The 55,662-nt window shown below is 40.1% G+C and overlaps 3 protein-coding genes across 9 annotated transcripts; 2 read left to right on the forward strand and 1 right to left on the reverse strand.

The window, feature by feature from the left end:
- The first annotated feature begins 6,298 nt into the window (after nt 1–6,298).
- ECI2 (enoyl-CoA delta isomerase 2) lies at nt 6,299–25,616 on the forward strand. The gene is given in 11 exon segments (XM_007073143.2): nt 6,299–6,375; nt 8,733–8,883; nt 11,092–11,190; nt 11,423–11,611; nt 13,425–13,494; nt 18,493–18,543; nt 18,546–18,594; nt 19,160–19,280; nt 22,850–22,939; nt 24,342–24,485; nt 25,365–25,616. Coding segments are annotated over 11 exon segments (1,176 nt in total). The 5' UTR covers nt 6,299–6,319; the 3' UTR covers nt 25,521–25,616.
- Nucleotides 11,160–37,478, reverse strand: CB2H6orf201 (chromosome B2 C6orf201 homolog). 2 transcript variants are annotated; one of them, XM_042985835.1, is made up of 5 exons: nt 37,164–37,478; nt 32,875–33,073; nt 25,711–25,933; nt 21,238–21,336; nt 11,160–11,840 (listed from the first exon to the last, which is right to left on the reverse strand). In XM_042985835.1, exons 1-4 carry the CDS (start codon nt 37,354–37,356, stop codon nt 21,262–21,264), a joined length of 690 nt encoding a protein of 229 aa, XP_042841769.1. In that variant the 5' UTR covers nt 37,357–37,478; the 3' UTR covers nt 11,160–11,840; nt 21,238–21,261. The 2 variants fall into 2 exon arrangements, with proteins under 2 accessions (XP_042841769.1, XP_007073202.2); XM_007073140.3 differs by lacking the exon at nt 21,238–21,336.
- Nucleotides 37,479–37,536: 58 nt separating this feature from the next.
- FAM217A (family with sequence similarity 217 member A) lies at nt 37,537–52,781 on the forward strand. Of its 6 annotated transcripts, none has more exons than XM_007073146.2 (8): nt 37,537–37,874; nt 39,453–39,716; nt 44,061–44,186; nt 45,693–45,780; nt 47,876–47,960; nt 48,121–48,134; nt 48,845–48,912; nt 51,304–52,781. In XM_007073146.2, the coding sequence occupies exons 2-8, from the start codon at nt 39,652–39,654 to the stop codon at nt 52,523–52,525; spliced, it is 1,668 nt and encodes a 555-aa protein (XP_007073208.2). In that variant the 5' UTR covers nt 37,537–37,874; nt 39,453–39,651; the 3' UTR covers nt 52,526–52,781. The 6 variants fall into 6 exon arrangements, with proteins under 6 accessions (XP_007073208.2, XP_042841767.1, XP_042841768.1 ...); XM_042985833.1 differs by having other exon boundaries at nt 39,484–39,716; XM_042985834.1 differs by lacking the exons at nt 39,453–39,716; nt 45,693–45,780.
- The last annotated feature ends 2,881 nt before the right edge of the window (nt 52,782–55,662 follow it).

Genomic DNA, 55,662 nt, shown 5'->3' on the forward strand with positions numbered 1-55,662 from the left:
CCCCAGCTTGCTCTGTCTCTCTCTCTCTCTCTCTCAAAATAAATAAATAAATAAAGTTTTAAAAAAGATTTAACCCATGTAAATAGCACTATAACTCATGTCTAAGTGAAGCTTATTTAGGACACATTTTCCCTATAAGACACATCACAGCTTTCTTGCACTTAGGTACACTAGACAGCACTTCATCACTATACTTGGAGGCATTTTAAACAGCAAATTTCCACCACCACCACCAATAAAAAAAACCACATGCCCACACACAGATGTGGAAAACATGATACAAAATAGACCATGAAAAGGACACTTGTTTGCAGTATGAGAGTTGGAACAAGACAGCAGATCATCTCCTCGTTTACCCCTCAGCTGGGAACATGCATGTACTGAAACTCAAATGTTTTGATGCTCTCTCTACACGTCTATGAAATAGACATATAACTATGAAAGCCCCAGGAGTACTGATTTGGAGGTTTCAAATAAATTTTGTAGCGAGTGAGTTCTCAAATACAGAATTTGAGAATAATAAGGATTGACTGTGTCTTTTTAAAGTCTTCATTCAGTGACTTATGGATAGAAATCTTAATTCACGGGGTGCCTGGGTGGCTCGGTCGGTTAAGCATCTGACTTCGGCTCAGGTCATGATCTCACGGTCCGTGAGTTTGAGCCCCGCGTCGGGCTCTGTGCTGACTGCTCAGAGCCTGGAGCCTGTTTCAGATTCTGTGTCTCCCTCTCTCTCTGCCCCTCCCCTGTTCACGCTCTGTCTCTCACTGTCTCAAAAATAAACATTAAAAAAAAAAAAAAAGAAATCTTAATTCACTTCTTTTTTATACAGAAAGAAGAGGCCATATCACCTTTGCTAGTCAACAAGGATGTCATCTGCTTCCCCAACCGTGGATGTCATTCTCTGACCTCTTTCTAAGCCCTGGAATCAATGTAAATTATTTAATGTTGTACTGAATCCATAGCTTATGATTCTTTTTGTGACTCTCTTGGCTCATTTTTTATCGTGGCCATTGTTCTTGTTCTTTTTTATGCATTTGGACAAGTTGTAAGATAAGCTTTGGTGTGAACAAGAAAAATTGGAGTTATTCTGGAAACAACAGCCACTTCTTACACAGTAAAATGTATCAGTTCCAATCATTCTCAGAGCAGGATACCTGAGGGAGATTTCTTTGCTAGAGAAAAAGGATTGAAAGGTAATCCTGAAACAAAAGGTTGGGTTTATGTTTGTGCAATACACACACCCAGACCCACACCCACCCACCCACCCACCCCCCCACACACAATGTGGATAAAATAGCCATGGATGGATGAATGAATGAATCATTCAAGTATAAGGAACTCAGGCACAGCTGATACAGTGAGTCAAATGTTTACTTCTGAAATGTCTTTCTTCTCTAAATTATAATAATTGAAATAGAAATGAAAATAGAAATAACATGCAAAAACATATAAGATTCCAGAATGTTATTTTTAATATATTTTAATATATTTATATTTTAATCACGTATAAGACAGTTTAGAAAGATGATACAAAGCCTACGTAGAAAAAAAAGATTAATTTAGTAAAGAAAACATAATAGCAGCATAGGTTTAACTGGTCTCAAGCAATGTTATAGAACTCAAGCCAAGAAACAGCTTTGATACTGAGTACAGAACATGGACTAATAATCTTTAATGACTAATTGAAGATAATATATTACCCCATCCCAGAAATTTATAGATTTAAATACCATAGTTTCCTTAATCCCACTTTTTCTAGTTTTGTTTATTTTTATTTTAGAGAGAGAGAGAGAGAATGAGCAGGGGAGAGGGGCAAGGGGGGGGAGAATCTTAAGCAGGCTCCACGCTTAGCTCAGAGCACCCATGTGGGGTTTGATCCAGCAACCCTGTGATCATAACCTGAGCAGAAATCAAGAGTCAAGAGTCGGACGCTCAAATGACTGAGCCACCCAGGTGCCCCTAGTTTGTTTTAACACAGGATACTGGCAACAGTTAACTTCCCTCTCCTTAAACTACCACTGACTGAAAAAGAAATAGTTCAAAGCACAAAAACGTTGATGTTAATTCCTTCTGAAACTTCATAAAAACATAGCAATTTACTCATAGCTTATTATCAAACATGAAAAAATATGGCCTAGATAGACATTTTCAATAGCCCATCATTCAATACACATTTACAGACTATTTTGTGTCAAGCAGTGTGTTAGGAGGTGGGGCCTGGGGTTTACTGTAAGTGTGGAATTCTCAGTGTGTGCCTGTGGGTGAGTGAGGAGACAGATCACTAACCAGACATATACAGTGACACAGGTGCTATGAGAAAGAGAAGACAGGGGGGATTATAGGAGCTCAGAAGGAAGAAATATACCTGATTGGGGGGGGGGGGGAAGTCAGAGGAGACTTTCTGGATAAGATGAGGATATGAAGACTCAGAGAAACAGAGTATCCCAAGTTCATCTGCAATGGAAGATTCAAGTATAGGGTCGGTGAGAGATACACTAAACTGGTAGGCAAGGGCCAAATCTTGAGGGCCTTTAGGTTAGACTAAGAAGTTTGAATTTTTTCAGAAGACAATGGGGACCCACCAGAAGATTTTCAATTATGAGGAGAGATTGGGGAGAATTATGAGTGTAGCGTCAGGTTTACAATTTAGGGAAACCAGTTAGGAAGCAGATAGACAATGGGCTGCAGATGTGGGGCTGAAGTCAGCAAAACTGGTAAGTGGCTGTTATGGTAACATAACTAATGATAATCCAAAAACCAGTAATCACACACCATGAGGGTCTATGTTAAGACGGTGGTAGAGGGGAAAAGGAAAGAAGTGAAGAAATATTTAGAAGTCAGAGTCACTAGGATGTAGCAACTGATAAAAGTGAGGTCTCAGTGAGACAGACAGATTCCAAGATGCTTCCAGGCTCCTAGCATGCACTGTTAATTGGACAATAGTTCCCAAATAGCTCATCATGACTGAATGGGACAGACTTCTTGTATGTCATAACAGTATCTGATGGCTTGAAAATCAGAAATAAAAATAATCATTATGACTGACAGAAGACACACAATTGGTAGATGTTACTCTGCGATTCTAAAAAAGTAAATATTTTTAAGATAAAAATTTCCTACCACTGAGCACAACAGTGTGAAGTGGGCATCCTGGCTCCTAAGCGTCATTACAGCACAGTGGGCACCTGTGACCTCCAGGGGAGTCTGGGATTCTCCGTACACAGAACAGCATCAAATTCCCTTCCAGGCAGACCCTTCCCCCCCGCAATCAATACTCTAAAATGGGATCCAATCAGATAGGACATTCCCCTTCCAATGCCTTCAGAAGCACCAGGGGAACCTGATCATATACTAGAGATTAGAACTTTGTGAGGTCTTGACTGGGCTTCTGCATTGCTTACTCTTATCTAGACTCATTACACCCTGAGGATATAGAGGGAGTGTATTATTGCACTAAGAACTGACAACCAGACGTACCAGTGATATCTTCAGTGGCTCTCCAAAGCTCTCAACACAAAATCCAAACAGCTTAGCGTGGAGCTTCTAACCAACTCACAGTGGTTCCCTTTAGCTGAGAACTGGTCTTTTTACCCATGAGGCCATCATAACCATGTTTAAATGGCATGGCCTGAACTTCTGGTAACAATTTGATAGACCAAAGGTGGACCCAAGATGTCAGGAATGTCTATCTTCTCAATCATCTCCCCTCACTCATTCACTGGCATATAGTGGTCTTTAGTAAATACAACCAGTGGAGATGCAAACTATTTGAATAACGGTAAAAAAAAAATACACTCCAGAGTTTATGGTTTTATTGCTCTGTAAGACATTAACCAATTTTGTATATAACCTGGCAGTCTACTCTAGCATTCTTTTTTATAGTAATGATATAAACCAGCCTTTCAAATTCTTTCTTACCATCCTGTTAGTTCCCTAATTAATGAGTTAAGTAAACCTCTCACCAATGTTCCCTCTATATTTTTAAAATTATACTTTGGCAAAGATACTTTCCCACATCCCACTTTTCTGTTGAAATATAGGAGGCATAATCCAAATATGTTCACCACTAAAGAACTTTTTCAAAATACTAATATTTCGGAGAAGTGTTTCATCTTCTGGAGTCCAGAGAATCTCCCAGTATTTTTGCATTTCCGACTAGTGTATTTCCACTGCCTAAGAGGGTCACTTAACTCAGTCCATGACAGGACCAATGCCTTTGAGAAACAGCTCAGCCTACCAACCATAACTTTGTACTGTCTGAAGTTTTAGGAGAAGTCCAAATTGTTCTACCTGGCCTTCAGTCTTGCTCCCAGCTGAACTACTACCCATATCTGCCTGATGAGGCACAAATACTAAAGGACCATCAGCGTGGAATAATAAAATTACTTGGGACTTCAACTCTGGGCTTTAGTTGAAACATTCTAATCACTTCCAAGTCACAGGTCTTTGGGCAAGCCACCTAATTACTCTTTCTTGACCTCAATTTCCACAACAGCAAAATGGGGAAACACCATTTTTCTTGTGTGATTACAGAAAGAATTACAACTACCCTGGCTCACTATATATAGGTAATCCCAGCCTACTTGGATGTTACACCTTGAGCACTATAAATAACAAAAATTTAAACAGTAAATTTGAAGAGCTAACTGGCTTTATGAAATGATTCATGAATCAGGCATGCTGTTGAACTGTAGAAAAGGCAGAGAGGGAGCAGAAAGAAGGCAATTATTAGCAAACAATGCATCATTTTAGGCAAGGTCAACCTCCTGATAGAAACAGAAGTCATCAGTAAATTTCCTGCTGTTGATCAGGAAATTCCCTATTGACAGTTATAAAGTAGGAGGGGCAGTGTAGGAAACTGCAATCAGGTTAATTTATTAAGTCTTAGTTTGCTGACTCTGAGCCCTTAACATAAGTGACTCCATTCTGGACCTGTGGTTTTCTTTTTAACCCCATTTAAAACAGTGAGTTTTGTTGTCCTCCTGTGACTGGAGGAGCTGACTGCCAAAGGCCCTTTCAATTCTTAAGAATTCTTTCCCAAAGCCGCACCTGGGTGGCACAGTCAGTTAATAGCCTCTTGATTTCGGCTCAGGTCATGATCTCATGATTAGTGGGTTCAAGCCCTGAATAGGGCTCTCTGCTGACAGTGTAGAGCCTACTTGGGATTGATTCTTTCTTTCTTTCTTTCTTTCTTTCTTTCTTTCTTTCTTTCTCTCTCTCTCTTTCTCTCTCTCTCTTTCTTTCTTTCTCTCTTTCTCTCTTTCTTTCTCTCTCTCTCTCTTTCTCTCTTTCTTTCTCTTTCTTTCTTTCTCTCTTTCTTTCTCTCTCTCTTTCTCTCTCTCTCTCTTTCTTTCTTTCTCTCTCTTTCTTTCTTTCTCTCTCTCTCTTTCTCTCTCTCTCTCTTTCTCTCTCTCTTTCTCTCTCTTTCTTTCTCTTTCTTTCTCTTTCTTTCTTTCTCTTTCTTTCTTTCTCTCTTTCTTTCTCTCTTTCTTTCCCTCTTTCTTTCTTTCTCTCTTTCTCTCTTTCTCTTTCTTTCTTTCTCTCTCTTTCTCTCTCTCTCTCTGCCCCTCCTTGCTTGTGTGCTCTCTCTCAAAATAAATAAACATTTAAAAAAAATTCTTTCCCAAAGAAAATACTTTGTTAAACACTTTGGCAAAACTGACAACTATCCAGAGTTACTGATGTGAAAAGATGGGTTTAAAATAGTCAGCAATTTCTGATGCCCAGGTGCTCTACCAGGTCTGTAAACCTTTCATCTTTTGCATTAAATAAGGCGTGTTCTGTTTTTTTTTTAAAACACACCCTCATTATTTTCCTTCCTTAACGCACGGCCCATCCTAGGTAGCTGGGCGGTAGGAGAGGGAAGCGACCACCCCTCCTCGGGCCCTCTAGCAGGTAGCCCAAACTTTGGCAGAGTTCCAGTGTACCCAATACACACCTTCGCACCTCCTAACGCACCTCCTGGAGCTCGGACAGCCTGAGTTTCCCACTCCATTTGTCGGCTTCCCGCCAGTCGTTGCCCCCGCGCCCCAACTTCCCTCTTCCTCCTCCGCCTCCGCCCGCCTCCCCGTATCTCCCCAAGCCTCCGCAGAACCTTCGGGCGCTGTACCTCCCCCACTCACTTCCAGCCGCTCCCCGCCTCCCCGCGCGTTGGCCCCGCCTCACACGCCGTCTCGCCCGCTTTGACCTATCGGGTCCCCACCTCTTCCCCGCCCCGGACCCGCCCCCGCGCATCGTTCCCCCAGCCCCCCGCGCAGGCCCCGCCCCCGTCCCTGATTGGTCCTGGCATTCCGTTCACGCCCATACCCTCGGGGTAGCCATGGCTGGCTTAGCGGGTAGAGTCGTCCGGCGCTGGTACCCTAATGTGCTGAGGAGGTAAGTGCTGAGCCAGGGGTCCAGGGTCGCCCTTGCGACGCCTCCGTCCCGGGAGAGTCGCCGCCTGTGGGAGCTGCCCTCTCTCTTAACTTGTCCCGAGAGCAACAGGGCTATGCTTTTATGGTTTTTCAGGAACACAGTGCCAGCAAGTATCCTGAAACGCGCGCCCTCTTCCTCAGCTGGGCGCGAAAGAGTCGGGGTGGAAGCCGCGGGGCCTAAGCTGCGACTCTTCTCCCCGCGCGCGTCCGCGCTCAGCGCGCGCCTCGGGCCACACTCCCTGCAGGAGTGCGTAGCACTCAAATCTCCGGCCTGTACGCCGCCACCCTGGCTGCTTCTGGGTTACAAACGTAGTTTGCTAAAATGAGGTCGAACATCTAAGCACGCTTGGCTTATTCTGCTGAACGCTGTAGAAACGCAAACCCTTATCAACTATTTTCTTCTTGGAGAACACTTGGAGAATAATGTTAAATGGCGGGATACACAAACTATGTAAAAACTAAAAAAGGAGGGGGGTGCGCCCGCTATGCAGGCGGTAGAGCACGTGACTCTTGACCACGGGTTGTGGATTTGAGCCCCATCTTGGGGGGAGAGTTTACTTAAAAAAAAAAAAATCTTAAATGGCACACACAAAAAGGACGCTATGCGTAAGAAACCAGAAACCCCGGTAATGTGATGGAGTTAACGATTTTCCTGATTCTGTATATTAAATGGTAGTGTTTTGTAATTTTTTTAACTTTAGCTTAAAATAAGTGTGTACTATATTTTGTGAACACTTGCACATTTATTTAGGCCTTCTAATGGACATTTTGTTTTCCTTTCATTTTGTTTGGAACTTCACAGGTGCCAGATTCACGTAGGATGCAGTTTTTTCCCCCATTTTGGAAAGAAACTAATTCAATTATTTAATATAAAAATTGTTGAAGACTTATTGAATTACTAATATTTAAGGGTTTGAACATAGTGTTCATTATACTCTTTGAAAGTTGTGTTATTGCAGAAGAAGTGATACTAGGTTTGGGCTCCATTAGTAATTGTATGTTTTAATCATCTTTGATCCCATTAACTTGAACTTTATATGCCAGAGTCGTCATTGTGAACACCCTTTTTGTTTGTTTTTTTGCTTGTTGCCTTAATACTGTGCACTGAAATTTTCTCCTCCCCTCTGCCTGCTAAAAACTTACCTGTTTGTGCTTGCTGTTTCTGCTCTGCTTCTAGCTGGCTCCTTAAACTTCCTGGGGTGAGTATTTAGTTGTATCTGTTCAGCCCAGTTTCACAGACTAGCATCCACATCAGTTAGATTTCCCCTAGGTGGGTCCCTTACTTCACTAAGAAGTGGCTGGCTCTTTGGATGGCAGCAACAGCTCATTTGTCTTTTTGAACATTTCTTGTATTTTAGCTCATTTCATACTCATTTCATCTGTATGTTGAGACACACATTTTGCTGAATAGGAAGAATTGGCCTTGTAGTAGTTTATACTTTGTTAATCAGTAAGGGCAGACAGGGTTTCTGGCGCACAGGGTGCAAAAGACCAGGTTCTGTTCACTTGACCTGTTCTGACTCAGTCTCCTGATTACTTTCATTTTGCATGCCTTTCATTTACTTCTTGCCAGTGGCAAAATTTTGTGGCAGTTCAGGTTCTAGCTGTTCTTACCAGTATTTAATTTGAGTTGCTACAAATGCATTGCGGTATTGTAGCTTCCTTTTCCTTTACTTGAAGATGACTACAGTTAGTCTCTGTATTGATTTTTAGAAATCACTGTTGGGGGAGAAGAAATTTATTTTGCCCTTCAAGATCCTTCTAGCTGGACCAAGAATCAAATGGACATACGACAGATTCACAGAAAACCAAATTTAGTTTCATACATATGGGGAATACATGACATGAATTTCCAAAAATAGGCAGCATGAGGCTTGTATGACTTGTATCTTGAAGCTTACATTCTGAGCTAAGGAGAAGGGGTATGGGTTTGAGGATACAAAGGGGAAGAAGACCAGTAGCAGGAAGGTGAGAGAATGTTGGCAAAACAAAGATGGTCCTGTTAGGTAAAGTTTGTTAGATAAAGAGGAATCTCTGTTAGTGGCTTTCTTCAACCGCTCTTCTTTCCAATGTAAACTCAGGCAGTTGGTGGGGAGGCAGAGAGATTTTCCTACATCTGCTGGCTTTTGCTTGCTTTTTACTCAAAATATTGTTCATGCCAAAGTGGCCCATCTCGGGGCTGCCTGCCCTTGGCCCCTACACCACTAACCATTTGCAGCCAACTTGTATAGGGCAGGTATAGGGAACATGTTTAAGGAGAAACAGCATTTTGGTATGTAACGGTTGGGAACAATTAGAAATCAGTGTGCCTGTTTGTAGTTCCCTGCAGGTCCCAGCACTTCAGCTGCACGTGAGTAAAACAGCAATGAGAGCCAGTCAGAAGGACTTTGAAAGTGCACTGAGTCAGGTGAAACTCTTGAAGGATCCAGGAAATGAAGTGAAGCTAAAACTCTATGCGCTCTATAAGCAGGTAACTCCCTGAGGTCTCATATCATTTAGAGACGTTTTGAGCAGATGGCTCTCAAATAGATACGCTGTGTGTTTTACTAAAATCTGTTTCTCATGTTTTTGAGGTTGCTGCCTTGCCTCTCAAACCTGTATACATGAGAGTTTTTGTATATTATTGGCCTTTGCAGTACTGTTAAGGCAAAAAGTAACCCCTCAGGATCACTCCAGAGTAAGAGAGACTTAAAAAAGATAACAACCAAAGGTGTGGACCTTATCTGGCTGAGAAAATATCCGCGCGGGGGGGGGGGGGGTAGTTTTTTTGAGACTACTGGGGAAATTTGAATATGGATAGAATATTGGGTGATACCTGGGAGTTATTACTAAGGGCATCATGGCTATATAATAAAATGTTGATGTGTTTTAGGAATGCACGCTAAGTATGTAGGAGTGAAGTAGTATGTGTTTGGGAATCACTAAAATGGGCAAAAAAAAAAAAGGGGGGGGAAGAAAAGGATGGACAAAGCAAGTATGACCAAAAAATGCTAGTTATTGAGTTAGGTTGAATATTGGGAATTCATTAGAATATTGTACTTTAGTGTATGTTTTATTTTTTTTAATGTTTATTTAGAGAGTGCGTGCATGTGCGCAGGGTGGGGGTGGGGGACAGACAGAGGGAGACCAAGGATTTGAAGCAGCCTCCACACTGTTGAGTGCAGAGCCTGATGTACGGCTCAAGCTCATGACCCTAAGATCATGACCTGAGCCGAAACCAAGAGTCCACTGCCTAACCGGCTGAGCCACCTAGGTGCCTGTTTGAAAATTTTTATAACAAAAATTTTAAACTTCAGTTTTTAAGTTGTGATGTCTAAAGACTACCTTGAGAAGTCAGCTCATCTGAGCTCCTGGGTGTGATCTATTTTCCTCTTCCTGTGATTGGTATGAGCCTCCCTTACTTTCATATGGGTGTGTATAGTGAAGAATTTGACTTAGCTCAGAAAGAGCTAATGAATATGGATAGAATATTGGGTGATACCTGGGAGTTATTACTAAGGGCATCATGGCTATATAATAAAATGTTGATGTGCTTTAGGAATGCACGCTAAGTATGTAGGAGTGAGCCTACAAAGTATGTAGCCTTTGCCCTTGATTTCTGGGAGGTAATCCCTCAGCCCTTGAGATACCATGCCTGGTACAGACTATCTTTGCCCGCCTGGAGAGTCTAACAATGTGATTTAGAGTGGGGGCTTCTGGTTACTTAGTCAACCATACCCATGTGATGGAGCCCCAAATGAAAATTTTGAACACTGAGTCTTGAGTGAGCCTCCCTGGTGAGCAGTACTCCACGTGTGTAGTCAGACACGTGTTGTGGGAGAAGTGTTGCTATCCTAACTCCATGGTGGGTGTGGGGAAGGAGGCTTGTGAACTGTGTTGCCTCCAGCTTCTCAGGTATCCACCCCTTGCAGGGTGACTCTAGTCTCTCTGTCTTGGGAAAGTCTCAGACTCTTTTACTGCCTTTGTTTTTCAAAGCCTCTTCTTTCCTCTTTTGGCTAATTATGGAATTTAAAGTTTTTAAATGTGGCTATTTAAGTGGAAAGCAGTTGCTTGGGATATTTTATTCATCTTAAAACACTCCACCTGTTCTCAAATAAGTAAAATTTAGTTGTTTTTATGCTTCCTACTTGCATGCCCTTTAGTTCAGCTTCCAAAGGGTGAGTGGCTCTGACAGCCCCCCATCCCTGCTACCCTAGGCACAACTCTAGTTAGCAAAAATTCACCACTGAATGAGTGGTATTTTTTTGTACCTCTGAGTGGGGTTTCAGAATATGCTGTAGGTTTGGCTAGTCACGTTTGAAGATAATTTGCTTGAATATTTTGAGTGTGTGTGAAAGATGTGATCATCAGTATAAAACTAATGGACTACTGGAATTTTTAAAAAAGTACTTTCCCAGAACCCTTACCTTGCATTATTTTCACATGCAGGCATTTATAACCTATTTTAGGGGCTAATAGCTCATGGCATATTTTCTCTCTCCAGTATTTTTTCTGTTGTGTATTTTTAGTAATAGCATCAAAGGGAGGGCAAGGAGAAAATTCAGATGAATTTATGTACCTTCCGAAAGTATTTGGGAGTGGAAGGCACATTCATGCTAGTTGTGCATTCTATGGATCTTAAATATTTAACACTCCAGTTTGCATGGACATTTGATAATTGCCTCTCTGCTTTTCACAGGCCACTGAAGGACCTTGTAATACACCCAAACCAGGGGTGTTCGACTTGATCAATAAGGCCAAATGGGATGCATGGAATGCCCTTGGCAGTCTGCCCAAGGTAAATTTACTTGCTACTTTGCTATTATTTTATTTGCTATACTCCTGAAGGAAGTTGGGTGCTTCTCATTATTAAGCCATTGCAGATGGAACCTGTGAGATCTTGATGTGTTCTGTTGAGTCAGAACCTCTATTCTTTCTTCATTGGAAGGTGCTGTTTCTTAGCATTGTAAGTTTCTCAAAATGCTTACTCGTTGACCATGGGCCGAAGTTATTTGTCATCTTCTCTTCAGGAAACTGCGAGGCAGAACTATGTGGATCTGGTGTCTGGTTTGAGTTCTTCCTCTGACTCCTCCAGCCAAGTGAAGCCTGAAGCAGACAGGAAACAACCAGGATATGAAACCCTGGTGGTAACCTCTGAAGACAGCATCACAAAGATCATGATGAACCGGCCAGCCAAAAAGAATGCAATGACAACTCAGGTAAAGCGACCTGCCGTGAGAGTTTGTCCTGCTTTTCTGTTCTTCCCCTATTTCACTCAAAAGCTGTAGTGTTTCAGCATCATTCCTATTTTTGTGATCTCTCGTTTGATTTGGTGTAGTAAGATGAGTAATGGTGGCTGCTACTTCACACGACCAAGTTGGGCATTCATTATTTAGAACTTGTTGGCTTCGGGTAGGTTCTGCATGTCCAAAAAGCACTGCAACTTTCCTAACGATGGAAGCACAAATAAATTAACATAAATGAAGTATATATTGATATAAGTGAATGTGCATAGAGATTCTCTCTAAGGTCAGGATAGACCATCCCCAGACTTTGTTCCTGTCACTTAGACTTGAGAGGGAGTACTATTCTAGTTGCATGGGGCTTTATTTTGTACAAGTAGAGGGAGAAAGGAAATAAGGCCTTCCTCTTAAATATAGCATAACCCAGCTCTGCTTAAAATGAGCTGCTTTATAAGAGCAACTTTGATCTTTGAATCTTTCATTGAACTAGAATGATAATAAAAATAACTATTTCCACCCCTTCCACTTGAAAAAATTATAGGGAATTAATTAGATGCTTCGTGCTGAACTGCAATTAAAATTTGAGAGGACTATCTATAACCTTCTTTGTTGGGTTTATCATATGCTTTATAGCAGAAAGAGCACACTAACTTTAAAGTAGTCTTAAATAAAAATTCAATGAGGTTGGGTATGTGCCATCCAATTAGTAAAACATTTGAATCTCAAAACTTTATTTCCCTTGCCCTTCATTCAATTCTGTATAATCCTGGTGATGATTATAGCGAATAGTAGGTACTCTTCACAGTGTCAGCACTTTCCACACAGAGGTTTCTTTAGTTCCCATACGGAGCCTACTGCTATTATTACCTAACAATAAAATAATTAGGTTAAGTAGTAACTTGCTCAAATAAGCTGGAAAACCTAAATTGAAACCCTAATAGATCCATCTCATAATCCCAGCTCTTGCCAGTTACCCCATCATGCTATGTCATCATAACTGTAATAATATTGGCATTACTTCTTCATTTCTTCCCTCAATGAATATGATTTCACTTTTACTCATATATTATGTAAAGTCTATCTTTTTTTTCAGTGTCTGCGTGTGCATAAATATCAGCCCTCTTCATCATTCTCTCCCACCCACAGTGATGTCCCATCTGAGGTAGAAATGGCACCAGTGCATTAAAAGCTATAACAACTACACATCTGAGGTTTTCAGAGTTGTTGCTGATTTGAAATACTGTCCTGTTGTCTTTGGTTACCATTACAGTGTCCTGAAATCCCAGCCTTTAACACTCATTAACGCTTTTCAGACTGCCTGGGACACTTGGGCTCTTTTTTGAGGTCCTAGCTGAAAAACCGCTTCATGAAACTCTATGGCCACCTCCCCTCCCACCCATGCCAGATGCATCAGTGCTTCCTCTGAGCTTCCAGCTGCATTGTACCCTCCACCCATTGTAGAGCTTCCTGGACCCCCCCCCCCCCACCGCCCGCCAGCATTAATTCCAAAAGCTCAAGAAATGTGTCTTGCTTACTTTGGGAAAAAGTGGACAAATCCCCCAGTGTCCACCATAACACATGGTACCATTATACACACGGAGTAGTTGTAAAAAGAATGAGAATCCTTTCAAGTGTATCCAACTGCCTTTTTGATTATGTAAATACAACCAACATAAACAGAAGGCACTTTGCAGAGAGGAGGCTTGCAGACTGACTTTAGTCAATCTACCAGGTGGCAGTTATTATTTTCAAAGTTCTTTTCTTTTCCTCGTCTCCCCCTTTCACATAGATGTATAATGAAATCATGCTTGCACTTAAAGCTGCCAGCAAGGATGACTCTGCCATAACTGTTCTAACAGGTAAGACATTCTCTTGGATTTCTTAATAATTAAATTTCTATTTGGGGGGGGGGGTGGATTTCCTACCAGGTAGGAAACTGAGTAAATAGCTCTAAGGTCTTTTCCAGTACTGAGATACTCTAATTCTTTAATATATAAAAAACACAATAGGCACAAGATTGGTATCTTTATCATGTAAAAAGGAGATACAGACTGGTAAGAGAAGTACTAAGATCTCCTAGAGAAATTGGTGAATAGAATGAATAAGCAGTTTGTATGATAAAGACCAGGTATTAGATACCAAGGAAAAATGCAGCCTCATTAATAATCACAAATACAGATCAAAATGATGAGATACCATTTTGTACTTCTTAATTAGCAAAATTTTTAGTTATACCCTACTTTGACAAGGTTATGGTAGAATAAATGACTTTAATGTCTTGCTGGCAGCAGTGAAAACGGCTGTAAAAAGTGTAAATAGCAAAGGAAAAGGGCATTTTGGCAATATATAAATTGTTTAGCATGGGAATCCCACTTTGTAGAAGTTTATTTTAAGGAAATTATCCAAGAAAAGGTTAAAGGCTTGAGGCAAGAAAGGTATTTTGCAGCATTTCTTGCAATTGCAAAAATGTTAAAACATTCTAAATATGTTGCCATAATAGAATAATAAAGCAAATTCTAGAATATCCACTGGACTGTTTATTGCATAAGCACTAACAATTATAATTGTAAAGACCAACAATATAGAAAATATTTAAGATATAATTAAAAAAACAGTAAAAATTTTTAAACAGTGAAAATTATATCAGTTCTATGATAATCACTGAAAAATATCACGGATGCCCATGAACCTGGACTGATGAGAACATAAAAAATAGAAGTTGGATTTGGAAGGGACACCACGTGTGTGTAGGGGGCTAAGGCTCAGGACTCAGGTCAACTTACATTTAAATCCTGGCTTCATTCCTCACCTACCTGTGGGTGACCTTTGCTTCTGGAATGGAGAAGACAGTGGTTTACTAACCCCATTGAAGGGTTGCGATGGTGACATGAGATCATGCAGGTAAGGGCATGGCACACAGCAGGAATGTGGTAGATGGTAGCTGTTACTGTTTGTTGGCATTAGCAGAAACAGAAGTGATTCTGCTTTCTTTTATTTTTTGTTAAAGTTTGTAAAATAAATAATATAGAGATATCACACAGCTCTTTGCGAGAAAAGAGGTCAGGAGAGAGAAATCTCATAGCTGATTAGAGGGTCAGAGGAAGGGAAGAGCTGAAGATCGTCCTGGCAGTTCACGCATCTACCTAGGTGATTTCGGAGAACGGAGGGAACAAAAACAGTAGGCTAGAAGTGACATTGGTTTGATACAGGAGAAGGATGTTTTATGTATATTTTTTATAATAGTTTGACATAAGCACATGGTTTTTGTTTTATTTTGTTTTTAATCTAAAGAATATGAAAAGGCAACATAACAAAACTAAATCTCAATTCTTGGAACCCCAGTCCTGCTCCCTAGAAAAATTTGATTTTTCTTCCATGCCTTTTAGAAACTGTATGTATATACGTGTGTGTGTGTGTGTGTGTTTCTCTTCATGTTTTTAAAAACAACCAGAAAGACAGTATACACACATACTATATCCACCTACCTACCTTAACACATCCTGAAAAACTGTTCTGTTAGCAACCTACACATCTCAGTGTTTCCTTTCAGGGCCACAGAGTATTACATTTTTTGGATTCCATAACTTACTTCATTATTCTTCTGTTGATGAACATGTAGATTGTACTTAGTCTTTGGCTGTTAAAGTGCTTCAGTGAATGTCTTTAGATGTATGATTTTAGGCTAACGTGCAATCATATCTACAGGCTCTATTCCAAATTGCTAATTTAATAATAATGATAGGTGACATACATATATATATGTGTGTGTGTATATATATATATGTGTATATATATATATATATGTATATATATATATATATACACACACACACACACACACACACTTTCTGTTCTCTTCACCAGGTGCTCTTCTAAACACTTGGATTCTTTTTAAAGCTTTTTTTTATTTTAACTTTTTCTAAGCTTTCTTGGAACAAACCCAGTGAAGTTAGGTCCTGTAATTATTCTTCTTTTATAACTGGGAAAACTCAAAGGTTAAGTTTTGATAAATAGTGCTTTTGCTATAGTTATCTTTTATATATTCTTCACATTGGGTTTCTGTTTCCTCTTTGATCCAATCATTACATAATAATGATAGTTCCTTAAATTTCCAGAAAGTTTTTTCTTTTGTTTGTTTCATTGGTTGGTTCCCTCCTTTCTTACCCTAGGCTTCAGTGGCACAGCCTGCCCCAAGTTTCTGGCTCTGGTCTCCTTTGTAAGTTCATGCTCTGTGTTGTCATCAAATGGGAGAGTTCCTGAAGGTTTACCCATAGGCAGTCTTTTCGTGCTTCTAGCTCTCTCTGGACCCTGCATCCATGCCTACTCTCCAACAAAAATTTACATGCTGGTGATTCCCCCATTGGTATCTTTACTGAGGACGTTCCACAGGGTTCCCAACTGGTGTACCCACCTGGCACTTCTTCAGAGGTGTCACCTCCCACATCTCTCTGGAGCTCTTTTAGTGTTCCAAATCACAGTAGGTGGCTTCACATCTACCCTTTGTGTAGACCAGAATCCTAACATTCATTATTGATCTTGTCCCTGTCTTACCTCCTGTGTCCAGTCCAATCCAATTTTACTTCATCAGTATTTCTGGACTTGTACTTTTTTTTTTTTTATGTCTCCTCTGACCTAGTCCAAGCTACCGTGGACTCTTGTCTGAACTAAAAATCAACCCCATATAATCTCTCTGATACCCTTTTGTCCACCTCTCTCCCATGCCTTGTCCAATCTTACCACATCCAGTAAAATTCTTTTTCCAAATAAAAATCTTATTCCTCCCCCATTTGAAACTTCTTCAGTGGCACCAAGATAAATCAGTGGAGAAAGACAAATCTTCTGAAAAATGGTGCCAGAGCAACTAGATATCCATATATAGAAGAGTAACTAGATCCATATGTGGAGAAATGAACTTCAACCCCATCTTACACCCTATACAAAAATTTAAAAGTTATTTAAGCATAAAGCCCACAAACATAAAGCTTCTAGAAGAAAACAGTATCTTTGTAACCTTGGGGTAAGCAGAGATTTCTTAGAACACAAAAAGTATTAACCATTAAAGAAACTATTTACAACTTAGACTTCATCAAAATTTAAAATATCTGTTTATCAAAGTCAGTAGTAAGAAAATGAATATACAAGTACCACAAGCTGGAGGGGGGCATATTTGCATATTCAAATTTATGTATACATAAATCTGATTAGTGATTAATATTCAGAATATATAAAGAACTCGTAGAAATTAACAACAGCCAGATTTATAAACTAGATAGAGGTGCTGGGGTGGCTAAGTCCATTAAGTGTCCAACACTTGATTTCCACTCAGATCATGATCTCACGGTTTGTGAGATCGAGCCCATTATCAGGCTCTGCACCAAGCGGGGAGTCTACTTAAGATTTTTCTCTCACTCTTTCTCTGCCCCTCCCCCAATCACACATGAGCTCTTGCTAAATAAATAAATAAACAAACTTAAAATAATAAAAGAATAAAAACTAGATAAAAGACTTGAATACTTCATAAAAGAACATATACAGATTGTCAGTAAACACATGAAAAGGTGCTCAATATCATTAGCCATCAAACAAATGCAAATTAAAATCACAGTGAGATATTTCATGCACTAGAATGGCTAAAATCCAAAGAACAGACAATATGAAAGACTGGTGATGATGTGGAGCAACTGGAACTCTTACACATCTAATATGAGAACTCTGCAGAAAACTGGCAACTTTTATGGAGTTAAAAACATACCAACTCAGTGGCACACCAATCTACTCCTAGACAATTACTCAAGATAAGTAAAGCATATATCCACAGAACAGTTCATAATCCAATTTACAGTAGTCCAAAACAACTCAAATATCCATTCAGCAGACGAATAAACAAATTGTTGACTAGTCACACAAATGGAGTACTACTCAGCAATGTAAAGGAATGAAGAACTGATACGAGAATACAGGTGAATCTTTAAGACAGTTCAGCAAAGAGAACACAGACACAAAATAGTACACATTATGTGATTCCATTTATGAAGTTCTAAAATAGGCAGAAGCGTTCTGTGGTGATTGAAGTCAGAAAGTGATTGCATTGGGGCAGGGTGGGGTGGAGTGAGATGGCTGGAAAGGAGCTTAATGGAACTTTCTAGGATGGTAGAAATGTTCTATATCTGTTTCAAATGGCGATCACAATTATTTACAGTTATCGAAAATCATTTAACCAAGCATTTAAAACAAAAACATTTAGCATAAAAAAAAAAAGCATTGAAACACACAAGCATTTCTTGTGTGTAAATTATACTTTAAAACAAACACCTTCAATGGCTCTTAGAATAAAAGGCAGAACTTCTTAATGGTTCAGCAAAGCCCTGCATGGTCTTTCCTGCCTGCCCACATCCTACATACACCAACTCCCCCTCTGGATTTTACTGCTCTGGCACAGTGGTGCTTCTTTCAGCTCGTCATGTACACCAGGGTTGCCCCCTTCACAGAGCCTTTGTACATGGTGTTCCCTCTGCATGAATTCTGCCTTACCCCTCTTTTTCTAGCTAACCTTGCTCCTCCTTCAGATCTCAGTTCAGCTATTCCTTCTTTAGGAATGTCCTTCTGAAACGGGATTAGAACAAATTCTGTTGCATACTCTCATGTCATCGTCAAGTACTTCTCTGTATCAGAATTAGGTTACCTACATTTGCTTATGTGTTTTGAAATCAATGTCCAGCTTATTCAACAGTCTGTAAATTAGGACAGGAGCCATAGCTGGTTCACCAGTGCATTTCCACTGCTTGCTAATAGAGCCTTACCTAGTAGATGCTCAGTAATTACGGAATGAATGGTGAATCTGCTGATTTTATTTACAGGAAATGGTGACTATTATTCTAGTGGGAATGATCTGTCTAATTTCACTGATATTCCCCTGAGGGAATAGAGGAGAAAGCTAAAAGTGGTGCCATTTTACTGAGGTAAGAGTGACATTTGTTGATCCCAAAGGGCACATTCTTATTCATTAAAGTGGTATTTGTCGAGCAGAAGATAAATACTTCTTTGTGTCAATGTAATAAACTACAGTTCTTAAAAAAAAAAAAAAAAAGTTCTCTAGTATTGAAGCAGAGAGATCTAGCAAATTCTCTTTTTGGCCAGAGGATTGCATGGTTTCTATGATTGCGGGTAATGAGATATGTGAAGTAGTCTCAGCCTAGAGGACAGGAAGGCTTCTCTCTTCCTAACTCATTTATCCCTCCTGGGTTTCTCATTCCCACTGAGCTATAAAATTGCAGCATATGCTCAGCCAGCCACCCTAATCTCTAAGTCTGTGGCTGACATACAGCCCTGACCTGGCTGCCCAGAATACATGGTTGAAACAAGGTCAAGCTTATGGGACTCATTTTATGAGCTTCCATCAAGTGCCATTCAGATGGATGTCCAGCCTGGCCAGAGAGTTTATTTCAGGCTCATGCTGTCTTTCCTATACTTCAGTAATGCTGCCTTGGAACATTTAAATGTGCTTTTGTATTTCTGTTTCTGTAGGGATTTTGTAGACTGTTTTATAGATTTTCCTAAGCCTCTGATTGCAGTGGTAAATGGTCCAGCTGTGGGAATCTCTGTCACCATTCTTGGGCTATTTGATACTGTGTATGCATCCAACAGGGTAAGTTAGCCCCCAGAAACTTACAAAGTCTTGAGGGAAAAATGAGGTCCTCTGAACTTTCCTTTATTGTTGCTAGTAGTAAGTAGATTACATGGTTTATGGTAGAATGGACTAAATTAAAATTTTGCCTAACGAATTACCCTAATGTAATTCAACTTGTTTTATTTGTCCTTCATTATTTACTTAGGTTTTCCTAAACACCAGTATTGTTGTGAACATTTGTCCCCACTCTTTCAGTTCTTTAGTCAGATTACATAACAGTTACTCAACTTCTAATTTTCCAATTAATCTAAGATAGGAGTGGCATTTTTGCATGTTACACAAGTGGATCACTTAATACTTTTTTTTTCCCAAATAAATTCTAGAGTTTAGAATTTTAGAATAGAATTTTTGAATAAGAAGGAACTTTCAAGCACTCTCTGCTCTCACTCCCTTTTTTGCAGGTAAGTAAACTGAAGCTCAGTGAAGTTACTTGCCAAAACAGTTCAGCCTGGTGTTTATCATTGAATTGTACTGGTTTTACTTTCTGTTTTTACTACGGTAGTGGTGTATGTCATAGTAGAAAATAAAATTTTGAAAAATCTGGAAAAGCACAAAGAAAAGGGTTCAATTAAAAAACACTCCTTGTCTTACCTCTCAGAGATAACCAGTCCCTGGGTGCTGGAACTCCAGGTCTTTCATTTTGAACAAAGATGTGATGACCATTTAGCTTAGAACTTTTACCCTAGAACTTGTACTGTAGAACTAATAATCCCTTGTATGGTTACCAGATTCTTAGAGTTATTTTTGCTTCTGCAGTAGTAGGATTTCCTGATCTACACCTCATGGGAAACATTTGGTTTTTATCACTGAAGAGATTTCTAGTTTTGTTTGGAGGTGTTTTCCCTACTGATAGACAAGACCATATTTTAAGATCCTAATCTCTTGGGTTCATTTTTTACCAGATTCAGTTTGATCGGATTGGGCATATTGTCAGACCTAATTGTTACTAATAATTTTTCCATGAAAATAGTAAATGAGATTCTAGGTGCTAGGATGTCTAACCTTTACAGGTGGAAATTTCTGCCCAAAGGCAGAAATCAGTAGCCTTTGGTCACATTGTGTGTTAGAGGACTCATTAATCAGCCAGTCCAGAAGGGGGTGGGTTCAGGAATTCCTGACATGAACTTGGGGGTCTCCTTCTTCAGTACTCAGAGGGAAAATATATCATCCTCTTTGAATATTTTCCTGATTCTCTCTCAGAATTCAAAATGACTGTCCTATCCATCATCCTTTTATAGGTTTCTAGGACTTCCATCTTAAACGATACCAATTATAATTGAAATCAAAGAAAACACATGTATGTAATTAAAAATGCTAAAAGATTTGGCTCAAAGTAAAATATTTAAACAAATAGAGACCACTGCTAAGAGTTCACCCAACTGAATCAAACCAAGGTTCAATTTCAAATCAGAGAAAGACACAGAAGAAAGAACCTGTGGAGAGGAATTCGTTTTATAGGATTTATCATTATTGGCTTCATAAACAAATACCATACTAAACGTGGGTTAACATTTACTCATATAATCAAATGATTCTTTATTATGGGCAGTAGTTAACATTGTCTGTTAGCTTCTTTGTCAACAAATAGTGCATTTCCCCATGAGGTAATAAAAAGGTAGAAATCCTAAAAATCATATTTGAGTACACCACATACTGGGTGTTCTGTTGATGCACAGTGTACATACATAACACTTAACAACAGCCCTGTGAGACAGGTACTCTTGTCTCCATTTTACAGATGGGGAAACTGTGGCACAAAGAGGTTAAGAAGCTCCCAGCATCACCAAGCAGTCTGATGCAGAGCCTGACCCTTAGTCACATCTACTGCTCTATTTATGAAAATGGGCTGAATGCTTACTTATAATAATGATTGTAAATAAGTTAAATGGTGCTTTATTGTTGGCTCCACACATACCTGTCCGTGTCCCCTTAGCTATGATTAGCCTTTTCTTTCAATTTCCTGCTTGTAATCCTTAGGCTGTGACTTTGCAGTATATCTTCTTGAATATGTTTTCTTTTGGAGGGAGGGGGATGATAGGTGACATTAGTATTTTATATTTTTATTTTGGTTTATGTGCTGCATACATTATATATTTATGTCCTCTAACAATATACATTATGAAATAGCACCATATCTGATTAGGGGAAACGAAGTCTAAATGTTCTGTGTACATATTGTCAATTATAAATTAATTTCCTTTCATAAGGACTTCTCATTCATCAAGAAATACACAAAAATATTTCTTAAATAAATTTAAAAAATTAAAGATGGCTCTGTAGTCTAAATAACTAGTATTAGTCATAGATTCTGATATTTAAAGCCAATTTAAAAACCTCTCTGAGGTAAAATCAAGACAGATGACAGACTGAGGAAACAATTTTTCAACTGACACAATAAAGGCTAATCTTCCTAACATTTTTTAAATACATTTATAAAATGATAGATCAAGAACTTAATGTAAAAATGGGCAACAGAGGAATACATAATCTGCAGAAAATAAAGTATAAATGCCTCTTTAAAAACATAGGAGAAAGACACTATTAAGAAAATTACTTGCAACCAGAATACATAAAGAACTACAATTTGATAATAAAAAGACAACCAATCTAACTTAAAAATCATGGGCAAAGTATTAGAATGATTACTTCATCAAAAAAGATATAAAATGAGCTAATAAGTACATGAAAAGATGCTCAACATCATTAGTCATTAGGTAAATGGAAATTAAAACCACAAGACACTACTACACACCTACCAGGATGGTTCAAGATAAAACGACTGATAATAACAAGGTTTAGCGAGGGTGTGGAGCAATTGGAACTCCACGTGCTGCTAGTGGGACTGTTAAATGGTACACCATGGTGGAAAATCTTTTGGCAGCTTCTTACAAAGTTTTAAACCACCATTTACCCTACAACCCGGCAATTCCACCCGTAGGTGTTTACCCAAGAGAACTGAAAACACGTTCATGCGGAGACCTGCATAAAATTATCATTAACAGTCGTAATCATAATAGCCAAAATGCTGGAAATAACACCGATGGCTTCCGCTGGTAAATGGATACACGAATTACAACATCCATACAATGGAATTCTTCTGTTCAGTAATAAGAAGGAACAAGCTACTAATACATACTACAGCATGGTGACTCTCAGAAATCTTAGGCTAAGGACCAAAGGCTACAGAACATGTGATTCCATTATATTACATTCTAGAGAAGGCAAACAGAGGGACTGAAAACAGATCGGTAGTTGTTTAGGGGTGACAAGAATGGAAGGCACAAAGGAACCCTTTGGGGTGATGGAGATAGTCTACACCTTGACATGGTGGTGACTGCAGAACTGTATACATGTGTTAAAACTTACCAGCTGCATACCTAGTAGTGAACTTTCTGTGTATATAATTCCACCAAAATCCTAATTGTAAAGCAAGTTACTCAGTTAAGTATTGTGAGGATGTAGACAGTAGTGGGGTTTTTTTTATCCCATACAAAAAAATAATTTTATTTTCTTTTTTCTCCAAATAGGCAACATTTCATACTCCTTTTAGTCACCTAGGCCAGAGTCCAGAAGGATGTTCTTCTTACACTTTTCCGAAGATAATGGGCCCAGCCAAGGTAACTTTTGGAAACCTCAAGAATAAATTGTAATAGTGACTTCTGTTCCAAAGGCAACTCTGTACTCTCTCTTTTTATAATATAGACAGGAGAAAAATGAAACATTTGCTGATAATGTTTGAACTCTACAAGTTTCAAATATAGAGGAGCTGGGCTATGGGAAATGGTCTTTCTGGTATGAGGGAGAATCAGAAACCCTCCATAACTCCCCAAACTAGGATCTATTCTTGCAGCTGGGTGCCTAGCTCATTCTCTGCTGCTGTGTGGTGTTAAAAGACCAGGGCTTTAAAAGCATTAAAAGACCAGGGCTTGTACCCAGCTCAGGGTGCCACCTGGTTTCTGTACAGATGAGTGGCATCCTCTGGAAGCCCTAAGATGACGCCTTTACTTGGAGAGTCACGGGAGATACTCTTCCACAACCACTTCCAGTCACAGCAGCCTCTTCGTGGGTGGTTTTAGTTGTGTGTTCAGGTTCCCTGAGTGGTTCAGTGGCTGCTCAGGTCTGTCACTGTGTCTGGAAACTTGGTTGTGCAGGCTTAGTGTGCATGACTGCAAGGTGATCACAAGACTGGAGCATGGAGAGCAGGGGCTAGGGGATGGCTCGGCCCACACTCTTTGAGGTATGAAAGGGCTGGCGTTGGAGTTGAGCCTGTTTTCACTGACTGCTAGGTTTTTGTTGTAAATACGTATTTTTTAAATCTCATTATTCTGTCATAGACCCTGAGTCACTCTACAGATTTTAACTTTGAAAAGCTGGGCAGAACCAACTCTAAGGCTTAGGGCATTTGACTATAAAAATACTATTTTTCCAGAAGAAAAATTGGAAATACAGAGGATATCTGCTTAGGGATCTCAGTTTGTTAGAAACAATCTTAGTCCTCACTTTCCTTTAGCCAGGTAGAGCTAAGTAAGTACTAGTCTCTGTGCAGGTAAAGAAACCTGTCAGAGCTGGACCACTGGGTAAAATCTCCAGGGAGAGGAAGTTAGAGAGGTAGAGTGTCTAAAGTTTGGTTGGCATTCACTGTGACCATGATTTTCCTTTTTTTTTTTAATTCTTTTTTTCTTATATAGTTGTTTATGGTATATTAAATAAAAAATTATAGCTGTGTGGGTTATCAAGTCAGCATCTGCTTCAAGTCATTTCTGCCCTGGGCTCCCTGCTCTTGCCTCTCCAACATAGATACATCCAGAAGCAAAAACACCTGCAAACCTTCTAGAGAGCCTAAGATGGCTTCAGCACATTTTGCAACAGCATTGCCTATTGAGGTCTTCAGTTTCTCCCTGAACAAGAAATCCTGGCAACCTGAAAAGACCACAGGGGAATCTCCCTATGTCTGCTGTTCTGAGGTTAACTGACCTTTGTTTTATTAAGTTAATATCTCAATCCTACTTTTCATTTCAGGCAGCCGAGATGCTTATTTTCGGAAAGAAGTTAACCGCTGCAGAGGCATGCGCTCAAGGACTTGTTACTGAAGTGTTTCCTGATAGCACTTTTCAGAAGGAAGTTTGGACCAGGCTGAAAGCATATTCAAAGTTGCCCCCAAATGTTTGTGTTCTTTTTTTTTCTTTTTTAATAGTAGAAACCATGGAAATAATGTATTTGCCTTAAGAGAATAAGGAATTTAAAAAACAAGACCTATCTTGGTTAGCTTTGAGCATATCTAAATTTGAGATTAAAAATAACCATAATAATGTTAGAAGCACTGATTTTTATAAAACTTTTCAAATAGACATTTCATTTCTCTGATATGTAGGAAGGCAGAGGGGCAGTTCTTTCTGGGGATGACTTTGAGGAGGATGATAGGCATTATTTGCTGAGCACTTTTATTCTTGAATCCAGGTGAGAAACCAGATAGGTTGACCTTGAGGAGATTCTTATCATGCAGCACTTTTGTGGGGGTGGGGGGTTGGTTTTTGTTTTTTATTTTAAGTTTATTTATTTATTTTGAGAGAGGGAGCACAAGCAGGGGAGGGGCAGAGAGAGAGGGAGAGGGAGAGAATCCCAAGAAAGCTCTGTGATGACAGCACAGAGCCAGACATCAGTCTCAAACCCACCAACCCATGAGATCATGACCGAGAGTTACACACTTAACCAAAGAGCCACCCAGGCACCCTGCACTTTCATTTTTATATGCAGCTAACTGGTGACTGATTGCTCTTATAGTCTTTCTGTCCAAAATGTGGTCCTGGAACCAAAAGCTTTAGTATCTATCTGGGGCTTTTTACAAATGTGGAATCCCAGGCTCTCTCCCACACCCATCAAAGTAATTTGTATGTGCATTGTAGTTTGAGAAACACTGTCCTATGTTACACCTGTATCTGAACGTGTGACAGGATTAAGTGAACAATGGAGAAACAAAAATCAGAACTATAGGGTACCCTGTTACAATGCCTTTTAACCTTATTGTTGCTTTTGTGTTTTCAGGCCATGAGAATTTCAAAACAGGTCATCAGGAATAGGGAGAAAGAAAAGCTACATGCTATTAATGCCGAAGAAAGCAGAGTCCTCCAGGAAAGATGGCTGTCAGATGAATGCACAAATGCAGTCATGAACTTCTTAACCCGAAAAGCCAAACTGTGATGCCTATCACAGAAACGTTAAACATTTCAAAGGAAGGGATGTGCTATCATTTGTGATTTCCAATACTTGAACTGAATAAACCGTGCTGAAATATCACTTACAATTATCCTACTTCACTAAAGCCCTGGTGAAAAACAAATGACATGTAAAACAAGAATCTACAGAGGTTTTTGGTCATAGCGAGTCTTACATCTTTTGACATGAAACGCTGTTGCCAGGAACACTGAAACATTGTGCCTGTGGTCCTGCTTTGAAAAGCATTCACAGCATTACAAGCTGAAGTCAGGTCTTCGAACACCACGATAGCACTTTGCCGTCCACAGAAGGTGACTGACTTAATTGGCCCAAACACTGACAGCCTCTGGATTACTGACTGGAGGTCTTCGGCGGGTTGCATGTTCTTTTTCAACCATCTAGCAAGGGAGCAAATGGAGCAGTAGTACTATTAGAAAATAAGTAAGAATCTTATTTCCATTTTTTCCCCCATAATTTAATAAAAAAGGCATGAAGGGAAAATTGGGTTATTTCATTGGAAATAAAAGCAGCGTTCTGGATCCGTAATTACATACTTAACTATTACATAGTCTTCATTCTTGTTTAACGTGTTAGGTTATAAAGGCATACCTACAAGCTACCTTACCTGTCCTTGGAACTTTCTGCTTTGATTGGCGCCATATCTATTAGTTGACAAGGATGAGGGTGTCATTCCAGTGGCTACAAAGCCATCATGGAATATTTTGCTCTTCTAAATACCCCCTTTCCTTTTCAGTCTGTCCTTCAAGCCTCAGTATCCAGGTAGCCAGCCCACTGAACCTGTAACTTTTGAGGTCTTCATTTTTGTATTCCAGTATTATAATCCAAAATGTTCAGTCTTAACTGAAAATATATGAATAGTAATAGCCATTGTTTTGAGCACTTACTGTTACAAGTGTTAGATGACCCATAACCACATTTTATCCTCAAAAAGCAGTGCCACAAGTTGAAAATGATGTGGGTACTGTTGCTTCTACCATTTTACAAGTAGGGATGTAGAGGCACGGGGATTTAAGGAGCTTTTCCAGAGTCAAACTCACAGGAAGTGTTGCAGAGAGTTACAGTTCCACTGTGTTACCATGAGCCTACTACTGCCTACCCTCCCACTAATTTCACCTAAAATCTCTGGGCAAAAGATGTGAAACAATTCCTTGGAGATGCTGAAATTGAAAGCAGATGGATTGTGTTAGGGCATCAAAATACAAAGAAGCAACTGCACAAGGATGAGTTTCTCAGATGGTGGGAAACGAAACAGTTGCTGGGCCTTCCTGAGCATGTGACTTCCACCCAAAGGCAGGCCCCCATTAATCCTTGCAGTGGTGGCCAACAGTACACCTGGCCAAATAAAATCTGAGATAAAGGAAAACCTTTTTCTAATCAGAGAAAGGATTCCCTGGGGGGTAGAGAGTAAGCATGAGGACAATCCCCGAGCAGAGAGAGAGACATGTTCCCCTAACTGTATGAACACACACAAGTCTCAAGTTCATGAGTGGACAAAACACACAGAAGGCTTTGAAGACTGCACTGGGATTTTTGATCATTACCCACACAAGATCAAGATAGAGTGTATAGTCTCTAAGCAGGTTGATTACTTGCTAAAACAAAAACAGCAACATTCTCCAAACGATTGTAGCAGGACCCACAAAAACAACATTCTCCAGACAATGTCAACAGGACCCAGGATCCATGCAATGTGTAATATTTAGTGTCCCCCGTACAACGCAAAATGATTTGACATGCAGAAGACCATGAAAATGCAAACAGGTGAAGAAAAAGCACACGTCAATCCTGAGATGACCTAGATGCCATTGTCCTACAAAGTTTTTAAACTAGTTTTTGTGACTGTTCTACAAGGTAAAGCACACTTGAAATGATGAAAACAATGTGGCTTCTCAGCGCAGGAACAAGCTACCAAAGGAGATGCAAATATAAACTTTAGAACTGAAAATCTGAAATTTAAGAAAGATGATCTGAAGGGCTTTGCTAGCAGACTTGGTGACAAAGAAGTCAATAAACTTGGAAGGTAGATCTACAGAAATTAAGCAGAGCAAAACACAGAAGAAAATACTGGGAAAAGATGAATAAACAGTGACATCAGCAAGATGGCAAGCTAGGAAGATTTAGGCCTCATTTTTCCATAGAACATCAAATAACTACAGAAACTGAACACCTAAACAAGTGAATGTCCAACACAAAATCACATTGAATTTTGTAAGAAATTGTGTGGCATTTTTACTTGCCCTTGCCCCACCACTTCCCTGCATGGTGCGGTTGGAAGGAATTCACCTGATTCTTGGCTCCCTCCCTTGGGATGAAAGGAGCAGAGTGGAACTTGTTTGCAACATTCTGACCTATCTGTGGACTGTCTGAGGAGCTGTTTGCTGTCTTGCTGGAGTCAAAGTTCAGAAGGGAAACACTGCCGTAATTTGGATGTGAGACAAGAAACCACAAGAGGCAGTGGCAGTCAATGGAACACATGAAACGTACAAGCTGACTGCAGATGAGAAAGATTACAAAACAGTGGAATACAATACAATACTTAAGGCCCCAAGAAGAAGGTGGAGATTCTTCAGGAAATTAAGACATTTAAAAGCTGAGGGAAATTTTTAAAACATACAGACCTGGACAGGAAGCATGCCCAGAAAAGACCTGAGAAGGCCTGGGATGCTCTGAAGACTCATGGTCCCACTAATGAGAGAAGGTCTTACCCATCAGTGTATGAGAGGCCTGTTTTTGCAAATGCCCACTTTTCAACAAAAGGTCATGGGCATGCAAAGAAACAGAAAAACATGGAAGCAAAAATTTCAGAAACAAGCAAAAGGCACCTAGTTATTAGACAAGGGTTTTAAAACAAATGTCAGATACCTCAAAAGAGCTAAAGGCTAATATGGACAAAGAACAAAAGGACATCAGGAAAACAGCATGTGAAGATAAAAGTGTATTGACAAAGAGGTGGACTTTTTTTTTAAACTGAACAAATTCTGGGACTGAAAATTACAATAATTGGAAAAATTCACTAGGGCAGTTCAGCAGCAGACTTGAACAAATAGAAGAAAAATCAGCAAACTTAAAAAGAGGTCATTTGAAGTGATCAAGCTTGAGGAGCAAAAAAAAGAATGTTAAGTGAACAGAGCCTAAAAGACTTAGGGGACAGACTCCGTCAGGCTGACTGCTATACACACAATGGGATCCCCAGGTAGAAGAGGAGGAGAGAGGGCAGAGTGATCATTTGAAAACAAGAATGCCTAAATTTGAGGAAAGATGTGGATATACAAATCCAAGAAGCTCAGTGAACTAGAAGTAGGATAAACATAAAGATACCTACACTGAGCCACACTATAATGACACTGGTCAAAGACAAGGAGTGAATCTTAAAAGCAGCAAGAGAAAAGCAACTCATTATAAATTTATTTTTAATGTTTTTATTTATTTTTGAGACAGAGACAGAGCATGAGCAGGGGAGGGACAGAGAGAGAGGGAGACACAGAATCCAAAGCAGGCTCCAGGCTCCGAGCTGTCAGCACAGAGCCCAACACGGGACTTGAACTCACAAACCGTGAGATCATGACCTGAGCTGAAGTCAGATGCTCAACCTACTGAGCCACCCAGGCGCCCTGAAAAGCAAATCATTTTAGAAAGTGATCACCAATAAGATAATGAGCAGATTTCTCAGCGGAAACCTTGCAGTCCAGAAGGCAGTAGGATACATTTAAAGCGCTCAAAGGAAAAGAAAAAAAAAAAAGTCAACTAATAACTCTACATTTGGCAAAACTGCCCTTCAAAAATGAGGGAGAAATTTAAGACCTTCCAATGTAAAACCTGGGCATTCATTACTTCTAGATCTGCCCTACAAGAAATACTAAACAGCATCCAAGTTGAAATGAAAGGGAGCTAGATAGTAATTCAAAGCCACGTAAAAATATAAAGTTTTCCAGTAAAGGTAAATATATGCACAAATATAAAAATCGTACTCTGATATTTGGGTTTGCAACTCCACTTTTTATTTTCATAGGATTTATTTGCTTGTTTATTCATTTGTCTTTATCTATTTTAGCATGATCAGGGGAGAGAGGCAGAGAGAGAGAGAGAGACAGAATCTCAAGCCTGCTCCATGCTCAGTGCAGAGCCTGATGGGGGGCTAGATCTCACAACCCTGGAATCATGACCTGAGCCAAAATCAAGAGTCAGATGCTTAACTGACTGAGCCACCCAGGAGCCCATATTTTCTTTTTTTTTCTTTTTTTCTTTTTTTTTTTAATGTTTATTTTTGAGACAGAGAGAGAACATGAACGGGGGAGGGTCAGAGAGAGAGGGAGACACAGAATCTGAAACAGGCTCCAGGCTCTGAGCTGTCCGCACAGAGCCCGATGCGGGGCTCGAACTCACGGAGTGCGAGATCATGACCTGAGCCGAAGTTGGTCGCCCAACCGACTGAGCCACCCAGGCGCCCCAGGAGCCCATATTTTCTATAGGATTTAAAAGACAAATGCATAAAATGTAATTATAAATCTATGTTCATGGGTATGCAATATGTAAAGATTTAGTTTGTGACATCAAAAACAGAGGGGCAGAGCTCTAAAGGAGTTTTCTTATGCAATTGAAGTTGAGTTGGTAACAATTTAAGATAGATTGTCACAACTTTAGGATGTTATATATAATCCCCATGGTAACCACAAAGAAAATATCCATAGAAGATACACAAAAAGAAATGAAAAGAGAATCAAAATGTGTTGGTACAAGAAATCAACCAAACACAAAAGAAAGCAGTTATGGAGAAAATGAGGGGAAATATATAAAACATACAGAAAACAATACGGCAAAAGTAAGTGCTTCCCTATTAGTAATTACTTCAAATGCAAATGGGTTAAATGCTCCAAAAAACATGGACTGATAGAATAGATAATAAAGCCAGTCAGGATTCAATTATATACTGCCTACAAGAGTCTCACTTTAGATCTAGGGACATGCTTGGGTTAGAAATGAAAGGATGAAAAAAATACTCCATGCAAATAGTAAGCAAAAGAGAACAGGGATGGCTATACACATTTAAAAACAAAAAAAAAGGAGACTAGAAAACTCTTACAATAGATAAAGACATAATGTAATGGTAAAAAGGTCAATGAGGCAAGAAGATATAACAATTATAAACATGTATTAACATTTTATAAACACACCAAATATTAGAGCTCCAATATATAATCTTATGATTCCATTATAAACCAATGGAATAGAATAGAAAACTCAGAATAAACTTTTGCATGACTTTATTTCTAATGATGAAATGATTTTTGACAAAGGTGCCAAGACCATTCAATAGGGAAAAGATGATCTTTTCAATAAATGCTGGGTGTTTTGTTTGGATAAAACAAAATGTAGCATATACATACAATGGAGTATTATTCGGCCTTCAGAAGCAAGGAACTTCTGACACACAACATGATGAACTTTTGAGGACATCATGCTCAGTGAAATAAGCCAGACACAAAAGGACAAATATTGTATGGTTTTACTGATTTGAGGTATCTAGATTAGGCAAATCCATAGAGACAAAAGGAAAAATAGTGTTTGTCAGGAATTGGAGAGACCAGGAAATAGGAGTTAGTGTTTAATGGGTGCAGAGTTTCAGTCTAGGAAGATGAAAATGTTCTGGAAATATGGATGGTGTGATGGTTGCACAGCAGTGTAGAGGTGCTTAAAGCCACTGAACTGTACACTTTAAAAATGGGGGAAATAGAACATTTTACGTACATTCTACCATGATAAAAATATTTTTAAAACAATATAATTCACTGTATTAATAGAAAAGATAAATATGATCAACTTGGTGGATACAGTGAAAGCATTTGACAAAAGTCAATATCCATTATGACAAAAACTAAGCAAACCAACAACAGTAGTGAACTTCTTCCAACTGATAAAAGTAACCTGCAAAAACCAATAGCCAACAAAATACTGAATTATTTTTTCCTGACATTAAGAACAATGAAAAGATGCCTGCTTTTACCAGTCCTAGTTTTTAAGAAAAGCAAATAAATGTTTGTAGAAGAAAATATGAATAAATATGTCATTTCTTATGTTCTAACAATCTGGCTATATTTTTCAGAAACCAAACAAACTAGGATGTAAAGTAAAATATATTAGTTCACATCAAGACATTATGGCCTGAAATTGAGGTGTGTAAACTGTTGTTTTCTTTCTTTATAGGCCTCCAAAGTATGGTCAAATAATCTTGAGTAATCAGGAATCATCACTTAAAATAACTTCTATCCTTAATCTGAACACAAGTTTAGTGCCTTGTATTGTTCAAGAAGAAAATACCATCATTCTAATTCTTTTATAACATATCTTTGCCTTCATTGAAAATGGATTTTTAAATCCAATTGTCAAGTTATGCCACTGAGGACATTGGGGGGAAAAATGTAGACAAGGAAATTCTTTCCAAGTGGGAGCTTCCAGTACAGGTAAAATTCATGAGCTGGAAATCTCTCCCTGTTACCTTCAAAGCAGAGAGAACTCTGTCTTTATAGAAAATTATATATTCTCCTGTCAGCCTGGCAACAACATTTTTTGAATACCTACTAAGTGCTACATGTAGAAATCACTTATTAGGTATTGTATAGCAATACATGCAGCAATACTGAAGAAACAAATCTGGAAACATCCTCTGTCTGGCATTATCAGGGAAGGAAGTGTACCAACAAAGATAATTTTCCAAGGAAACCAAAGCTTATAACTTTAAGTGCCAGAATCCAACTAATTCTACATCCCCTCTGTTACTACTGGTCTGAGACATACCATCCCTCTCCTGCTTCCCCCCTGGTGCCCCTAGGAGCCAGGGAGGTTTCAGATGAGATTGTATCGCCCTTATTTTTAAGACCCTGAAACGGCTCCCAGTTCTGTCAGTGTAAAACCTGCACACTATACAGATAACGCTAAGGTTCCACTGTTTATACTATTGTATCCTAGGCCCCTAGTCATGCTAGGGGTGCGCTGGTGCTTCCTGACTCATGCAGCATAAAAGCCCCATAGCTCTGTAGTCGAGTCCCTCTCCCAAGAATGCCAGCCCAGCCCAGCTAGATGTCTGCCTACTAACGTGAAATGCAATGGCCCATGGGAGACCTACACACCTCCTATCTCCGTGAGTTCTCTCTCTCTCAGAATTTTGTCTCCATGAGTTTTGTCTCTGAGAAAATGGGGCTTATATGCTTTTATACATAGCAATGCTTGTTTTCATGCTCATCATACATCTCAAAGAGCACATTAAGACATTTTTTGGCTAAGGCATGAAGAGTTTGTGATCACACTAAAAGTAGATGCCTACCTGACAACTGTGGTTGACATCGGAGGTTCCTCAAGGCTTTTATTCCACAACTGACATTTCTTCCACCCACGATTTGCATTGTTGATGCATTTTCTTCTCCACAGGGGCATGCTACTTGGATTGGGAGTCAGATTAATCTCTTTTGGAAACTGATGTCTTGCTAAGATCCTTTCTAAGCCAGAGAATTCAGAATTCCGACCTAGTAATAGAATAAACATTCATACGATTCAGTGTTCCTTTCCATCTTTGCATAGCAAGAGTAACATGGCATTAGTTTCAGAAAGAATATTTATACCATTTAATAATTGCTATTGAGCTCTGCCATTCCTTCACTGCAAAAGTATTACTTGACGACATTCAGACCTTAGTCTGGTCCTAGACATCTAATAGATGCACAACAAATAAATAAATGAATGAACAAACCAATGTGCTGGTACCACCACAAATATTGAAGTTTGTTTAAGTAATTTGTGCGTGATTCTCAAATTAATGGCAATTTACTGTTCCATTATTTCAATCTTCAGAGAGATTAACCATACCCTGTATTTACATCACATCCACCACTTCACGTTGCCCGTGTTTGGCCCCTAACCAAATCTCTCGTCTGCTGTGGGACAAAGAGCTTGTGCCAGAATATAATTCAGTATACTGCTTCCTTCATCAAAACAGTCCTGCTACCAAAAGAAAGGAAGAGAGGGAAGGAGGGAGGGAGGAAGCAAGGAGGGAGAGAAGAAGGGAGAGAGGGAGGGAAAGAAAGGAAGTCAGTAGAACTGCATGGTGGATTTGGTGACATACCACCATACATACACTGTAGTGTAAGCTTCTCTCTTTGCCAACTGGTAACAAGTTGAGAACCAAAACCAGTTTGCCGGCTACACTGTGAGTGGCTCTGCAATGCAGCTGGGTGTATTAGAAAATAAGAGTGCCGTGATCAACCTAATGCAAGAAGAGAAACTGAGCCCCAGTGATTCAGGGTGACCCTGCATAGAAATTAGTTCCCAACTCAGCCAGCCTCTGTTGTTTCTCAGACTGAACCACTGATGGTCCATCCCAGACAGGGTAATTGGCACAGACTCCAAAGAACCAAGAATTGACTCAAGAGGCCATCTCTTGGCAATCTAAATGATGTAATGATTAACAGATCAATCTTTAGAGGCCTGCAAATCATTCTAAGTGAGTAAAAAACAGGAATCTGGGGCTCCTGCCCAGTGGTCTCGGGCCTGGCCCAGACAGCATTCACATACTGCTCCTAGAAGCAGTTTTAGCTCAGGATCCCATGGCGGGCGGGGGCAGGGATGCCGAACTCAGAAGCCCTTACACTCTAATGATAGGAATAGCATGGTTTGCTTTGGTTGTCAGAATTTGGAAGCTAATTTATTTGTTTATATTTTTTTACTGTTTATTTATGTTAAAGAGAGACAGAGAGTGAGCAGGGGAGGGGCAGAGAGAGAAGGAGACACAGAATCCAAAGCAGGCTCTAGACTCTGAGAGCTGTTAGCACAAAGCCTGATGCAGGGCTTGAACCCATGAACTGTGAGATCATGACCTGAGCCGAAGTCAGAGGCTCAACAACTGAGCCACCCAGGCACTCCTGGAAGCAAAATGTAGTATTTGACTGAAATAATAAACTCAATTCAGGTATTTGATGACATCCAGCTAAAAATAATTTTTGCCTTAAATGAATTGTTTTTTATTGTCTTGTGTACACATACTTTGGTATTCTAAACTGCCTCAAATCCTTTATGTAAGTAATCAAGGATGAATTAGAAAGGATAACATTTAACAAATATAACAGATTCTCATATTCTCCAGCATAAAATTTATATTTAGCACTGCACACCAAAATAAGATAAAAACTCAGAACTCACTTTGAATATTTAAGTCTTACTGCCAGCCTTATCTGAAATTATAAGCAAGTTTCCTGGTTTTGAAAGAAAGTACAGAAAGTATAGTTATGCCTCCAGAAATTATTGGAAATAAAATGATATTGATTATAAATTTATAGATGAAAATTAGATATATTGGACTGTGAGCTGCTTTGAATGGTTTTTGATTTCTTATTTATTTTTTTTTTTTGAGAGAGAGAGAGAGAGGCAGGTGGGGCAGAGGGAGAGGGAGAGAATCTCAAACAGGCTCCATGCCCAACACAGAGCCCAATGCAGGGCTCAATCCCACAGCTGTAAGATCATGACCTGAGCTGAAATCAAGAGTCAGATGCTTAACTGACTGAGCCACCCAGGTGCCCCAATTTCTTATTTTAATGTGTGGAATGCAGTACATGTTAGATGGGTGGATGGTTTGAAGAATGGATGGATGAGTTTGTAATCACAATACAAATCAGCATAGATAATGTATATAAATCAGTACACAAGCCAATGTGTGTGTGTACCAGACACAGCAGAAAATAGGTAACTTAAAACTGGAGGCTTTAAAATGACTTGTTGCTTTTTCACCTCAGAATTGTCTTTAAGGCACACACAAAAGTCTCCAGCTGGCACATGAACAGGACATACACACACACACACACGGACACACACACATGCACACACGCACGCCTCTTCTAGAGCTGCCCCGCTCATCTCCTCCCCGAGCCCGCTCCTTCTGTGGAATCCACTCTTCCTGCTTTCCCTGCCCCTCACTGCATCCAACTAAGCAACCTCCCAAAGTATCTGTGGGGAAAAGCCGTGAATTAACCAAGAGAGGTAGCTTCTTAAGCATTAAAAACAATATACAAAAGCTTCAAACTTCCTCCCATTTCCTACTTTTTGGTTTGGTACCAGTCATTGAGAAAACTGGTCTGGAGAATGTATTAAACAGAATATGACCAGGAAACCTATGAGATCTGCTTGTAATTTTACCCAAACATGATGACTGAAGAGCAACAGAATGGTCACAGGGGAAACCATGACAGAAAAGAAAATTATTTTCTACTTATTCTTTGCCAAGTTCAACTCATTTAATAAGCCAGTAACATACATTTTAAATTTCGGCAAAGACTTTCAAATTATCTTCAAAAAAGCCTGAATCAATAGCATTCTAATAATGATTATGAGGGCATTAATTTCCCCACATGTTCACCAGTATTGATCTTTTAAAACTTGACCAGTCTGATGGCCTAAAAAAATATTGCCTTGATTTATCTTTTACTTCCTTGACTACCAGAGTGTTTGAACAGCGTTCATGCTTACTGATAATTTGTATTTCATCTTGTGAATTGTCTGTCTATATTTATCTACTCTAGGAGGTTGCTTTTATTTTCCTTGATTATTTTTATGTAATCTTTAGTGTAATCTGGATATTGGGATCAATTCACAATACTGTGCATTCAGGGACTTGGGACTAACCAGAATATAAATGGACAAATTTGCCATTAAACCTTCCTCCCCAGGACTGTGTCTTAAGCACTGTGGCAGCTGCTATTTTCCTTTCTAAATTCATGGGCACAAGTGGCTACCAGCTACCTTTGTCTTTCACTGAAGCAGGAACAAACACTTCAGGAGGCAGGCCCCACCCAATTCTGCGAATCAGTCCAGTTATAAACAGCTCTGAGAGAATTCCAGGACTGGGGGCTGCTCCAAACTCCAGAAAGGGAGGGGCATTTATAATCCTTGGTGGCGGGGTGGGGGCGGGAGGGAGAGGGAATATCCGGCTTCTCTGTGGGGTGGAACAGTAGGAGGAAGGCACACCAGGAAATAGAGCAAAGGAATAAGCTTCGAAGCCTGACCTTCAACTTTGACATTCCCTTACTCATCTTCAAATCAAATCTGAACCTGTAAATTTAGAGATTATTTCCCACTTAATCCACTTTCCATAATCCCACAGGTAGACTTTGCCTGAAGAACAGTGACAGACCTCAGTTGGTTCATAAAAGACCAGTCCAATAAACGAAAGGGAAGAAGGGAGCTCAGAGAGCATGGACCCCCAGAGCATAATCAGCATGCCAAGGACTGACCACACCTGCCATATAAAGAGTCAGTTCTTAGTCATGGTAAAAGCAGAGGCAGGGGGTGGCTGGGTGGCTCAGTCAGTTATGAGACCAACTCAATTTGGGTTCAGATCATCATTTCACAGTTTGTGAGTTTGAGCCCCTCATCAGGCTCTGTGCTGATGTGTAGAGCCTATTTGGGATTCCCTCTTTCCCTCTCTCTCTGTGCTCCTCTCCTGCTTGCTCTCTCTCTCTCAAAATAAATAAAAAAATTTAATAAATAAATAAAAGTAGAGGCAGTTTTACACCAAGACGAAGTATATGCTTACTAAACAGAGTTCACGCCCATCCTCTGCCCACATACAATTTTGTTTGTCCTCTTCCCTCTTGTAGAAGTAGAGTGTCTCCATCATATGATTTGGCAGCAGTTTGTGAAGGTTAGACAGGGTCTCAAAGGTGTGACACAGAACCTCAGGTTGGGCATAGTTTTTCTGTGTCTTGGGTTTGTCAAGGAGGGGAAGTTTCAGTACAGTGTGGTTGTTCTTGGCTGTCCCCATGATGACCCACTGAGTTACAGAGAAGAACAAATAAGGAATCAGAAGGGTAGAGTGCCCCACAGTTGTTCTTTCTCCCCGCTTTCCTCCATCTCGGAGAAGGTATCACAGAATCTATTTTCTGGTCTCAGATCACTTAGCATTCTGAGAGTCACAATGGCCCAGATCTTAGCCTGGAACCCTGAATGCTCATCCTATCTTCAAACCAGAGGAGATCAGCCTGTCAAAAAGATCTTGCCAACTCTTATGGGGATTTCAGGCAGAAACTCATTTCCTGTCTGAACGTGGACAACAGCTGAGGCAAACAGAGTACTTTCCTAAAGGGAAGAGGCGAAGCCACTGTGCACACATCCAGTGTTGATTTTCCATCTGGCACTTCATGGAGGTCTGTGTGTACATAATTGAGACTCCGCAGACCTACTAGGCCCCAAGGGAAAGCGATTACCTCCATACAGTCCTCAAGCTGAACTGAGTGAAGAGCTTCATTGTCCACAACTGAGGAAATGTCAAGATTAACACAGGTAGGAGGCCAACCTGCTTCTTATTCTCTTATCCGAACTAACAGAGTCAACCAAATGCTCCATTCTAGCTTTACTGACAGAAGCCAGTCCTCACTGTGGACCCAGAGCAGAAGTACTAAATGATCTTGACCCACCATAGCTGATAGCATAGCCCTGAGCAAGGTAGAAGGTGTCAAGAACTCCTCCCAGATTTGAGGCCAAAATGCGAACAGTTAGGGTTGTTCTAGCTACTCCTTAACCTCAGCCTGCTTTGCCACCTGAGCCAGGGTCACCACTTTGCTGTATCCCATGAACTGGCTGGCAACCGCACTTTAAAGTGATCAGAAATGAGGAGATCCATGTGAGCCAAGCACGCTACGAGCCAGCTGGTAGTGCTTGCCAGCTTCTTAACAAACTTCAAAGCCCTTGGTCAGGACCACAGTAGCATCATGGTTATATCATGTCATACATTAGTGCCCAGAGCAGAAGATACAAAATTTTATTTCTGAACTTGCAAATTAGTTTTTAATTTGCAAACTTAAAGAGTAAGGCTTTAAAAAAAAACAAAAGGGTTTACTTTGAATATATTTAAAATATGTTAGAGAATCAGGATCACTCGAATATAATGTGATTCTCATGATTTCATGGGTGTTTTTGGAGACAGAAGGGAGCTTGTGGAAGTGAGGGGGGTAGGATATTTTGATAGGTGGAGACTTCTTTCTTCCAAGCAAACTTGAATATGTTACACTAAATATTATTTATATAAATAGAAAAGAACGAACCATGTTTTAAGCTATTCTACAGGCCAAGGAAGTGATATATTGCATGTAAGTTGACATATATATATGTATATACACATATATATACATATATATACATATATATATATATATACATATATATATATTAGTGTTACAATACCATTGACTATATTCCCTGTACTATACCTTTCATCCCCGCCATATGTTCTTAATCATTGCTCTAAATAGCAACTGATGGAATGTTTCCAGTTATTTGGCTTATTTACCTTGGCTGAAATCAGAAGTAGGCCACGGGATTATATTTTATTTTTAAAGAAATGCTCTGATGGATAAATGTCTTCTGCAATGGATAAGACTGCTTCAAGGAATCCATCTCATTCACTCTATGTGTGGTGCAGTGGAAAGAATACCATTCAGGACCAGGGTCAGCAGTCGGAGGCTGGTGCCCCGCTGCTGTTGACTAGCTGTGTGATCTTGATCTCAGCCAGCCAGGTCTCACCCTACAGAACTAATGTCCTCTGATGAAACATCCTTCTAGTTTGTATCTTGTTTTGAATTTGGCTTATTTCCAATTCTGTTCTTCCATGGCCAAAAAATCTACATTTCCAAAACCACATTTGTAATATATGATTATTTTCTCAAAAGAAAGATGAGAGAGAATCCTCCTAAGCCAGTGCTCTCTTTCTTTCTTATTGTGACAATGAGTTGCTATGAAGGGCCAGCTGTGCCGCTCAGGTAGTAGCACTGTATTATTAACTAAATTGATCCCACAGCACAGCACCTGCAGGACGCTGCGTTGTTTTTCTAGTTAGGCTGATCTCTTCTTCATGACTTTTAGGTAAACGGCAATTCCTTTTTTTGTTCCAAAGAGGGCTGTTGTGTCTCCCGAACACCTTCCCCTTCCCCTCTGCCATGGTGGATGTGACAAGATCAGCTGGCTTCCAGAAGGCAAAATATTCAGTAATGTTCAAAGGGAAAAGATCATCTCCAAGTTTCTTAAAGAAAGCATTCTAAAGAGAGTGTTCCGTTCAAAGCAAATGAGGTGGGAGGGCTCCAGCTACCAGAATGAGGACCTAAGCGACAACTTTCCTGGCACCAGAAAGTAAGTCCTGCTCTGGAAACTTAAACATTCAAAGTACATTTGGGATACAAGGCTAAGAGCATAGGCATCTGAAGGACAGGAAGCCATAAAGCTATGCAAACTGCAGAAATCTAGTCTTGCAGGAAAATCTAAATATAGGTAGACATATATGAGAATAAATGAGAATTTATTCAACAGTATGGGCTGCAACATATACAGGTGTAGAATTTGTGAAGGTACCTGCTTAGCTTTTGGAAATATATCCCTATGGATCACTATCACATTTGTTCTAAGAATAAATAGGTCTTAAACAAGATTTTTTATGTTTTTGCAACAAAATGGTGGTCTCCCACATAAGGGAGCAAAGTGTTCAAGGTTAATTTTTAAAAGAGAAATGCAACTTCTAACCAAAAAAATATTTTAATACATTATTTCCTAAAAAGAAATTAGACAAATCCAAGAAAGTTAGGACATTTAAGGTAAAGGCTCACAGAAATGGAGTCCTAAGTTGGGGTGAATATAATTGGCTATGGCTGAAACAGAAAGCAGGAGCTGGGAAAGCAGGAGAAAAGGAGAAGCAAAGGACTAGTTATCTAAATCATACACTAAATACAAATTGCCCAGAATTGAACTGAAATGTTTCCCACTGAATAGCATCTCATGTACTTGGGAACAAAAAGGCATATTACTAATTAGAAAATATGGCCTTGACTTTCTGAAAATATTTACATAATTACACTGAACAAGATTCCACTGCAGTAAATAACCAGCTGTGACATTGACCATACAGCAGGGAAGAATAAAGGGAAGTGGAGGCAAATACATGGGTAATGTAAAAATATGAAAGGTCTTGAAAGAGGTGAATGGAAATAGAAGGGTTTCCCTGAAGAATCATTAGAAGCTAAGCAGTGTTGTCACTGACATCTCTTTACATAACTCTGGACGACAAAAAGGAATGTATGTTAAAGGGCTTTCCAAAATAGTTTTCTGTTGGTCAAAATTGTCACTTTTGTCATAGTAGGAGAAACTGACTTGATCAGCAAGCCATGCTTACCTGCCAAGTGATTGGCCCAAGGCGTTCCTTCTTTCCACCAATTCAGACCACCTCCATTGCAATGAATGTAAGAGCTTGTTAAATGCCCTGAGACATAGAACATCTCCCTTACCTTCCTTCACTGGATTAGCTAAAGAAGTGTTAAAGTAAGGCAAGTCTGATGCTGCCACTAAAATCTGAATTCCTGGAGTGGCCTTGGGATGGCCTATAAGGAAAGTGCACTCTGTTGGGCTAAGGAGTGATGTTAGAGCTGCGTCAGAGCTACTATGGAAAACCCCTGTCCAACAAATCCCCTTGCTCTCAAGGCAGGACTAGAGCCAAACCAGACTGAGGGGTTTGGAGAGGGTGTGATTCTCTTAGCTGTTTCCCTTAGATTTCACACTGGCACATCATTTCACACTTTTTCTCTTGTCTTCTCTCCACCTAGACTGGGGCTCCCACATAGATAGTGTCCAGGGACTTTGCTGTGACTATAGTTATAAACCTGTAGTACTAAAAACTATCAATTCAACAAGTGATTGGAGGGGGCATGATTTTTATGCTAATGTCAAAGCATTAAAAAAATCTCCAGAGAAAGGGGGGAAGAGTCAAATTGATAAGAAGGTTTTTAGAAATATGTCCTGTCAAGAAAAAAAAAAAAAAAGAATCTTAGAGGATGTATTTAAGGATGACAAATCTGAGGGAGCTTAAGGGATCGGGAAGCAATTCATGTTCTGAAACAAAAGGAAAACACAGAAACAAACATAAACCAAGGAAGACAGGAGATGTGTGAGCTAGAAAAGTGATGTGCATGCCCACGTGCACATATACACACATCATTTTTGTCTTCTATCCCGACAGCAGAAAAAAAAATTTCCCAGCTAAATATATTTGTAGAAAGTATCATCTGGGAGTATCTGGACTTAAATATTTACCCAATTCACTATTTTTAAAATAATTGTAAGTTGGGAAAACAATATATTTAAGGCTCAGGTTACCAATTTATAAAATAGGAATAACTATTCCCATCGTGTTATTAGAAGTATTAAATTGGTTAATCTATATAATCTATATAAAATGTTCAGCCTTATGCCTGCCACATGGGAACCCTATCCTAGCAAGTGTTATTTCTAGCAAATGTTATTTGTGGAGTAATTAAATTGATTCAAATATTTATTGCATGCCTACTATATGCCAGGGACCAGGCCAGATAGAATAAGTCCAGGCCTTGTCTTTAAGGCATTGAAAAGATAGTGACTGAGATATGAATGAAATGAAGAATTAGAATGTAACAGTGAGTAGGGAATTGTAAGCAAATCAGAATAACCCAAATGAAGAATCTTGGAAGAGGTAGCAATTTATTCTTCCTGAGGGGCTAAGGAAGATGATTTGTGAACTAGATTTATATGGATAGGACTTAACTAGGCAGGTAAAAGGGGGGAGGAGAAAAAAAAGGAGGAACTATTAAAGAAAAAGAAAAATGATGTATGTCCTGGCAGAGAGAGAGTGTTTAAGAAAACTGCAAAATGTCTGAGGTGTTGGACATGCAGGCACCAGGAGTGATAAGCAGATACTTAAAGCCTGGCTACAGAATTTGGACCTCATTCTTTGGGATTAGGAAGGCATTAGAGCAGGTCTATGTTTTATATCAGCAGTATGGAAAACAGTCTGGAGGACATAGCCTAAGAGGGAGACTTCCAAGGAGACCAATGTGAAATTCATTCTCTTATATTTATTGTCCTTCTACTATGTGCTAGGCACAGTTTTAAAGTGATAGGGTAGATCAGTGAACTAGACAGTCAAGGCCTCCGCCCTCACAGAGCTTTATACTCCAATGGGAAGAGACAGGCAATAGAAAAGCACACAAGATTAACAAGACTGTGAGGCATACAGTGAAAGAATAAAAATAGGGTCTTATGAAAGAGTAAAGTGGGTGGGAAGGCTTCTTGAAAGCCAAGCCAGGAAAGGCCTTTCTGAGAGGAAAATGGACATGCAGAAGAAGGAGACAGACACCTCTGGGCAGGGGGTGGGGGTGGGAGTTCCAAGAGCTGACAAACCCTTGAAATTCTGTTGGACATCTGGTTTATATGTGCATTTTCTGGGAAGACTCTCAAAGGAGCATGACGTCTCTTCCCCCCAAATGTTAAGAACCAGTGCATTTAGATGCTTAATGAAACATTTTGGGGTTCGAATCTATAGTTGGATGTTCAACCCAACAGAACGCAATAGTATCATCAGCAAAGGATTGCAAAAATGTCTTTCTCAAATGTCAATGCTTTCTTATAAAGAATATCGCTGATTTCTTTAAACATTCTTTACTTATACACATATATCTTTATATATTATTATATGTTATTTATACATATATATCTTTATTCATTTACTCATACACATATATCAGCCATAAATATGTAAATATTCACTTACATATTTACTTGTTATACATGTATATACACAATACTGCACATATAATAATATATCCATATCATATATATGCATACACGCTCCTTCCTCTCCCACCCCACACATTGATTTCATGGAACTGAAGTAAGAGATATACATTTGGAGGGCCAAACTGGTCTCCTATCATCTAAATTTATCCTAGATAGAAAAAGAAAAAATCAGCTTCTGTTCTTCTGTTGTAAGACCAATGACTGATCTGGAACCACCAGAGGTGGACTTGCTCTCAGCTGGGATACCTTCCTTCTTCCATTTTAATTAAATTTACATATTATCAGCATGGATAGAATTGTACATATATCCGTGCACATACGTACATTTAGCCAGCCCGACCCCCTGGCTTCATTCGAACAGGTGCCAGGGATCTGCGGATATCTCTTAGCTCGCGGTCAGGGTCAGGGCCAGGGCCCAGGAAGGCCCGAGAAGTCCCTGCGGCCGTGACCTCCGCCCTTGCGGAGCCTCGGGGCGGCCCCTCCACCTGCGATGGCTGAGTGCGCCTGTCCGCCCGCGAGGAGGAGCGGAGGGGCGCAGGGGCCCGGACTCAAGGCACTGCCCTGGCGGCGCGGCTCGTCCCGAGGGGCTGGAGGCCTGGCGACCCCCAGAAGGCTCTGGGCCCAGGCGGCCCCCGACCGGCCCGCGGCCCCGGAATACCGGTGGCCCCGGTGGAACGCGGGACCGTCGCGAGCGCCCCCGCTCGATGGTAGTTGCCGGGCGACCGGGCCGCTGGGGAGGCCCGCGGAGCCGCAGCCCCAGCCCAGGCTGGCCTCGCTGGGCCCGGCCTGGGCCCCTGCGCCCCGCAGGCCGTCCAGCGCCGAGGGGGCCGCGCTCGCGGCCAGCCGCCGTCCGCTGCCCCCCCTGTCCTCCTGCTGCAGGAAGGCCGAGTCCGAGGGGGCGCCCGTCAAGCCGTTCGCCCCGCAAGCGGAGGGACCCGGGCCTCGGAGCAGCAGCACCTTCGGGGACGACGCCGACGACGACACGTGGGCCTGCGGCGCCATGGGGTAAGAGGCCGCGGCCCGGGGCGCCCCCGCGAGCCCCACCTGCTGTCACCTGCTCCGTGCCCCGGACCGAGCCACCCCCGGCCCGGGAAGGAAGGGTCAGGAGGGGTAGCTCACTAGCGGGCTTTGTGCCTCCCACCTGCACCTCTCTCCCTGCTTTCCTGTCCTGAGGCTCCTTTCGCCGCCGAAGCTTTGTCACAAAGGCCTCCTTGTCTCTGGGCCCCTCCTCCAGGTGCGGTAGCCTTTTCCAGGCACCCCAGGCCCTACTCCGTGGCATACACTTGGGGGGTCCCCAGGCTGTGCCACCTATTCAGCAAACTCCTTCCTCTTCCTTCATTGTTCCATCCCAGGGCCTGGCATGGAGCAGGTGGATCGATACCTGAATTGTACTCTTCTATTTCTTCAGGATCTGCCTCTCCTTCTAGGAGACAATAAATTGTAAATGATTAAGAAATATACTGATTACTGCGGTGGCTTTAATTTGTGATTCCACATAGTCATACATTAGCCCAGTGATTGTCTTGTCTGTTATGTTCTCTGATACTTCTACCTTATACAGTAGTGGGCTTAGAAACCATGATAGTTGGGCATGGAAAATAGCATTTGGTCCTTTGGGCCTTCTAGTGTCCCCAGAACTGCATGGGGGGCTATAAGGTTCATCCGGCTTTCAAATGGAGCACCTGTTTTGCCTAATGAAAAGCCAAAGAGTTCCTGGCCCTGTTTTATGAGTTCCAGATAATTGATGTATTTTTTCTAATTTGTTTTTTTTTAATTTTTTTAATGTTAATTTATTTTTGAAAGAGAGTGACAAAGCAGGAGTGGGGGAGGGGCAGAGAGAGGGAGACACAGAATCTGAAACAGGCTCTAGGTTCTGAGCTGTCAGCACAGAGCCCAACAGGGCTCACAAACTCACAAACTGTGAGATCATGACCTGAGTCAAAATTGGACACTCAATGGACTGAGCCACCAAAGTGCCCCTCTAATTTGTATTTTTTAAGTGTATTTATTTATTTTGAGAGAAAGTGAGAGAGAGAGTGCAAGTGAGAGAGGGACAGAGAGGAGGCAAGAGAGAATCTCAAGCCGACTCTGAGCTGTCAGCACTGAGCCTGACACTGGGCTCAATCCCACTAACTGTGGGATCACGACCTGAGCTGAAATCAAGAGTCAGATGCTTAACCAACTGAGCCACGCAATTGCCCCTCTAATTTGTATTTTATCTTTCTATCTGATATGTTTCCTTTCTCACTTAAGACCTTAATTTCCTAATCTTCTGTCAGTTAGATTTTAGAATTTGCTTTGTCTGTGCTTTTTTTTTTCGTCTGGCTTGCACCTTATTTCTGGTTGATTTCCTATTGTTACCTCTTCCCTGTCCTCATAGTTCCTTTGTCCTCCATTCTAAACATTTTTGCAACCTCCTTTAGATGAGGAGCCAAAGCACAAGCTTTGGAAAAAAAAAAAATCACTGTTATACCTTACCCATCTATTGTGCCTGTCCCACAACCTGTGTAGGATTTTAAGGAAACAGAGATGCAAAATGGGAAGAAGAAATGGAGAGAACAATGGCACCACCCCGCGTGCATCCAGCATCTCGCAGGAGGTACGGCCTGTGGCAGTGACCTGAGCGTTAGGCAGCTGCTTTGCTAAGACAGAGCTCCTGCTGAGTCTTCCTGCTGAGACCCCTGCTGCTTTGTCATTGTGAGCGGTTTGTGTGGGATGTTCCTCTTGGGAACTTGCACTAATAGCAAAGGGAAAATTGTTATTTCTCTTAATGAAGGAGAAATTCACCAGCTTCCCTCCAAACCTCAAAACGCTTCCTGTTGCAATTGGACTTTGTGAAAGATGCCACCTTGATCCATCAGGCCGTGCTCACCTTGTAAAATCTTCTCACACATAACTTTATGAAAAGTGTTGGTAAGGCAGGTGGAATATCAAAGAGCCTAATCGTTCCCAACCTGTAAGGAGTTTGCAATCCCGCTGATGTCGTGCGGAGTTAATAGCTTTCCTTACCAGTTGACAAATTGGTTTATATTAATCTCTTATTTAATAAATTTATTTTTGAGAGAGAGAGTGCAAGCGTGAGCGTGGGAGGGACAGAGAAAGAGGGAGAGAGAGGATCCAAAGCAGGCTCCACATTGTCAGCCCAGAGCACATCCCAGGGCTCTAACTCACCAGCCCTGAGATCATGACCTGAGCCAAAATCAAGAGTCCCATGCTTAAGCCACTGAGCCACGCAGGTGCTCCTATATTAATATTATTGGATGACCTCAACCACAGTTAACAGCTTCCCTTTAAGGTGTCACTGTAAGGATGTTTCTCTCACATGTTCTCTTGTGCATTAGTGGACCAGGATCACAGAGCTGAAAGAAGCCTGATAATCTGTCAGGGAGGTTTTAAAAATACAAATAACTGAGCCTTACCTTCATCCTACTGAGTCAGAACTTGTAACTTTTTTTTCAAGCATTAGTTTTAAAAAGGTCCCCAGGTGATTCTCAGGAGACTAGACCTAATTACATGTTATCTCAGGGAGCAGGGAATTAACCTCCAGAGAAAGATAATCTGCAGGCTACCTTCCCAATGTTCAACTACCTTTCCTGTCAGGAGATAATTTTCTTGTGGGCCAGTTAAATCCTCAGACTGTATTTAAGCTTATTCTCCCTGTTCCTCTTTTAGTTTTGGGATGACACCTAATGTTTTATTTGTGTATTGCTTAGAGTTTAATTTACAAAGGGTTTTCTTATTTTGAGATAGGAAATAACTGAGTTTGCTCCTAAAAAATTACTAAAAAAATAAATAAATAAATTCCACCTCCTCATTTTTCCTATTCCAAGATAAATTGTCACAATCCTCTCCTACACGCATCCCACATCCCCCCCCCCCCCCCATGGCATAGCACAATGTCTGGAACATAAAATATTCAGTACATATTAATATCTTCCCCTATTCATTTCTTGACTTGCTTTTGAATACTTCCTGAGTGTTTTTTCAATATCTGGAGTCTAGAATGATTGGTGAGTTTGTCAGTGTTGAGTACGATGTGAGGATTAGAGAATTTTTTTTGGTCGATGGAAAGAGTTTATAGGATATCAGATCCCGTGTTCGGATACAGAAAATTTGGCCAATGTGCCATGGTGTACCAGGGACACACAGAACTGGATATTTTATTGTATTTTTAAAATCAGTTTTGAAAACCTGTGTGTCATTTTTTTTTAAATTTTTTTTAACGTTTATTTATTTTTGAGACAGAGAGAGACAGAGCATGAATGGGGGAGGGTCAGAGAGAGAGGGAGACACAGAATCGGAAGCAGGCTCCAGGCTCTGAGCTGTGAGCACAGAGCCCGATGCAGGGCTTGAACTGACAGACCGCGAGATCATGACCTGAGCCGAAGTCGGCCGCTTAACCGACTGAGCCACCCAGGTGCCCCATCATTATTTTTAACAAAATGGGAATGAAGCCATAAATCATTATAAAAGCCTTTCTATTTCCTAATAGGTGTCATCAAGTTGTTAACAGTTTGATAAGAGAATACTACCTGCTTCTCAAAAATGCTGGTAGTGTACTTATAGGAGGGACAATGGGTCAAGAAACTTTGTGCTTTTTGTCAGACTTTATCTACAGACATGAAAAATTATGTACTTGAGCTTTTATTAAAGTGTTCTTAACATTGTTTATCCTAAAACAAATATTGTTTTAGAACTTGTGTCACTGGAATTTGGATTCAGAAATACCTGCTCCTGAAAATAAAAATCTCCCACCTGGAAAGGATAGTGCAACAGGTGGTAAGAAATCCTAGATGTATGTATTTATACTTATAAATATTAAAAATTTATATTCATACTTGTAATACAAATAGCCACTTATATTAAAGGGGGTTTGTTTTTAATGCAACCAGTTTTATGTAACTATTAATTGTCATTTTTTCCATACACATTCTTTCAGGTTCAATTAACAAGGTAAGGATAAATGTTTGGTTTTAAATAATTCACAAAACATTATTTTAAAATTACATGTATGCTCATTAAAAATTTTTTTCTTTAAAAATATCAATTTCATTTCCGTAGAGTTCTTCAAACAAGTCAAAGCCTTTTCTGTTCTATAGGGCTGCAAACTGGTCATTAAATTAATATTTTATTATGTCTTTTTCAATATAATACCATAAATGGAAATTAACATTGCCAAAAGAGAAGTAGTTTCAGCCCTTGAGATTTATTGAAGCAATTGAAATGGTTCATTTCAACTAAGTAGTTGAAGTAGTGAAGAAATTAATCTTTCATTTACTTTTTTTGATCAGGATATAAAACACTTAACTATCAGTAAATCTTAATGATATTCAAGGCTTATTAGTTAATACTGTTTAGCTGGTACTTGCAACAGATTATATCAGTTCCTGCTGAAGTCAGTAAAAACAAATGATTCTTGGTTAGAACAAGAATTATACAGTCTTAGAACAAGAGCAGGGAACAGAGATGTCTTGCGTTTAAAAGTCTTCTGCTGCTTTATAGAACCATTTGGAAATTTCAATAGAGCAACTGATACTAGAACTTAATTTGTCAGAGCATGCTCACAAAAGAACACAGGTGGGATTTTATTCATCATACTCCTAAAGTATTTTTTTTAATGCATTCAGTTACTAAAATGTTGTCCATGGTTTTTCTGTTATCAGAATAGTAAGCAAGGGATGTTTCAGTTATGGAGTTATCCACTTAACGAAGGAAGTACCATGGAGAACAGGTGAGAGAATATTTATTTTTGTAAACCCATAAATTAGTGAAATATATCTAAATACAATGAGTTAACTATTCATCTTAGATACTAGGAAGAAAAACAACCTGAAGAAAAAGTATTGCATATAAATATGGGGGAATTATAGAAACTCTAAACTAGGAAGTGGCTGGCTTACACTACAGAGATCATCAGTGTATGGGCAATTAAGAATGTCTGTGCCCTTAAATGAGAGTTTATATGGATAGAGTTTGGGCTTCTCATCGAAGGGAAAATAAACTGTAATAGGAAAATAATAGTCCATGGGGCAAGAATGATTTCCATCCCTTATGTATAAGGTACTGGTGTCAGCATTCCTACTTTACAGATGAGAACACTGAGTCAGGGCGACAAGATATGTAACTTGCCTAAAGTCATACAATGAATGGAATGGTAGAAACAGGATGTAAGAAGAGCTTGGTTCATGCTCATTAGCACTACAGTGTATCACTTCTCAGACTTTACTTATTTTTTGGTTCTTAAACTTAAGCATCCATCAGAACCAGCTAGAATGCTTCTTACAAACACAGGGTACTACTATGTGGAGATTACATTTATTGAACCCTGGGTCACTTTTACACACAGTGTGCTGTTTCATGGAGATCCTGAGTTCTGTTCCTCAGTTTTGTGCCCAGTTTTGACAGTGGGTGTGGCTCACTTGATAGCAGTCTCCCAGAGGACTTTACCTCTGTGAGACTCAGGATGAAACTCCCCTAAGCTGAAATTCAAGGTGTGAATCCAAGAAATGCTAAAGGGACCCTAGTGACTAATGCCCTAAGGGAATGTCGGTGCTGAGGGGGATAGAAAGGCTACTTTTACTAGAAGGAACTCAGCTGGGAACAAGGATTTCAAGGTAAGAGGTCAAATGAAATGAATTGAATTGTATCACACTAACACAGAGCAAACAAATTGAGTCAGCAGAGGGCAGTGGGTAGGATTACAAACATCCGGTCCCACCACTCTGGCTCTACCACTTACCACATGTATGACCTTAACCACTCTGCCTCGGCTTCCTTACCCATAAAAGGTAAACAATAAAAGTGCTTGTCTCCTGGGGACTAAGCAGAACAATGTGTTTGATAGGTATTTGCTATTTATACTGGGAAACCCTAAGATGTTGCAGAGTTGGAAGCCCAGGATCAATGAAATAGTTTATTACTGAGATTTTTCTCTTCAATATGCCATCAAGAAGAGAATAAAAGTAATATTTTTTATTTAGGGTTCAACATTTTGCAAAGTATGTTCATGTAATTGGCTTCTCAGACCACCTCAAGGTCGGTATTGTCCTTACCATTCTGATCACTGGTGGCAAAGGGATTCAAACTTACGTCCCCACTCCCAGATTCCATGCTCTTTTCACTAAACAACGTGGATTGTGTCTGTCATCAATTGTAGATTTCAGGAGACTTTCCTGTGGTTTTATAAAGGCAAGTCGGTATAACTAATATTTAGCTAAAGAAATAAATTTTTACTCTTTTCTGTAGAAATAAAAGTATTTTTCAAAATCCTTCAAGAATACTTTGCTGTCTTTAATATAAACTGGCATTAAAAGAAGCAAGAAGATAATGAGACTTTAGATGTCAATTAATGCTTCAACTCTTTCAATGTCAGTACTTCTAGTAAGCTTTAAAAAAATGAACTATTATAAACTCAGTGTTCCATGGCCTGGCTCTTATGCAGTTTTCATTCTAATATAATACCTAGAAGCATTAGTCATAAAATAAAAGAGCACTTCCAGGTGAAAATTACAATGGGATAATTTTTTTTTTTTTTTTTTTACCTGTATGGTTCCTTTCTTTCTTTTTTTTTTTTTTTTTTAAACTATGGGATAGTTTTTGATGAACATTGTTTTGTTTCCTTTTATATGGGCATAATTTTTTTTAGACCACAATGGCTAATGTAGAAGGCTTTATTGAGTAACCTAATTACATTCTTTGAGCTTCCTTTTATCTAATCCTGGGTCATAAACATGTCAATGCAATTTCAGTTTGAGTTGGATAGCCCCCTTCTCAGACATCATCAGTGCAGATACAATCTATTCATAGGTAAATAGATGTAATTAGCCACTTTCAACCCAGTGACCATTCATAGACACAGCCATTTGTGGGTATAACGATCTAGTTTCCTGTGAATGCACACAGGGATATCCAGTTAATATTCTAATCTATACGTTTAAAAATGTATATAGTTTTATGTACTTGAGCATATTTGGGAGTTAACATCTGTCAGTTACAGATAGATACACATAGGCCATTGGAAACTAAACATTAACCAGTCTTTGATAATTTTACTTTTTGATTATTTTAATAGCATTTTAATTCCAGTCAACAAACCATTCATTAACTAAATCATTTTTTGAAGGGATTTCAGAAAATCTTCCGTGGAAACTGGCTTTAATGTAACCAATAATCCCATAAGGCTCTTTACTCTGAACCACGCACTTGTAACAAGTGCTTCAGTTGAGAAGCAAGTTGGTTCTTACCCTGGACTGCAGATACCATCGGTTCTCTGCTGGCCCTATGCTGATGGAGACTTTTTGAAGGACAGAAATGAGCCTTATATTAATTTATGTTCAACTATAGAAAACAATAGTGGTGAAACTTTACCTGCTTTAAATTGGAACTTGAAATATGGAAACAGCAGTGTGGAAGAAAACTTAACAGATGAAAGTGATTTATCAGAAAATGAAAAAGCAAGTGATAGTTTGCTCAGCTACTTTAAAAAGATGGACCTGAACTTAAAGCCAGAAACAATAGTAAACATTGAGGAATCTGTCACAGAGGAACCAAGTGAAGTATTTCCATATCCTGATTTTCTCCCTTCTCCTTTCAATACCCTGGACTTGCACAAATTAGCCCTTTCAAAATCTGAAAATTGGAAAGTGACAGTAGAACCTCCAGAAAGCTCTGTTGAACGTCTGATAACTCGTTTACTAGAAATGGAAAGATTGCAACACATGACTATCCAAAAAGAGAGGCCCAGACTACAAACTACCTTCTGTACTCTGGCAGCTACTGAACGACCCTCTTCCTCCAAAGCTATACCCAAAGTGAGACAGCCCAAACTTGATTCAGACCCTTTGAGTCTTCAGACGACTTGTGTAGATAAAAGTCGTGAAAAAAGAAAAAGCAATTCTGGATCTTGCAAGCTTGAACAAAATGCTTCAAAATGGAATTGGAGCAATGCTGGCAAATATAAATGGAATTCTAGACCAACATCTCTAAAAAGTTCATCCCCCACCAAACAATTGGTTGCAACTTGTGATGACTTTAGGAATCTCAAAAGCTCCATTTTAAATCCATGCCAAGAACTCGCAACCAAGCCTACTCCTTCCCAAACAACTCAATCATTGGTTAAAATGGTCTCAACAAGATGTCTGCCACCGAAGTCTCCAATACCAGTCTCATCTATACCTCTGTCTTTTCCCGAAAATCAGAGAGAAGAAATTAAGGTACCAAGGACCAAAAAGAAACTTTATCAAAAAAACATAGCACTGAACAGACCATTCTATATTCAGAAGCTAAACTGTTTATCACCTTCCTTTACAGCTAAGGATAAGTGTTCACCTATTGACCAAAAATAACTTTTCTTTCATACATCTCAATGTGAGCAAATCTGTTTCCAAGAAGCTTGGCTAAAACGTGGTTCATCATTCTGAGATACAGGTATTACACACATGCATGAGTAACTTGATTTGATGTGGAGTGGAATTTGTAAAAATCATTGCTGAGATGTGTAAATATAAATTCAAGGGCTTCCATACTGACATATTTGGCAATCTTTTGCATGTTATGTTTCAAAGGAATGTTTCACTTAGTAAACTGTTCTTTTCAAAAGAATATTCTCTTTTGTTGTGATGGTTTCCTAATGTAATTCCATCATCAACGAACGCTATAATCAACTTATTGCTGGTATATTTTGTGTTCTATTATAGTTTGAAGAGTGTAGTTACCTCTTTTTAGTTCTTCCCACTCTGGTTCCTTTTTTCTTTCCTTTACTGCCTCTACAAATCTCCTTTGTCTATCATTTTGACCAATCTTTTGAGTATTTGCTTGGCCATTAAAAGCTAAAATACTTGCTATTTTGTTAAGTTAATATGCGAGAGCCCCTGGGTCCTCCTGTGAATCTTAAAAAATGTTCCTTTCCCAGGTCCTTGGTCATACACATGAAAGCAAGATCAGTTCCCTTGGAGACTAACTATAGTTGTAGACACGAAACAACCCTCTTCCACTCAGACTAAGTAGTTTTATTTTTTTTTTAATTTTTTTTTTAACATTTTATTTATTTTTGAGACAGAGAGAGACAGAGCATGAAGGCGGGAGGGGCAGAGAGAGAGGGAGACACAGAATCGGAAGCAGGCTCCAGGCTCTGAGCCATTAGCCCAGAGCCCGATGCGGGGCTCGAACTCACGGACTGCGAGATCGTGACCTGAGCCGAAGTCGGACGCTCAACCGAGCCACCCAGGCGCCCAGACTAAGTAGTTTTAAAATGTCAAAGGGAAAATGAGAAAAGGTTGCTGTCCACAAGAGCAGCCAAAATCTGTTAGTGGAACTTTTCCCCAAAGTTCTTTGTTGCTGGAAGTCTTAACCCTGGTTAGTTGAAACTCAAACAGCTGAAGTTTCTTATTTAAAAAAGTGTGTGGGGATTGGAGGCAGGGGGACTATGTGATGGACACAACTTACTGCACCTAAGAATCAGGGAAACAAAAAAGCTGAGTCCTGGGTTCTACCGCAGGTGCACAGACACAGAATCTTTTGAGAGTGGGGCCAGGGAACCTGCCTGGTAAACTTCCCAGGTGATTTTAATGCAGGTGGTTCTTGGATCCCAGTTTGAAAAACCTGAAGGAAAAACTTGATGCAAAATGCTCAGGGTTGGTTGGTTTGTGGGGATCATGTGCTTTGGTTTTCAGTTGATGGTTGGTGAATTCAAATGAGTTTTTCTTAAACATTAAAAAAGTAACACAGGATTAAAACTTTTAGGTTACCCAAAGGAAAATGAGAAATAAAAGGCCTGTTCCCGCTCCCAGCCCCCCACCAAGGCAATTGATATTGCATTTTTGTGTAGCATCCCCCAGCCCCCCCCCCCCCCCCCCCCCCCCCCCCCCCCCCCCCCCCCCCCGCCAAGATGAAATAACATGAGATCCAGATGGCGAAGTGAAGTTTCAGGACGATTCAAATACACTCTGAAGACAGCAACTGCAGCTCAGTTTCCTTTGTGCTATTTGTAGTCAAAGAATAAGGCTCAAGGAGTTTGCTTAGAAGCAGAGGTCAAAGAGAGCATGCTTAGTTTTTAGATTAGTTTCCAAGAATTTTCTGGAACTGCATCAACACAGCAATAGAAAATTAACTGTTCAGGATCCCTTGTCATAGAACAGAATTTTGCCTAAATCCCACACAGTTGGTGTCATTATCCAAAGTACTAGAACATGCCTTTGATAGAATACAAAAATGGACTCCAGCTTTCACTCTGTTCCAGCTTGCAACGAATGATCTTTCTGGTTTCCCCTCTCAACCACCCTTACTCTCATTATTTAAAAAAAATTTTTTTAATGTTTATTTTTGAGAGAGAGACAGAGTGTGAGAAGGGGAGCGGCAGAGAGGGAGACACAGAATCTGAAGCAGGCTCCAGGCTCCAAGCTGTCAGCACAGAACCTGATGCAGGGCTCGAACCCACAAACCGTGAGATCATGACCTGAGCTGAAATCAGATGCTCAATGGACTGAACCGCCCAGGCGCCCCATCCTTACTCTCATTCTTACAGCTCTGAGTATTGAGCCTTATTTGCCAACCCTTGTACCCATTCTCATTTCTACCTTCTTTACTTTGCATTTTATCCCTTCACCTTTAGGGTTGTAATGATGTAATTTTTATCTGTGAAAGCTTCAGGAAAGGGACATGCCTGTTCTGTTCACCACTGTATCCCGAACTATCATTGGTTGGCATGTAGATACCCTTCACAGTACATAAGGAAAGGACTTTACCCAGCCTTGAGGACTGTTAGGTGACACAGCAGTTACAGGCGCTGGCTCCAAGGCCAGACTGAGTCTGAACCCAGGCTCTGCCACTTAACAGCTATACACCTCAGTCAGGTTCCTTAACCTTGGTTCTTCACTTTCCTAATTGGTAAGGTGGGTAGAGTTATCTTTTATCTCATATAATCATGTGAGGATTGAGTAAAGTGCCTGGAAAATTACAAAATAGATCAGGGAAAAGAGGAATGACACAGGAGAGCACACTGAATGGAATGAGCTGCCTCAGCACTGAATTCACTGTCACTGGAGTAACAACTCAAGATTAATGTCCTACATCTTACAAGGCATGTGCCAGGCATCAGGGACACGGTATGAAGTGATGCAGACACCGTCCCTGGTTGTCAAGATCAGGAGTGGGAGTGGGACATGGGCAATGGGGGGTATTTTAGAGGGAGAGGTAGTAAAAGATCACGGTCAGCAGTTCCATGAAATAGATTCCCATGAATAGGATTGCTTTGGGAGGTGGGAGGAGACAGATTCTCAGCTTTAATGTCTTAGAGGTAGGGCAAATTTCTTACTGCAAACATAACCAGGCCACTTTATTTAGGATGTCATTAGACCTGAAAAAAAAAAAAAAAAAAAAAAAAGAGGTAGCTACTGAAACACCAGTTTTCAATTAGTCCCAAATTGCTTTATTTTTTAAAGTTCATTTTGAGAGAACCGACAGGGGAGGGGCAGAGAGGGGACAG

The sequence above is a fragment of the Panthera tigris genome, chromosome B2 (assembly GCF_018350195.1).
Source record: "Panthera tigris isolate Pti1 chromosome B2, P.tigris_Pti1_mat1.1, whole genome shotgun sequence".
Lineage (NCBI taxonomy): Eukaryota > Metazoa > Chordata > Mammalia > Carnivora > Felidae > Panthera > Panthera tigris.

Coding starts and splice junctions, on each gene's coding strand:
- CB2H6orf201 (XM_042985835.1), bottom strand. CDS start 37,356: ATGGGGACAGCCAAGAACAACCACACTGTACTGAAACTTCCCCTCCTT. Junction 25,934..32,874: donor ATGTCAACCACAGTTGTCAG/GTAGGCATCTAC, acceptor CTCCCTTGCTAG/ATGGTTGAAAAAGAACATGC. Junction 21,337..25,710: donor AGCGTTTCATGTCAAAAGAT/GTAAGACTCGCT, acceptor TCCCTCCAAAAG/AAAACATATTCAAGAAGATA.
- FAM217A (XM_042985830.1), top strand. CDS start 43,672: ATGGCTGAGTGCGCCTGTCCGCCCGCGAGGAGGAGCGGAGGGGCGCAG. Junction 44,187..47,875: donor TGGGCCTGCGGCGCCATGGG/GTAAGAGGCCGC, acceptor ATATTGTTTTAG/AACTTGTGTCACTGGAATTT. Junction 48,913..51,303: donor GGAAGTACCATGGAGAACAG/GTGAGAGAATAT, acceptor CATTTTTTGAAG/GGATTTCAGAAAATCTTCCG.